Source organism: Gymnogyps californianus, chromosome 12 (genome assembly GCF_018139145.2).
Source record: "Gymnogyps californianus isolate 813 chromosome 12, ASM1813914v2, whole genome shotgun sequence".
Taxonomy (NCBI): Eukaryota; Metazoa; Chordata; class Aves; order Accipitriformes; family Cathartidae; genus Gymnogyps; species Gymnogyps californianus.
In genome coordinates this window covers 6,465,222-6,537,310 of record NC_059482.1, presented here as the reverse complement: position 1 = coordinate 6,537,310, position 72,089 = coordinate 6,465,222, and the positions used below count along the sequence as shown (strand labels likewise).

Sequence of the window (72,089 nt, the reverse complement as noted above, 5' to 3'; positions counted from 1 at the left end):
GTCAGTAGTTTCTATTTTTGTCCCTACCTATAGTTTCAGTAATGACAAGTGAGTGAGGCAACATATGCATTTCCCATCTACAGGAAAAAATTACTGTCTTCCTTCAGTGTCTTACATCTGTGCTACAACCTATTTTCCTAGGGCTTCAGATTATGTTAGCTGATAGTTAACATGTACCAGCGCTGGTCAGGTGCAGTTGATTCCAGACACTGCATTCATTGAACCACAAGAGGAAAAGTTCCAATGATTCAAAATTCCTAGTGCTTGTCCTTTCTGCCCTTAAAAAGAGGGGGGAAAAAGACTCTTCCTGGGAAATAGCTGTTACTGCATGGCATCCCAGCTCCTATCACCCTTTGATCAGCACACACATTCAAGCAAACGAGGACTCTCCTCCTAAGATTAAGAGAGCTGCTGATTATATTTAATGTCCTCTTCTTGACCCCAGATGGTTAACTCGTTGCTGCAGCTTCTCAGGGAGTTATTTCAACGGGAGCAGATAATACCAAAGCCGAGCCGTGGTCAGCAACACAATGCCACGCATTTTATCAAAGCAAATGGAAGGCATCTGGGGACCAGGCTCCAATGCTAACAGAGAGACAATGTCTCCCAAAAGCTGCTTAATTATTAAGGTGATGCCTGCATCATTTGCAGTCTTCCCTCTTCATCTGGTAAATACTAATTCTGCATTTACTAATGCTTCAACCACACCAGGGCATGGTCACCCCATGAATGCCACCAAATCCGGGCCAAAATTTGGGAAATGCTGCTCGTGAGCCCCAGCAGCTGGAAGACTCTGACTCTGAAGGCAGTGCCAGGGATGGCAGGCACCCACCCTCGCTTGCAACTGCTTTGGCTTGACAGCATCAAGGCATTTACAGCCTCCGACATGACTGCATCAGATCTTCAATGACAGCTAATAAAATGGAACTACACCCCACTGCTTTGAAAAGCTGCAACTCAAAACTCCTTCAGAGATTATACTTATTTAAATAAGAGAAAGACACTGAGCTTTAACAAAAGCTCATAAGGAAAATAGCTTGACAAGTTTGATAACAAGGAACACACTCTTTTTCATATTCTTTCCTCTCCTTCCCAGCTCCATCCTCTCCTGGCCTTCCCCACAGCCTAGAAAAGCAGATATTTATCCCTCACTTGCTTCTGCTTCGGCAAGACATAGTGCTTGAAGGGGGATGTGCACACCTCAAAGTTCAACCTTTATCCGTGCTGCTCCTCCACCTAAACTGACATTTTTTTGGACCCTGCTGGGGCTCCGATACACCAAAAGGAACAAGCAGAATTAAGATAGGAGGGGAGGGAGACAGGGGACAAGGCAAGAACTGTTGGGCTAGGTTGTAAATAAAAAGCAGACAAAATATGTTAAAAAATACAAGGCAACGCTATAAATCCCTCTCTCTTGTGTGAGCAAGCTACTGTGTTACAGAGCTGGAGGGGCTGTGAGACTTCCCGTTACTTTATAGTCCATGACGATCACCCTCTTACAGTGCCACAGTATAACAAGCAAATGTCCCGACTCCCATGAAGCTGCTCATAAAAAGATGCACTACAGTCTCTTACAGTCCTCAGAATAAGAGAAGTAAAAAGCAAGGATTTTTTTTTCCCCATAAACTCGTTACTTATTTTGCTAATTTTGTTTGAGTTGTGTGCTGGGACAGAGGGTGTTGGAAGATGGGGAGAAGGAGAGGGAGAGGAGGAGAAGGCGGGAGCCTGAAGCCAGGGAGCCTTCCTGCTTGTTAATACACAGGCAAAATGATATGCACATATACAGCTCCGAAAGCTACCGCGGGGAGGGAAGTAACACAAAGGAGCCATTTATTGCCTGAAAACTGTCTCTGAACAAACCCATTGTGTTAAAGTAATACAAATTCACAACACCTTCCTGCCTCTTTTTCCATCTGGATCTGGGCTAGTTTGGGTAAAGGACCCCACCACCCGGCACAAGCCCCGCGCCCTCGGACCCTGGCGGAGCCGTGACTGCTCAGCATCCTTGAAAGGTCCCCTCTTACGGCCAAATGCCATACTGATAACACAGAGGTGAGAGAGAGGGAGGAAGAGAGAGAGAGAGAATAATTTGGCCAGGAGACTCTTAAAAATCCATCAACTCATTTCTGGCCAGGCTGTGGGTTTATCTGGAGAGGTAATTTAAATCCAAGAACCAGAAGGAGGTATCTTTTGATGTAACATTTTGTTCTTTTTCTGAATACAAAGTTATTCCAGGCAATGCAGTTGGCCTGAAATAGTTATCAGTTACAAAACCAGGACTGCTCCTATCTCCCCTCCTTGTGCAATGCAAAGAAGATCCTCCTGCTGAGCTCCGAAGTAGGGGAAAAGCTATTAATTAAAAATAATTCTCCACGTTAAGGCTTGCTGCCTAAAGCTCAGTTAATATTAAGGAAATTCCAGCCGTTCACTCCCTGCTGCTGGAGCCTTTTCTTTCTCTATTTTGTTTTGCTAAGCTTTTTGAGAAGAAGGGAATATGGATATTGCCTCGACGTCTCCAGCCCCTTCCCTCTCCTCCTGGAAATTCAGGCTCTGCTCTTCCCCTCTTTGGGGAGGACCCAACCCATCAGACTGGATCACCCCAGAGGAGAGAGCAGGTTTATTCACCTTCCACCTTCTTCTCGACCTGAGGTGAGGACAGGGGATGTCCCCTGACCTTCGTTCCACCCAAGTGATTAGCACCAGTCAGAAGAAACGAGTTTTCCTGGCTCACAGCAGGGCTGCCTTCCGTCCCCCCTCCAGCCCTGCGCTCCTGCTGAGCATCACAGCTCCGCTTCTTGAAATACCTGCCCTAAATTTTCAAGCCTCATGCACACTCTCCTCAGCCATGTTCAGGCACTGCCTCTTCCCAAGGAACCGCTCATGTCATGCAAACCCGTAGCTGCTTCTCCAGCTACTGCCGAAGCCCCACAGACCCTCTGCCCTGAGCCCTGGGACACAGGACCTGGATGATAACAGCTAATATGGGAAAAGTATTTCTGTCCTGCTCATTGATGGCAATGTATTTCATCCCAGTGATGTTAAACATCATGGAAAACTTCTAAAAACCACTTAAAAAAAACTTTTACATTTTATTGGGTATTGCCATGCTGTTTCAGAAATGCAGAAAGAGTACAAAAATGGAAACCTGAAGAAAACAAGAAACTAATCAAACTTCAAAAACATTCTTTGCTGTGCTGGGGAAGGGTTGAAATTACATGTTTCCCTATGCCTAAACACTAAAGAACTGCAGCAAATAAGCTGATTTCAACAGTGACGATATTACTGCAAAATTCCTGCCATTACAATATCTCAAAGTACATTTTGCGCTCTTATTTTCTTAACAGCTGCATACAGTTAAAAAAATCCACTCCATTTCCACGATTTTTTCTGAATTCATGCGGTATGCAGGAATCTTTTAGAGAACGGACCCCCAAAAGCTTGTTCTATCAAATTCTAACTTTTACCATTTTAAACCCCATCATGCTGAAACTTGACGTACAAGCTGTCAGAACAAAAGCCTCATCTCTTCAGTGCACGTATTTTAAAGCCATTACTTTCATTTTTCAAACAGCAACAAAAAAAACCAGAAATACCTTCAGAATTTTTTATGATTCCCAATTTCTTTTTGAAGTTCCTTAAGCCTCAAAAAGGTTTAGTTAAAACAATTTCTATGTTTTCAGGCAGTAAGTTTTTAGCACACATTTTTAAGTGTGCTTTTCTAAATTTTCTTTTCTACTGAGATAAAGGTTAGGAGAAGGTAGTGACAAAGACAGTATATGATGGGGAAAAGTATTTCATAAACCACTGTGAATTTACATATAGCTGTAAAATGTGTTATGCCAAAAAGGATTCTACTAGGACAGACAAATAACCTCTTCACTCTTGAGTATTAATCTTACTAAGATGTGGATTTAGATCCTGATTCATTAAAGTGTTAAGTCCATACTTAGACACATATAGCTGAGTCTTACTGAAATCATAGAGGCTGGAGATCAACTGAAGTTTTTATTTACATGGGGATTTTGGTCCACTGAAGCAGTAGACCTAGCACTGGAAAGAGCAAATCACCCATGGTATCCACGCTTTCTTTCAAAACCATCACTGCACCACAGTGCTCACACACATCCAGCAAGCACAGATGAATGTATTCCCATGGGAATTTCTGTAGGACTCCGAGCACCGATTAGCTGGAGTTGACTATGAACCTCTATTCACTGATGATGCAGGATTCATACTGAATAGGCACCTCAGAGCTAAGCTAAGAAGGAAAGCGGTGCTTTAAACTACATCCTAGCCAAAATGTGGCAACTTATTTCTGCTGATTTTCAGTAGTGGTGATGATGGAACCCATGATGCTGACCCCTTATGCAACCACTGCCACTGCCCCTTTCGCAGAGAAAATTACTCTCTGCATTATTACTACTACATAAATCCATTATAAATACTGCTTAGATTCACCAATAGCACTTGAACATATCTTTCAACCAGTCATGTAAATTGTACTCTTGACTTTCTAAGTTCTCATCCTTGCCTTAAAACTGTTTATCCAGCCTGAATTCACACACATTCACGTTGAGTGTCTCAGTGAGTAATCCAGGTTGATTCATGGGCCATGTCGATTCATCAGCAAAATGTTAACGGGAGCTCTTTAGAACCAAAAACCACAGGATGTTTTACTTGAGCTGCACAAGCAACATCTTTCCCATATCCTAGCTGAAGGATGCGGTGCTCTCTGAGCAGAGGAATAGCTAGTCATGCAGCTTCTTACTCACTTGTCTTTCATGGGAAGCTCATCCCAAATGCCTGCAAGAGAAACTACTGAATGCAATACCACTGCCTACATCACTTTATCTGTATTGCAGTAAATACAAATCAAACACCACTTTTGATGTAAAAGCTACCAATTGAGAATTTCACCTCCATGTGCGGCTGCTTTCCATTTCCTACAGTGATATTAATTTCTAATTTTTCCTCCTGTCTCTGCAATTACTTTTTAAGCTCCTCTATTTCACATCATTAACCCCACTTGTAAGACTGCAAGTCACCTAGATGCCATCTGTTGAAAAACAGAGTGATGGAAAGTCTGAATAATACACTGAGTCAGGGTTATAGATGTTACATTTTGACATACTCAGAGGCGTAAAGCTGGGGGGAATGGATTAATAATTACTTTAACTGAAACTAAATCAGTTGTTCTTTATAGGCCTGACCACAGGCTGAAGCTAGTTCTATAAATACCTTGGTTTAGTCTGGACTAATTCAAACAAACTAGGTATGCAAATATTCAACACTCCAAAGGCAAGATGCTTTCTCTGATAGTTCTTGCTTTAGCATGTCAATCTGAAACCTTGATTGCTTTTCTCACACTTCTTTGGATGAAAAGACATAAACAGCTATGAAAACCAGTTCTTTAATATGCTACTCTTCAATTCAATTCAAACATACACTTATTGCAAAAAGAACAACATGAACTGAGAAAAAAAAAATCAGAATGGAGAGCACCATAATGTAATAGCAGATGCAAAGCAATTTTCATTCCTGGATCCTGGAGGATGCATGTACAGAGCAATTTTTCTACTACACAGCAAAAAAGGGATGAGGGGGAGGAGCACATATTTCCAGTAGAAGTTGGGGACAGCTTATGAAGGACTGCTTTTTAATTTAAATACTACATTTTTGCAAGCTTTTTAAAACTACTGCTAATAATTTATATTCGGAGTGATAGAGAGTGTATACATATTATTGCAGAGGACTAAAAAGTCCTAAATCTTACTGGCTTGGATTCTTTGACCTCGACAAGTTTAGTCTGAAAACATTTGTTACATAATGAAAAGCTTTGTGAGAATGCTAAGAACATTCTTAAAGGGTTAATGATGCCTAAGTGATTGGCCCTAAAAACTAGATTTCATTTGGTATAGTGACAGAGAAACTCTGCCACCAGGAGTATATGTTCATGCCCACATTATTATAGGACAATTTAGGTCATCTTATTTTAAATTTCATGGCGCTCTAACATAGATGTAAATCAAAGTCAGTGAGGCAAATGATGATTTTTCCATAGTGAGATTTTTATAGTCTTGATCTTGAAAAGATGCTTCGGGCCCAAGCTGTCTATCAAAATCCTTTGAATTAGCCAAAGGAGTTTGTGTTGCTGCTAGTGTACAATTAGAATCAGAAAACAAAAGCAGAAAGCTTTCAGAACAGGGCATGTCTCATCACTTTTAAAATCTGGGCTGCACTAACTATTACCATTTTTAAAAGAGCTGGAATCGTGAGCTGTTCAGGTCTAGTAACGTGCGAATATTGAAATGGAGAGATTTCAAACTGAAATCCTAGGTACATCTAGGAGACTTCAGCAAATACTGTATGCTGTTAGTGTGGCTCAAAACACTGCAGAGACGTGTGTTTACTTTGTGTACGTATATAGAGGCATGTGTGTGTACACTTGCACATATAATTTGTTATTGAAGGATTTCAAGTATTTAATTGTATGATTGTAGCATGCAGATTCAGTCACATACAAGAATTCCTTACTTTAATAAACACACCATGCATTTGACATATTGGTTGTTTGCTTTTTTAGACCTGATTTACGTGTCACTTCCATTTCCAGATTTGATTTATTGGTCAATTCCTTTTCAAGATTTGATGTATTGGTCATTTTCTTTTCAAAATTTGATTAAAGCACATTGCATAAGTCTTTTCAGATCTATTTCTAAATATTACACATATATCTGGTATGTACGTTTAAAATCTTAATTCCAAAACTTCCTTGATTAATAATTCATCTCCTCCTATCTTGAGCTAGTCTTTGTTATACACGAGTATAATCTGAATTAGATTAAACAAGCAATTACAGTGGACATAAAATACAGTAAGTGTAGCTTTACAATAAATTGCTCTCTATGAAGCTTTAAAGAGAGTCTGGAGATTTAATAAAAAGCATTAACACAAAATAGGTAAAATTTGAGTTCTAGCTTCAACATTTTTATGCTCTAGAATTACATGCTGCAAAAGCAAACAGAAGGGAATTCATGTTGTGCAGCTCCAGTTGCCCTGGGGATACCAGAGAGGGAATCTCAATGTAAGGTAGAGAACTTTGCTTGCCAGGATAAAAGGCACCGGGGCGAATCTTTGGGGAAACAAGACACCCACAGAGTCCCAGGAAGGGTCCTCTGGTCCCAGCTCTACACCCACTCAAGCCAGACCAAGGTGCAAGATCATCCTTTGAATGGGACGAGAACCTGACAGAGTTCCAGACTCCACGGTGAAAGCAATGAAAGGAGGGAGGCGAGCCTTGACTTACTGGCCAAGCTCCAGCAGAGGTAATTAAATTCTGCCTAGCTAAATTGTCTCTGCACCCTCAAAAAGATACAGGTTTGTTATCTACTTCCTAATCTGCCCCAAACTGCGGGCACTATTGTTTTATACAGCCAGACAGCTGCTTGGTTCCACTGGTACGTGAAAGGAGCCGTATCCATCCATCTCTTATCTGCTTTGCAGGGGTGTCTTGAGGGCTAATTAATAAATATTTGGAAAGATGAAAGGCACCCAGGAAGTGCAAGGCATTATTATTTCACACTCACCTCTGAGCAGATTTCTAGATAAACTGTATGACCTGGGAATTCAAACACAGTTACATGAATGTATTTCAGCGTTAGCTCCCTGAACGGTTCACCAAACAGAACGGTTCCGTCATGTCCAAGGCTGAGCACCTCCCAGGAGGAACCAAGCACCAAAGCTCCCGCTGAACCCAAGAGAAATCAAGAGTGCTTCTCATGCAGCAGGAGATGCTCAGCTACTCACAAAACAAGGTTGCCTTTGAGGAAAATTCATTTGTGCTTTAACACACCTCTTCTATGTTTTTGGTAACAGCTCAGGACAACTGCCGTCAAAGTCAAAAGAAGCTTTTCCACTGGCTTTAGTGAGAGTTTGATTTGATCCTGAAAGGAGAAATGGAAAGAGCAGCGTGCAGTGGGCAGTGGCTGGCTCTGAGGTTTTTACAGTTTCCCTCTATCTACACAACTAGCCCTAAAAGTAAGGAGTGTGCAGAGATATAGAGGAATGTCACATGGAGATGCTAGGGTCAGAGCTGAGGATGTATGTCCCTACCTCTGGCTCTGCAAAATTAACAAAATAGTAATAATAAAAATGGCAATAAGGAGTACAAAACTGGCAGCTGTTGCTACGACACCTTGCTGTTAATCAAACGCCAGCAGAGACACTCTGATAAGGCCAGGGGGACCACAAGGCTGTAGACTTATTGCAAAGGCCTAGAGATCTCTGCTCAGTTTGGAGGAAGACCTCAGTGCTTCTGACTGTACAGTTTAGGGAGACCTCCTTCCTAATGAGAAACCTCTCAGGCCATTTCATGGCAGGAACGATGAGGGCTCCTGGCCTCAGGCAGAAGACAGAGCTCTCCGTTAAGGTCAATCTGCGTTGCACTTGGCAGTTCACCTCTATTTATCATCAATACAATGAAGGAAGTTGGCCCTGGATGGCCTGATCCCCTTGGTTTCTACCTGGCATCTAAAAACCATCATGACACTTAAAAAATAAAATAAAGGCTTTCAATTTTAAATGAGCTTCCTTAAAAAGATCTGGCCTCAGTGCTGCCAGGGCCCTGGTGCAAGAACCTGCCAGGATTTCACCGGCAGGAGCAGCATCGCTGTTCCTGTAGTGGTTCGTGACCCTTCCCGCAGTGGGCTCCTTCACTGCGCTGACTGCAGATCGCTGGGAGTCAGCGCTGCCCAGGAAACACCTTTCCTACAAAGATGCATCTGTGCATTGCCTTTGATATATGTCTCCTGCATATCACAAGCCTGAGCATGATGATGACAGTTGCAAGCAAAGGATCCGTCCAAAGCCCACTGAAACTATGGAAAATAGGGATTTAGGAGGAACCTCTAGATCCAAACACTATCACCTCTTTTCCGCATGACAGCTCATGAGCAACATATCCCAGAAAGCTGCATCTTGACTGGATGACTCATCTGCCTCCTCCATTGACTGAGTGCAGCATCACTTTATGTGGACAAGAAGAAAGCAGAGAGAGCTATTTAAAATTATACCTTCCCATATTCAGTTATTAGCTGCAAATAGGCAGCAGTTACAAAAAAAATTCTTGGGATGCACTAAATGCTACTATTTCTTTTATCATCCAAAATCTCATAGGGTTTTTGGTTTGGGTTTTTTTTGTAAATATGGTGATACAATTACAACATTACTCATCCCTTGGACAAAATAGAGATTTCAGAATTGCTCAATGAACCTATGTACTTCTGTATATTAGAATCTAGTATAGCATCACAGAGGCATGCAAAGAATTTCTCAGCCCTTTTCCAGGAGAGCTAGCAAAGAATTTGCCTGCTCCCCACAGCCAGGTACCTTGAATTTGGTGAGACCTAATTAGATGTTTCCCATAAAGTAGAGCAGCCCATTTCCTGGCCCCATAAAAGATCTGAGTGAGGGCAAACCAATCCTGCCAAAGGTCTTGAACCTGAGGACCCAGAAGAAGACACCATAAGATAAAAGGCATACCTACACCTCAGAAGATGGGGTCCATAACCATAAGTGCAAGAGCAGGCAGATTTCAAAGGGTGGGATAGTTTGAGCAGCAAAGGCCTCTGGACTTTCACTGACCTTTTTTTATATCTCTAAAATGATCTGAGCTCTCTAATTTCCATGTGCATCCAGTAATGACATCCTGTCCTCCTCAGCCACTCCAAAAGTCAATGCTACACTGTCCAAGACAAACTGCCCTCTTAAGAGGAATTAGGAAAAGACTTCTGCCCCAAGTGAATAATATCCAGCCCCCTCTTATTTTCCCAGCAGAGCTTTCCCCTCTCTTTTCCACTATGCCAGCATTTCCCACGCAGCACAAATCCACATGTGAATACTTCACACAGCAGGGAGCCAATTCTCACACCACGAAATGCCAAACTCTCCAGAACACTTAAAACAAACACATTGCAGTTTGCATCCTGCACTTGTTGAAATGTAAAATGGGTCTAATACCTTGTTTTTCATCTGCTGGCTTCTCTCTGAGACAACGTTTCAAGACAAACAGGTTGAGCGTGGGTACAACGTGGAAGTGGTTTCAATGAGGTTTTATACAACCTAGTTCCCACCACGGCTCGGAGAGCATCCGAGTACCCTCTGCTTCAGAGGTGTTTGCTGGTGGTGTGGGTGGCTCGGACAAAAGACGAGGATCTCATTTGCGCTGACTGGGCTTCCGAGAAGTAGCTCACCACTTACACTACTCTGCAACAGCTTACTGTGCTTCCAGCAATGAAATACATCATCAGAGCCATCAACTGTCACCACTCACGTGTTAATGGAGCTCTGAACGTGCTGCCACAGGAAACTACAAAATTACCCTTTCCAAAAATGGACAGGGCTTACAGTGTTAGTTGGAAAAAAAACAACCCAAACAAAACCCGCACATCTCCCACCACCACCACCAAAAAAACAAAAAAAACAACAAAAAACCAACATTACAGCTATTGGCTCTCGCTCTGTTCACCTATTGCTGTACACAGGGCATTTACATCTAGAGGAAAACAAGGAACAGATGTTGGGTGATTGAAAAACTTGAGCCTTCCATTGTTTTATTGACTTGTCACCACAGAGAAATTTGCTTTAATTTACTTTAAAAGTAAATGACTTGATCTTCATAAAACTGGTGGCAAGTCACAGTTCTTAATGAGGATGTTAAACAAGGATTCTGTTTAACAACCAGAGGCACCAATTCCAAACACAATGCCTATTTGAACAGACACATCTATCTTCTCTTTTGAAACACGCTGGTTTATTTTCAAGTTGTTCAACATACCTGGTGAAAAAAAGAAGCCTTTGAGCCCCTGAAAGCCTGTGCAAAAGCTTCAGGGGTTTTTTTCCCCCTTCATGATACTTGATTGTACCAGATTGCAGCAAGTAACTTCCTTTTTTTTTTTTTTTTTTGAAAGAAGTAGTTCATACCTAAATAGACACCTTTTGAACCCTACTGGCTTCAAGATAGTCTACAATGTAACTTGAGGAAAAGTGAAAGAAAAATAAAAATGCCAGGAGTCCAGGGACTTAAAATCAGGCAAAGACACTCAACTTTTTGAAAAATAAGCTACCACCTAGTGCCAGTCCTGGCTGCAAGCTTTCTTTTTGAGAGGCTGAATTCAGTTCACCAGACCCAAACTCCAGTATCGCCAGTCCAAATCAAGCAACACTTTGATGACTGCAAATGGGCATGGTGTCACCTGGGTACTGGAAAGTGAAAGGTCTTCTAACCACCTCACAACCACCATGGGGGATCACTTCCCACTGTGGCCATCAAGAATACACCCATGGAAACTAGAAGTCTGTGAGGCGGGAGGTCTTCAGAGATGGGAAATGAAGATACCTCCTTCACAAAGAGATAATACAGGGTTTTCAGAGGCTAGAGAAGACACTGTCACCTTTATCACCTTCACATATCCTAACTACAAAAGGAAAAATTTCTCTAGAGCTCCTAATCTAAATGTGTTGTTCCCAGAGTTAGGCTGCAACAGGCTTTAGTTGAAGCCTGGAGTGACCCATGATCTGTTTCCAGTCTTTCTTTACACTACAAAATCCATACAACTACACAAGAAATTTCACCTGCACCTCTTGGAAGCCATTTGTGGCTTACAACTGACAGCTGTTACTCAGCTTGGGAGTCAGACGAGCTTTCTACCAACTAAATTGGCCACACTCTCTGCCTCAGTCCCAGATTTTGTGCAGAAGACCTGGAGGAAGACATAGCAACAATGGACCAAGAGGTACAAAGATACCTGAGTGCTCTCTGCTGCTGCCAAAGCAGTTGGTGCTGCTCTGAAGAAGAGGCTGAGAGCCACAGTGGTGGGCAGGAGCCTTGGGAGAGGAAAAGAGATAAGGATAGCCAGGAGGAGAAAACCCAGGACATGGGAGCTCCCCTGGCACCAACACATCCTGCTATTGCCCTGCACTGGTACCTTCTCACTGATGGGAGAAGCACAGTCCAAATGGACATCCACGCACTTGGGTACAAGATCTCTTTTCACATCACGACCTCCAAAGGTTGGGTGTTTCCACAAGAGTAACCCTTGCCACAGCATTCAGGCAGAACATACATGAACTACTTTAGCACAGAGGAGCAATGTCCTTTCATGCGTGTTCATGGAGAGAGGGGAGGAAAAAGAAAGAAACAACCAATCTCTATGTCCAAAGTGACAGAGTGGAGTGGAGCCTGGGCAGTAGGTAGTGCCCACATGGCCAAGAGATCCTTCCCAAACCCAGCGCATGCTCAGGCTCTGGTTCTGCACAGCAACAGCACTAATGCTGGAGTACCAATTTCTCCATGATTCAGAAAAAATGGCTCTAATTAGTCACAGCACTTCTTCCTGCAGCTCCCTGGAAGTCTCTCATCCAGGCATAGACAAGCCCTCAGCAAACTCCAGTAGCCTGAGAAAAGCTGAGCCCGAGGTGTTAACGGCTGTGAATATAATGCAGTTAATTTAATTGGGTTGTCCATCCTTGATATTTGAAAAGTCCCTTTTAAATGTTACAACTTTTTTTTAAACAACTGAGTTATTATTTTCTCCTGAACTTCATTTCCATTTTAATGCTGATGTTCAGTTTCTTTTGCAAATTGAGTGAAGGTAAAACTCTCCCAATAATATACCATCCTTTTGAACAACTTATTTCCTTTTGGTGCAGTTTCAAACAGATAGAGCTGTAATGGCCAAAATAAATTTTATCCCAGAAATGCAGAAAGCTAAAAGTTAAGCTTAACTTATAAACCTTTTTTAAGACAGACAAAATCATGCCAGCCTTATCACCGTGACAGTCACAGTTGTTTAGATTTATTATGCAATGGTAATCAGGCTATACAATAAATTCGCTGTAGTAATGCACTAATCACTTTGCAAAGAAAAATGAACTACTGAAAGGAAGACAATACATTTTCCTCTCTCTTCTTCCCCGTGGTAAGAACTGGTCCCTAACTCCATTCTTTAGAGAAGGAAGCATATATTTTCACTTCTGCTGCTACATCTCTGATTTGAGCCAATGGCTCAGCAAGGTCACTCTCATTTTACTTCCTACTTAACTGAGCTCCACGAATATTTCTCAATGAGGTCTTCCTTTAGAGCTAGAAAATACTTGGGCTAAAATGTCTACTTGACTTGTTAGCTGTTTTTCCTGATTCTGCATACACTTTCATTGTGTACAGAAAGTTTATACTTTTGGACGAGACAACTTTTTAAGTTGATTGAGACAGATCACTGAGGGGATATAGATGTCCAAAAAGGTTTTATAAGAAAGGGGATGCTATACAATGCAAAGCAGAGGTGGAACCTCAGATGAAGCAAGAGCGATGGTACCATGGATATTTGTATCACAAAGGGACATTTTTATCTTCCCCTCACAAAAGTATATTATGAGTGTGAATACCCCAGTCATCACCCTCCTTCAGGGATAAACTTCATCCATTATTAGTAAAATCTGTCACATCTCATCTCCAGAACTGGTACCTGGTCTATACGGGTGAGGTGGCAGTGTGTGCCACTGCGTCCCTGTTAGCACCTTTCAAGACAGGGTTTGGTTAAGACTTCAACCAGGAAGCCAAAATCCTGCAAAACTTAAAACCAGCTCCAGGAGATGCTCCCTGGTATTCTGCCGTGCTGATTAATCCCACTGCGGGGCAATTTGTACCAGCACGTCCGAGAAGAAAAGTCCCTGGGGAATATTTTCTTGCAAGTAAATGCTTTTGTTTTGCTCCAGGACATCTCCCCACCAACCTCCCAGGCAAGACACTGGAAGACAATGAGAAAAGCAGAATTAGCAGGCTCTGTTTCCCCTCATTTTTTCCAAGCAGCAAAGCGAATCTTCATTGAAAGAGCACTAATGTCTTTTCCAGCTTCTAAAAAAGCAACTTAGAGCCAATAGCAAAGCCCAGGTCTGTGCAGAAGGCTGAAAAATCCTCTTTGGTCCACCTTCATCTGTGGCATTTTGGAGAAAACTTCCTTCTGTGACAAAGGAAAAGTGGGATCTACCCAAACCTACATTGAAGCTGGAAGCTTTTGAAACACCAGAGCTGACCGGCAACACCAGCAGAGGGAAAGGCGGTGTGCGGATGGCTGTAGCTTCTTGGCTGCTATTGAAATTAATGACACTCATGTGACAAAATCTGTATGTAGCACCTTGAAGGTACACCCCAAGGTGTACAACCACAGAGGCTGCATCCTATCTCCCATTCTTAGTTTTATATATAAAATTATAAATTATTAAAACATGTTTCCTAAAACCTGTCAGTAAACTCTGGCTGTACATTGCACTACAATATTCCTGTTACCAGGGTAAATTCACGGGGAGGCTGCAGTTAACACTCCCAGGTAAAGAAATGCTCCCTACCCTCCATCCCACAGAAGAAAAATTATCAGAGTAAGAATTAAATTATTCCCCTTTCAGACGTTGTAAAGCCTCCAGGCAGCATCCTCACAGTCCTTTTCAACACAGGTGAATTGAATTCCAGCAAGTTTACTGTATGTAGACTCTTCAGACGAGATATTAAATAACAAAGTCATGACCATAACCTATGAAGAAAGACTGAAAAACGTGGAGTTGTTTAGTCTAGAGAAAAGGAGGCTGCAGCAAGCCATAACAACAGCCTTCAAATATGCAAAGGGTCAGTGAAAAGAGGAAAGGAATGGGCTGTCCTCGGTGTTCGCGGTGACCAGGACGTAAGGGACCTGCGCCACAGGTTAGGCAAGGAGAAAAGCTTTTGAGAAGTGACAGTCGTGAAGGTCTGCCAGGGAGGCTCCAGGGAGGTGTCACGCTCCCCATGGGGGGCTTTAACAACAGGGTATGCAAATATCCGTCAGGGATAACATAAGTCTGTGTGACCCTGCCTCGTGACGCAGGGATGGATTACGTCGCCTCCTGAGACGTCTTGTAACCCCATTTCATTTATGATTTTATACGGCCGAGCCCCCAAGGGTAATTTTCCCTGCTACCCAAGCTTTTCCCTTATCTATTCAGTGCTGGCGCATCAGTTCTTCCCACTACCCAATTACTTGATTTGGGATGTGCTCACAGAAATGAAAAGGCTGGTGTCTGCAGGGCAGCCAGGCTGCGGCGTGGGCTTACACCACTCAGATCTGTCACCTAATTCTTAGGGAAACAAGTAAACGAATGGGAGTGTGGTTGGTGTAAGAATGTAAGAATTTGGCCCAAAGTTTGAGGATTGCTTTTGAGATGAATTGTGATAAAAATATGTAAATAATTCTAAAATTTTGGGTGAATTTGCCTGGCATCTTCAAGGGTATGTGGCTTTCTGCTGTTTGAGAGAAAGTCTGAACAGGGCACGCTGCTCGGCTCCCCTGCACCCAGCCAGGCTTTTCTTAGTGGGGACCGGGTGGCATGGGATGGGGCAGCAGTGTAACTAGCTTGCATCTGGGTCCTTTACCTGCTCACCCCCTGAACTATGCAGACATGTAAGGAAGCAATGCTGGCTGCATTCCTGCAACTATTTGGGAAGGTGTGGGACTGTCCCACAGAAGCTGCAGGGAGGGATCCTGTTGATAGCAAAAAAGTCTGTTGCCCTGCCACCAGCACCCACGAGCATCGCAGGAGGGACTGACCTCAGGCAGATCTAAACACTGGCACTACTGAAGGAAAAGCCTTGCAAAAGCCAGCTCCTAAATCCACTCAAGTCTGCAAAGCCCCCCAAAACCAGGAACGCAGGACACTGAGTCGGGATGTACTGCCAAGGAGAAGTGAGCCTCCAAATGTGCGACGGTGACAATGCACCCTCCAACATGCAGAGTTTGGTATGGGGGGGAAGCAGAGGCTTTTGGGGGTTGGTTCTCGCTTGCCTGAATTAAATTCAACTTTAAAATGCATAAAGCTTCAGTAACTGCAAAAAAATCCCTTCCAAAAAAATGTAAAAATAAGTGAAAAAAAGTGAACCAATGCCTCTTCCACTTTATCCTCCCCTGTTTAATTTCTTGCAAACTTTTTTCTGCCATATATGCCATGGTGACCCATAATCTAAACCTTTTTGGTACATTCTCTCACTGAACTATATTTATTTTGCAAATGAAATTAGCTTTCTTGAGTGCAAACTGAGAAAACTAAAAGTATATAATAAATTGTAAGAAATGCTTAAATGGATGATATGTCAATAAATAATCCTTGCACTTAATCCGAAAACCATTAGGTAGTTGGAGTGATGACTGATTTAACACTACCCATTTAGTTTACCTGTGATAACATGTTATTTAAACTCCAGACTTTATATTAAGTACAATCTGGACTAAAACCTTCATTTGGAAATAATTGCAAAACTTGAAGGGTTTTTTCCTTTTCTTTTTTAAAAAAAAGATTTAATTAAAAACACAAGATGAAATAAATATTTTAGGCAACCAGCAACAAAATGGGAAAATACCATGTGTTTGGAGTTTTAGTGCCCTCTGAGTGCTGGAATTTATTTGCAGCAAGCAGAAAATAGACAGCAAGCATAAAAATTCAGCAGATTCCCGCTAGTAAAATTATTTATCAAGCTAACAAGGGAGGAACCCTTCTAGTAGCAACAAGCCAGCAAGGAAAAGACGTGCCTTTATATTTTACCTTTGGGTTAGCACACCAGTAAAAATGCCAACTGACAAGCACTTCACATAAACATTTCTTTCTAAATGAGCTGCCTTGTTAGAAAAAAAATCTAAGCAAAGGAGTGCTACAGTCAACAGACAGAAAAACCCAGGATGAATACTACATTGCTCCATATTACAGGAAAATATAAATAAAGACATAAAAATAATGTTTATGTATAAATGAATTTAATAAATTAACACTTCATTTTGCATTTAAAATAACTACTTGGGCTATAAATCTATCTTAGCTTCAATTCTACCAAGAAAGAATACATGCCGGTTATCTATTATTTAGATCTTTCTTACCTCTGGAACTAAACATATACACACACACTCAAAAAAAAAAAAAAGTGTGTGTATATGCATTCACTGTGTTGTTGTTAGCTGTGCTACTCAAGCCCCATTGCAATATTTATCGTATATTTATTTTATGACTGAAACCCTGAAGTCAGTTTTACAGTTTAGTTTAACGATACCAAACTTTGATTATAAATTATAAGTGGCTTTATTGCAGTCTGAAGAGGCAAAAAATTTGGAGACACTTGATTGCCTGATCCCAATTAAATTTTAAAGAAATAGTAAAGCGACACACATTGGCTGAATAGCTGAGCTCTAAGGAGCGCTGCAAATTACTCCTGTTGGCTGTACAGCGGGGTTATACCCTCCCAGCACTTCTTTGCTAGAACGAACATTTGACAATTGTCAGCAAGCTTTAAAATAAAACCAAACTAAACAAAAGAAAACAAAAAAATAAAAATCCCAAGGATCTTTCTCAAGCTTTATTATTTTCATTGCAGAAAAAAAATAGCTCGTGAGAGGGTAGGTGGCAAAATCAGACTCAGCATTTCAGCTGGTTCTGTAACTCAGGAAGTAAAACCTGCCACAGTTGTTGACAAAGAGGGAAAAAAAGGAAAGTTTTACACTAAACTGAGCGGTCAGAGTGATGCACAGGTTGGAGCAGCATTTCTGACTCATCTCAGATGATTTTCTGGCCACAATCATAAGCCAGACCCTGTATTACTCACTCAAAACTCTGAAAGCAGGCAAGAAAGATGGGGAAAGGTAGGGAAAAAACCCCCAAACAACTGAAAAAAAAAAAGTCTTTTTTGAGCTTTTGCTCCCCTCAAAGCCTGGCATTCGTCTCGCCTCTGCAGCAGCTCACAATGCAGGGAGAGAATGCAGCATCTCCCACTCCCTGTGCCAGCGACCCAGGCTGCTGCTCCAGCCGACCCCGTGCATTTCTGGGGCTGGGGGAGAAAGTCTCCAGCTCCGAAATTCCCCCCCAGGGGCCCGATCCTGCATTCTTCTCACACCCAAAGAGTCCTGCAAAAACAATGGGATATTTGGGTGTGCGGGAAATGCCGAAGTGAGCTGGCATTTGTTAACTGCTGATGGATTACATTAATATGAATATTTGTCTGTAGGGGACAAACGCTTTTGAGAAGCGAGTGCAACATTATGGGCAAAACATCAGCAATAATAACAAAAAAGGGTAGAGAGAAACATCATTGATGTAAACCATGAAATAAATAATATATGTCAACTTTTATGTTTCTTGCCTTTGATCTAGGTACAGCTGACATTAAGTCCAGGAATTGACACCTTTTTAGCTGAGAAGACACAAGATGTCAAGTTATATTTTTTAGTGCAAGGCCAACACGTGAAAACAAAGCTAAAGGAGTTGAAGAAGTGAGCATAACAGAAAACATAGAGATTATCTCTTGTTATGGGAAAGAAAATGATGGGAGTTTCCATGGAAGCTGAGTGGTTAATACAATGCTCTCTTCGCTTCTCCATTCCCTCCTTATTAGAATACAATTTGAGTTCAAGTGATATGGAAAGAGATCGTTACTGAGCATGGCAAGGGAGTGCTGCGGGTAGAGCCAATGCAGAATGAGGTCTGTAAGATGTACATACGTATGTATTCCTCGCTCCCTGCCTGCCTCTCGTTTTAACTCTGCCGTAAAGCTGTTTGAAAGTGGAAGCTGTTTGGAAGCGCACGTAAAAGCATCCATTAAAAGGTATTACATTAAAACTCCATCGGATCCTGCCCAAGTGATACAGAGGCAAGCTGGAGCATCACCACGGAGCCCAGGGAAGCTACTCCTGCCTTGGCTTAGGTGGGACTGAGCAAACCTGGCCTTTGTTTTAGTTTCTTGCTTGCTTTTTACTAGCACAAGCCCTCTAGCACGGTTCTAAGCCCAGAGCCTCTCCATCAGCTCCCTCACACTCCTGAGCATTTACACCAGGTAATCAGGAGCAGAATTTGGTCCTAGGTGTCTACACTGGAGCTGAAATTGGGTAAATGGGTTGTTCCCATCCACACTTACAGCTGTTCCTGGCTAAAAGCTAAAACCACAGCCAGAAAATTGCAGGCAGGAAGGAGAAATGCCACAAGCGATTTTCCCCTCTCTAAAACACGCACCCCTCCTCAGGGAAACAGCCCTTCCTCTGGGAGACTCTGGATACACTACTGTGCACCCCTCTCCTTTACAGCCTGGCCTCGTTAATCATTTACACAGCTTCACACCTCCTTTCCTTAATTTAGCCTGGGCCTTAATCTTGGTGACTTTGGCGGGCTGGTCTGCATGCAGAAGGGCTGGGAAGCCTGGCTCTGGGACGTCAATAACCCAGCACAATGCCGCTGCACAACACCAAGCCAGCTATTTAATTACCTATCACCGCTAACAAAAGCTCTCTTTATTTTGATTAACTTTGAGGGAACAAGGTTCCCCACCATCAGAGTATGTTTAAATAATTACACAGTACAGACTAACATGCCTGGAAACACAAAAAGAAGGGGAGTAAGGAGACGGGAGAGAAGAAAGGGAAAATATAAGCTCAGCCTTACTTCCCAATTTAAACTAGGAATGACCTCAGGGTCAATTTTTCAGAGTATCTCAGATCAATTCAATTCTCACCTCTACTGCTTACCTGCTAGCAAATGAACTTACTGTGCCTTCCAATAGACAGAAATGACTAAAAGGAAATCACATTTAGCTGCATCTGAATAACCATGGTTATTAGATGAAGCGTGCAGAGGCAAAATTACCATTTCCCTTCTCCTTCTCCTCCTTGTGATTGTCATTCTCACCTCACTGGTGATTAAGATGTAGGATGCTCTCGCAGATTGTTAATTAGGTGTTAATATCTGCAAGGGGCCACAGCAAGCTCCTACACCTGAGGTCATTTCTCAGAAGTCAGGCTGTCTCCGGTGACAGTACCTGTAATTCCCATAGCTAGTTTGATTCCCACTCAACAGCTGGAGCTAGTGTTTCTTTCATGTCTGGTTTCATTTCCTATCTGAAATTATATGAGTGCTAATATCTTTATTATCTTTCCCGTAGAAGTGCAATGCTGGAGCATGGCACAGCGTGTTGTTCATAGGCTTTCTTTTTTTTTTTTTTTCCCCCACAGCATTTTCAAAACATTTCAAGCAAAAATCTTTATGGTTAGCAAATTTACAGCTGAGGACTCCATTATGGATCCGGACAGGTAGAAGGTAGGAGGGAAACAATAATAATTTGGGGATGGAAGAAAAGAAAAGCTGCACAACTGCTGAATGATAATGGCTTGAACCTTGGGAAATAAAGATAATGGCAGGAAGGGGAGGAATTACAAGGACAGCGTGACCTCTACATGTCTTGCAGGTGCACAAGAGTTATTCCATATGTGTGTGTGTACATACAGGTATTAAGGATACATTGTGTGTTTAAGAGAGAGAGGGGGCACAGAACTGAGGCATGTTTTTGCTTACATTTTGACTCATTCAAAATCAGGGTAAAGCTCAGCTATGTGCAATTCAGAAAATTACCAGCTCCCAAAGTACCCGATCTTTGTACTCATGGCCTGGTGTGCTTGGGAGACTAAATTCTCATCCCAGCAGAAATGGTGCCTGGGACTTGGGTGACACCAATGATTTCTCATCCTAGGGTATGAACTAAGGTGAATGACAAGTACTTCAATACACCAGCTTTCATTAAAAGGCTTCAAGGAACATTACAGCTATTTTTTAACTCCCACAAAAGCCTAGAAGGTAAGAATTAATTATCTAGGTTTATAACTGTGTAAACTGAGATATAAAGAGATCAACGGTAACAGACCTTTAGAAGAAACCTAAGATAACAAGTTTAAAGTGCTTCAGTATTTTGCTGAATCTAGAATCAAATAACTGGGTCAAAGTCTCACAAGTGAGTCAGACTGTAACTCCCAACTCCCGGTTTCTTCACTCTCTAAACATCGGGACTATATGTGGAAGCCTGAGAAGTAATTCTATATGTGGGATGTTAAATCGGTACTTTTCCTGTCTCATCAATCTCCTGTATTTTGGTACAGTGTGAATCATTTGGTAAGTGGCACAAATTAGAAAACCCAGAAGAGATGTTAAAAATATTTCAGGGGTTTTTTAGCACTTTTAACTTAAAATCCTCTATCAGAACTAAACAACAGCAAAAGCCACATCGCTGGAAAATATTTTAGAGCTTATTCTAAACACAGGGAAAACTATTAAATTTACATTGTGAGAAATTTGGGGGGAGTAAAAGCTGTCACATACGGCATGTACTTTCTCTTTGCTCATAAAGACTCAAGAGGTTTTCATACTTCATAGGAATGAGCTAGAAAGGAGTTTGAGACATAGTGAAGTTGTGCTTTTTAAAAATACTTGAGAACATTTTTTTACCTATGTAAAATGACCTGTAAATTGTACAAAATATGTTTGGGGAGAGAAAAGGAAGGGAGAGAGTTTACCATCCATTTTTTTAATCAAGAATAACATATTGCATCCCATTTGAAATAAAAGATTCTCATTTAGAGTTAATATAGCACATCTGCTTGAAAAATACATACAAGGCTCCCATTGACTGCAATGGGAAACTTGCCAATAATATTTCATGGAAGTTATCCTGATATCAGCTTTGGAAAATAAAGACATTTTGAAGAGAGCGCTAATTCAACAACGGGAAGTTAAAAATAACTCACGCATACACAAAGAAATTTGGTTGTTTTCACAGTTCTTCGCTTTAATTTTCAATTTTATCAAATGTATGGTCTGAGAATAAAACTTAAGTGATAAGGTCTAGTTTACAGTGAAGTCGGGCAGTTTGACATCACAGGCTGTTGCCATGAAAAGAAGAATGATGTCACAAACAACCGTCTGACTTGATTGCACATCAAAAATACACGTGAACAGTATGAGGATGCAAAAAGGTCTTGCACAAAACACAAATCTCTTTTAAAAATGCATGTGCGAATGCAGGAATAGCAGTGAAAAGTAAGTAAATGTATACTTTAAGAGTGCCATGATTTCCCCTGTGTGAAAGGTCTTAGAGGTAAACTGGAAAAGGAACAGAAAATATATTTCCGTTCTTTACTGCTCCTTATTCTCCCCTTAGTTTTAGGGCTCATCCATATGGGGAAATTATATAGTAAACTATACTGCAGTGCTATCCATTCCCTGGGTGGACACTCCTACTCTAGAGTAAGAGTGGATTTTCCTGGTTAATTTATTTTATTTGGAAAGCAGCTTAAGCTATATTGGGGGGGAAAAATCCACCCTTACTCCCGAATACGAACATCCATCCAGGGAATTCACAGCACAGCTACCGCGGTACGAGTTCAGATCTTGCTTTTTATTAGTATGACCTCCCCTGTAGACTTTCCCTTTGTGGTGGAAGTGTGGGCCCCAGGAATTCAACGGGGATTTTACCAAAGCCTGCAGTGGGGCCAGGAGCCCACCCGGGACCTTTCCTCTCACCTGAGATGTAGGTAGGATGCAGTTTAGATCCCAGGGTCCATCATTGCCGCATCCTGCCCTTGGAGCTCTACAAAAGTCCTTCAGAGCCTCTTTGAAAACTGAAACATTAAGTGTTACACACAGTGATAAAAACCACCAGATTTTTTTTCTCACACTTCATTTTTAAGAGAAAGCCTGACTACAGTTTTTTATGTCAGAACCAATTTCGACTTTCCAACATCATCACGCTGATCAGGAAATAATGAGAGGGATATTTTGTTCCTGTTGGTTCCATGATGTTGGAGGATGGAAAAGCTCTTCTGCACCAAACAAAATAATACACTGAAGGAGGACAAAATATACCTAGGGTTATGTATGTACGGTGAGGGACATTCGCTGGATCTGCTAGGAGATGGAATAGGCCAACACATGGCCCTTGGAAAATAACGGCTGCCTTGCAAAACACCACAATGTACCCTTGGTGGTATTTTACAGGATAGCAACTGATTTTGTTTTTGGTATAATAGCGTATATCATAAACACAAATTTCACCCTGCAGCGCTTACTCTGAAAACTCCCAGCAATCCCCCCAGGCTCGAGGGCATGGGGTGACACCACCGACTGAGCTCCACGAACCCTGCTGCCATCTGACCTGCGAGAGACATTATGGTGAGAACCTCTTAACCAGCAACCACCAAATATTCCAGTCACACTCATAAAATGAATTGCCTTGAAATGCTAAAAGTATGCCAGAAATAACATAATTCCTTCAAACGAGTCAAGTTAGTAAGTTAGACCACGGAGACTACTGTCCACTACTATAAACGTAGAGTCTTAAATTCCCCCAGCCAAACCACCTCCATTAATATCAAGTAAGCGCGCCTCCAGGCAGTGTGGAGGATTGGAGTTTTCATATCTAAGCTTATTATTCCTAATATCACAGAGACACTTCCCTGAATTGTCCTTCTCCTTCCCAAATTCCTCATCTGACCAGATGTCTTTCTCTCTCTTGCTTTCACCTGTCAATCATGTTCACAGCTGAAATTTGATTTCTCTCCCAACAGTAACCTTAGATGAAATATTACCATAGGGGTCAGAACTGTCTGAACCTTGCCATAAAAGTTTGTTAACTCTTTCGAGACCCGAGAGCTATTTGCTTACAAGTAATGGATTTTGCTGCTGGATTTTTTTTTTTTCTATAATATGTGAAAGCGTAACCACAAAATATTGGAAGGAAGGCAGAAGGAATTGTCCCAGAAAGCAGCAGGCTAAGCAAGTCCTGAGATCACAAGCGTCCATCAGGGAAAAAGCTTTTTTCTTTTTTATTATATGGACAACAAGAATGTATATCACTTATATTATTGATACAAATCTAATAGTCACATATGTAAATTATAGGAACTACGAAAGTTTTCCTATGGGATTATTGAAATTAGAACCGTTACACTAGGAACAAGGTGATGGAACATGTGCTGCACCTTTGCAATGAAAATACGTGCTTTATGTATTTACTTCAGCTGAATCACTACTTGGCTCTGTTCTTGCAAAAAGCGTATTTCACTTTAAGCTCTCACAAAAAACCAAGTCGTCTGGTTTCCCTCTCATTTACAGTGGTGAAACACAGAAAGAAATGCATTGCAGGCAAACCCCTGCCCGGGGTGTTCCTGGGGGAAGTGAGAGGAGCATCAGGCTCAAAATGAACCTCTTCTGGTGCTCCTTGAGAAACCTATTCGCGCAGCCTGTACACCAACAAAACCTCCTCTCGGTGCTATTTAATGTAGAGTCTAGAGCACCAAATACATCTTCCCCATCCTCACTCAAATTTTTAATAATAAAAAATAACAAATAATAATGAAGAATAAAACAAGCTTAATTCCATGAGCTAATAAAATTCAACTGCTTTCTAATAGCACATAACTGTTGATCAAAGTGCGGTAAGCTGTACGGTAGCCTGTGTTCTTAACTAAAATAGGAGGTTTCATAAAAAAATTCACACAGGAATCTGTCATTGCAACCTTGGTGCTCATTTAAGCTTCTTAGTATTTTTTTATAGTCAAGGTCAATAAAAATCAGATTCCACAGAAAAAATAAAGTGCCTGTTTGAGTCTAGCAGGGGAAGGGACTGAAAGTTTAATTCCCACATTTTCATTAGCAGCATATTTTTTAGTCAATGTTGACAGACTGAATGAACACGAATTTCCAGAGGAAAGCAGTGCTGTGAATTAAACTCTATTGTAATTTGTCAGTACAGAAGTCATCTAACACAGACTCATGATTTTCATCAAGATCTGAGGGAGATCTTCAGAAGACGCATCCTTAATCCCCGTAGCTGATGTCTGACCGCTAGCATTTGAAGAAAAAGAAAGAAAACATTTGCAAAGGATTATATATGAGTTGTGGGACACGGGAGAGCTGCCTGGCTGACAAAAGTACAAAGCCCCATCATTGCAAATGGTTCTTGTAGACACCTGAAAGCCAGTCTCATCCGAAAGCCCAGCAAACTGCACCACAGACTGTCACCAGCTCCCCAGGGTTGGACCAAAAAACGTCGTCTTAGCAGCAGAAAACAAAGCAGCGAAATTACCACCCCTGCTGAAATATGTCAAATTGCTAATGAAAATGAAAACATACCTTTTTTTTTTTTTGACCTCAGGTAACAGGGATTTTCACATCACCGTTGTAGATGATTCTCTCGGGTACCTAATTTAGTAAATATATTAAAATAAACCATTATTAAAAGGAATTTTTAACATTGTAAAACATGTCTGTTGTGCCACTATGGTACAGAATAGGACCTTTTATATTAAAATCCCAAATTAAATTTAGAAAGTCTCTTGTACTGTTTATTAACTGTGAGTGAGTGAAGAAGAAATTAACACAGTTTGAAGTGAAACATTTCTAGCTCACACATCTAGTCTTTACTTCACATTAATAACAGGAGACTCTTACTGACAAATTACCTTAAAAACACGTATTTTTTGCCTCACCAGTGAACATCAGCTTCTAAGACCTGAAAGCGTGTAGCTTTCTGTATTTCTTTCCTAATGATTGTTATTAGCTGCACTAATGTAATTGGCAAAATAATAATCAATTTTTGTACACACTCCATTATTTTCCAGACAGTAGTTTAATAACAAAAGCAGAGCTGTCATTTCTCCCTGCAGTTACTCACACTGTACAAATTCATCCTGTCAACACATATTTAAAATCTAATTTAAAAAAAAATTCAACATAGAGTGAATCTTTGTACAATAAGTGAGATAAGTCAGTGAGTCAATCCACATTTCTTAAATATGGATATTTTGTTGTGTCCCTTATAGTTAACTTTCTCTCCCTGAATGTGTAGACACAGGCATATACATATATTTTCTATAAACCGCCTGCAGGAATGCTTCAGTTCCATCCATTTATTGTAACCGTACAGCATAATCAGAGCACGGATAAAGCACAAGTCTGATCGGTTTGAATAAAAAAAAAAAGCAAGACAAACTATAGGCGCTTTTTCAGCATTTTGATTCCAGATCAGCTCTGCAGCTTTGAAAACAAAAGTCCGCTGCACGTTCGGTGCCAGCTGAATGATCCCTCTCCCACATCCCACCCAAAGGTGGGACAGGCGCATTGAAACGGTCCCCGCGTGCCACTGAAAGCAACGGTTCCTTTTTTTTTTTTGGTTTTCCTTTTCTTTTGGTTTTTTTCTGAGAAAGGGGACGGTGCTCCCTTAAATGCAATACTTGGCACACCGCCCGGGATCTCTTAAAGCAAATGACTCCCATAGACCTTTGGTGTCATTTTCCTCAAGATGACCTCTGCTTTTATGCCAATCGGTGAATCCATCCTGTTATTAATGCGTGGGGCAGAGAGGAATAGGTACTCAAGCCTCACACCTGAAAAGCATCCAGAAAGCGATGTGGTCAGCCTGCTTTTAGCAGTCTCAGCCTTTGCTGTGGCCATCCCTGCTGTAAAACCACAACCATTCAGCCACTTCACAGGAGACCTGAAACAGGATGGCACCAACCCGCTTTCACCGGCAAGGCGCATTGATTAATTTAGCGGCTTTATTTAACTATCAGTTTATTAATAAGGAAAGAGTCAAAGAAAGTAATACAGCGTGAAGACAGCCAGAGACACTAAGCAGATTTATTAATTTAAGAAGGCTGATCACTTTCCTTCATTTTATCTGATAGAGTTGGTGCGAGAGACTTATACTTCAATAAGTTTTCTACTTTATACTGTGCTATTTTAAAAGGATTTCACAATAAAGGAAGCTGAAAGACTGTGCACAGTCTGGAGACTGTATCTGGTGTGACATGAATATAGTATTTTAACCAGATTTAATCTTACAGTATTCCCTCCTCTACAATGACTTTGCAGGAGGAAACCCTACGGAAAGGAAAATCTGTTCATCCCACACCACAAAACACTGAATCGCATTGCAGGCTCCAGCAGCTCTTCCTACATATTAAAATGCTTTCATCAGGGAATTTCTAAGCAGTTAAGGGGGGTGGGGTGGGGGAGAGAAAAAAAAAAATACTAGGTCTTGTTTGGTTCACTTTCGGGCTCATTTTCATTGTCACTAACATGTCACTGCAACAGCTCCAAGTGCTTGAGGGAGCAGGAGCTGTTTGCAGTGGAGAGCACCACAGCTTTAGAAGCTGATACCAACAAATAAAACTGATTCTATCCCCATCCCCTTTAGCATCATGACAGCCCACTGTCAAGGCCTTGGCAAAAACTTTTGTTTCAAAATTGGAGAAGTGAGGTTCAGGCTGCAGGAAAGTGAATCTGCCCGCTTTCTTATAGAAAAGGGCTTTAAGCTGAATTGCATACACATTCTGAGATACATCCACTATGTCGACTTGGGAAACTCAGCCTCGGAAAGCACTGTTCTCCGTACTTCAGATTCTTTAAAAGCCATGAAATGTAAATACTGCCCCCCCATCTTGCTCCCTGCAGAGATCTCAGGGCCTGATCCAAAATGTCATTTAAAAGCTCCCTTTGATTGCAGTGGGGTTTAGATTAGTCTCCATGTGAGCGTAGGTGAAAAGAAAAAAGGAAGGAAAAAGAAAAGGAAGGAAAGGGGAAAAATGTAAGAACAAGAAAAGAGAAAGGAAGAAAGAGAAAGAGAAAGAGAAAGAGAAAGAGAAAGAGAAAGAGAAAGAGAAGAGAAGAGAGAAAAGAAAAGAAAAGAAAAGAGAAAAGAAAAGAAAAGAAAAGAAAAGAAAAGAAAAGAAAAGAAAAGAAAAGAAAAAAGAAAAGAAAAGAAAAGAAAAGAAAAGAAAAGAAAAGAAAAGAAAAGAAAAGAAAAGAAAAGAAAAGAAAAGAAAAGAAAAGAAAAGAAAAGAAAAGAAAAGAAAAGAAAAGAAAAGAAAAGAAAAGAGGAAAGGAGAAGACTGTGAACAAAATAACAGGTGAAGTGCTCTATGAACATACCTAGGGGACGGTCAGCCAGCTGAAGCCGCCTGGGTGACACACCGGAGCTAAGCTTTGGATGCACGGACGGATCCTTTAGTTACGCACAGACTCCCCTTTTGTTCCAGGAATTGAGTTTAGACACAAACAAACAAGCAAACAAACAAACAAAGGATGCTGCCCTCACCCTTCCCCGTCCCTCCTGGTCCCCGCCCGGGTCCCTGTTCCCCCCCCCCCCCCCGCCCCCGCACCTGGCTGTGGTGGGACCCCGGGGCTGGGGGCAGCCCCCCAACCCGTGTGTGTATGTGTGAGCACCTCCATCCCCCCCCGGCCCGGGGGATGCGTGTGCCCGGGGCCGGGGGCCGGGGAAGGCCTGTGCCCCGCGACGTGGCGGCCAAGCCGGCCTGGCCGGGGCGGTGCGCGGCGCAGCCCCTCGCCGGGCCCCGCCGCCCCGGTGCGACCCGCCCCGCCGCCCCCGGCCCCGCGGCTGCGGGCTACGGGTGTAGCCCGGGCTGCCCGCCGAGCCCCCCGCGGGTGCTGATGGAGAGCTCGTCGGGGGGAGAGGGGGGCTTTCCACCGTTATATAGACCCCCCCTCCCCGGCCCGGGTTATTTTCAAGCTGCTGGAAGCAGGGGTTTAAGCATCCGTGCCAGAATTCTCCCCAAATGTGCTGCTCTCCCTGGGCAGAGGCAGGTGCCAGGAGGGCAGCGGGGAGGCAAACGTGTGCCCCCATGGTCCTGGGCACCCTGCTCTCCCTGACACCCCGCAGCCCTCGGGAACACTCGAGTTTAACACCGAAAACCAAGGGATGAGGGGCAGGGAGATGCCAGAGCTCGCACTGAAATAGGGTGTTGAGCCTTAACGCCTCCGTACGCAGTCATTGACATTTCGGCTTTAACGAGGGACAAGCTGCTGAGAACATTTTTCAGGACTGTGCTTCTTTATGAATTAACAATTGAGAGCGGCAACCAGGGACACTCCATTCCCTACCCCCGCTGGAAACTTGAAGACACTGCTCGATTTGTTGTTTGCTGGGTATTTTTTTTTCTGCGTGGTGCAGAAACACCACTTCTAGCAAACTTCTGCTCTGGCTTTAATTCCCTCCATGCAAGACGTCTCATAGAGATGGATTAAAAAATAATAAAATAAAAAAGCAAAGGAAATCATGTCACAAAGTCCACAGGGCTTCAAACCAAGCAAGGAGAGAGGCAGGGCAATCTCCATCCTCGTAACTCACTGCACCACAACTACAGGCCTGCACACTTCACTGCTGCGTCGGAAGTGGCTCGGGTTTAAAAGCTAGACTTCGGGGAAAAAAAAGTGGGTACAGCAACAGCGAAAGAAAATTATCATTTCAGAGAGCGATAAGATACGGACGGCTTGCATCGGGGGCACTGAGACGTTATCACACTGTGCCAGGTCAACCTGATACGGTGGTAGATAGCTGGGGCTGGAGCTGGAGCTGCGTATCTGCCGTTACACCCGGCTACAGCCTCGCCGATCCCTGGCCTTTCGCTTTTCACTTGAAAAGTTAAGTCACATCCTGGACTATTTTTGCATCGTGTTGGCTTAGAGCTCACAAATCTGAATGCACTCAGCCCTCAGAGAGTGACAAATGTTATTCTCGGTCCTCCCCCACAATTTCAGGCAGTCAAGAATTAGATGCGGCAGAGTGTACAGTATTTTAATCTATTGATTTGTATCTGCTGTGCCCAAAAAATTCATTAGAGGAGCCTTAAAAGTGTGAAGTGGTTGAGTGCTCAGCTCCCTCCCAAAAAGATGAATTCTCTCAACAGCCGCTCACCTCTGCCACATCCCGGGGTATGCTACCTCGTGTTATTCATACCAAGACCTGCACTTAAAACAAGTATCTGAAGCATTTGACTACAGACAGCTCGAGTGTGTGTGTGTGTGTACAAGCAGGATTGTTTTTTGTCCCGGCTGAGCAAACAAAATCTATCCTACTCTCCATAGCTACCCCTGGAATGCCCAAGCCTCATGGCAGCCGCTCGCAACACAGCAATTTGGAAAGAGGGAGGGAAGAAAGTTTATCGAAAAATCTTAATTCCTAACACTGAAGTATGTAGGATTATCTTTTTTTTCCTGTGTGAAATTTTAAATTCAGCCATCTGAACAGGTGTCAGAAACAGTGGGTCCATTTAGCTCCTCTGATGATCGGAGTAATAAATATAGAGGATTTCCTTTCAATGCAGCACATGCTGAAATGACACCAATGTAGTTCTGGCATCTGAGCAGATAATTCTGATATATGCATCATTTCCTCCCTAAATCCAGGAAGCAGCTACACTCTCTATCTGATATTAGTATATTATGTCAAATAGAAATTGGTATTAAAATTATGAATGATTCTAGATCAAGAACTTCCTACACACTACGCAGAGGGAGGGGGAGGAAACAGCTGCGCAAAAGCTTTCGGAAAGGAAAGGAAAAAAAGAGCTGGGAAAGTTCATTTTTTAAACTAAAAATTTGCTGCCATGTTTCGCGTGGGGGTAGTTTTCAAGTGGCATTTTGATTCAGCGCAGGTATTTTTGTTTTAAAAGGGTGAAGAAGACTTTCTAATAAATAGAAGCTCTCACCGCTCCATTTGCAAATGGGTGATTCTCGCACAGCGCCTGCCCAGCGGTGGCGAGAAATTGTTCAAGAAATAAATATACACTGGTGTGACTGGGATATTTCCCTCCCTTCTCCCCTCTGTTTTTTTAGGATGCAGTCTGGGATGACATTTCTCGAGCACGGAAACCGCTGCAGCACAAACACAAAAACACTCTTGGACTCTACTCAGCAGAAGCCCGGAGGTCGAGCAGAGGGTTATGTTTCATTTTAGGGGGGGAAAATAAGAAAGGCTTAAGTGTAAGGTGGGATGGGGAGGGAGGAGGGGGCTGAGCCGCGGTGCACACCATTTCCCAGCCAGCAAAGGACCACTCTCCATGCACGTATCTCCCGGCACCGGTCACATGAAAGTTCTTTGTAATATAGTTAATAAATGGGACAGCACTATAGGACTATGGGAGAAATAGGATGTTGTTAGTGATGGGGAGATTAAGACCACGCATGCCTTTTGACACACGATTGCCCAGCTTGGGCAGCATTCCCCCTGCTTTAGCCAGAGAAGTACCTGCGGGAGAACAGTGGGAGCCTGCTCCCCTTTGAAATCCCTGGGGATTGTACCTCCGAGCTCAATGGGAGCAGGATTGAGGCCAGAGTCAAGCGAGAGCGTGATTAATGAATGTAGGTTATTCAGAGCAGAGCAGTTCCAATTAGTCCTCAGCAAGCAGTCCTGCGGCAAAGGTGGGCGCTCCCCTGCAATGATTCATACAGCGAACCCCAATACTCGCTTTGCTTTAGTGAACATTAAAAAGTGCATCTATTTTTTTTCCCCTTCAGTTGGGCAATTGGCATGTTTCAGGCTGAAATTCAAGTGCAGCCTAAGGAAGGCTGCATTTTTTTTTATTTGCAAAGCAAGATTGCTATGTGTCATAATGATGCCAAACTGGGAGAGAGCCTTTTTTCCCTCTCAGGTTGGGTGTGTGACGGGAATTTTCCCTTTTGCACTCAGTTTATTTCTAGGAAGGATTTCTCTTATCGCTGTTCAAACAGGGTGGGTTTTTTTTTTCCTCTGAGAAAGAAGACACTTCAGGGAGGCAGCAGTGCTCCCCTTGCTCTGCACTACTCAGTCGATTCACACCACTTTTAAAATCCTAGTGCCTGCTCCTAACTTCGCCTGCGAGGAAACCCAGAGCAGCAGAGGGGTGCGAGGATGAGGCTGGACCAGCAGTGGGTCCCACTCCGGGGGCCTGGGGCTCCACGCTCCCTTGGGGGCTGCAGCGCCGCTTCGGCGGGGGCTTTGCCGAGGAGAGGCCTCGTCCCTTCCCTTCCTTAGGGCAGGGCTGCTTCGGGAGCTCTCAGCAGGGGCAGCAGCGAAGCCTCTAAGTGACCCCCTGCGAAAAAACCTGGGCATCAGTAAAGGCTCAGCCAGGGCAGGGGAGGTGGGAGAAGAAGTAAAAAGCAGCCCTGTCTTTATGAGAGGAGATAATTCTCTGCTCGGCCAATAGCAACCAGTTTACCCACAGATTACACATTAACCAGAAAATGGAACTCGAATTAACCAGAATCTGGAGCTTGAACCATTACTCAAACCCTGGTGCAACAGCAGGTCAGATGCCAAAGGGCAGGTTGGTGCCCCGGCACTGGGGAGGGGTGAGGCGCAGCATCGGCATCAGGGACCACAGCCACCGACACCCGCTGTCACGCACGGCGGGGCCGGGTGTCCATCCCCTCCAGAGGGACCTCAGCAGGAGCAGGTTGACCTCCAGTAGCACCCAGTGCCCACTGACTCAGGCTCTCGTGGGTGCAGGTGCCGCGAGGGGGCTCAGGGCCACATCCTGACCTCAGCACACAGGGCAGGATGGGGTCCGAGATGTGGGCTGGTCCAGCCGGGCAGAGGAACGGCAACAGGTCCTCTCCTTTCAGTGCCAGCAGCGCCCGGGAGGGATGACCTTACAGCTGGGAAGAAGTAAGGACCAACAGCAGGGGGGGAAAATATAAAGGGAAAAAAAAGTGCTGGGTTTATGAGCCTGGGTCTGGAGATAAAACCTCCATCCTGGAGCGGCTGGAGCATCCTTCAGAGAGGCCTCCACTTCTCAAATAAACTGGGCAGATAATCCCATTCAAAGAGTGGGAGGGGGCTCTGCAAATGGACCCTGGAGGCTCTCGGGAAGGTGGCTTTAAACGAAAAGGGGCGAGGGTTTGAGGAGCCTTTTCGAAGTCGAAATGCCCTTTGACATGGAGAACTGCAGTGAAGAGGGGCTTGGAGACCTGAACATTTCTAGCACATTAACCTTTGGATTGATTGTTTAGGACAAATAACTCTCAAAACTTGGAGGAAGTCCTTTGAATTTTTTTTTCCTCTGCTCCTCAGTTCTCTCTGGGCTTTCTAAGGCCTGTAGCAAAAAAAAAAAAAAAAAAGAAAAAAAAGAAAAAAGAAAAAAAAAGAAAACCACAGGGCAAATGAAAGGGGGGGGGGGGGGGGCGCAAAGAAAAGAAAAAAAGGAGGCAGTATGGACCCAAATGGCAACAAATCTTTCAATCTAGCATTAAGCGGCTCTGTGACAAGCCAAGCCTGATGCGGTGTCATCTCTTACTAGAGACAGGCATGCTTTGCTGGGATCAGATGGTAAGAGGATGTGAAGTCTTCCCTTTCACTTCACTCCATCATAAAACAATCAAAATATAGGGCTGTATCATGTCATCAGGTTTTTAAGCAGACCTCCCCTTTGAGATCTCCTAAAACCTGGTGGGATGATCTGAGTCACTGAAACTGAGCTCATTGCAATACTGAGAAGTCGAAGCAGCACCTGAAAGCTCACATTTTTCATCTACCTGAAAGATAACTTGATTTCTAGCGGGCGACAATTTTCCATTTTACATGAAGCTATCCTTTTCCTTCTCCCCTCCTGAATATTATTGAGTCCAGCTCTTGTATCAGCATCACCCCTTCGCCAGGCAGTACGCTGAAGTACTGCTCTCGGAGTTATTGAACTTTAAACTACAGACTAAGAAACTGAGTACGGAATCAAAAAAATGCAGTTTATTATTGTAGATTATTCTCTCTTTTGATATAACCATAGAGTCGAAAATGAAAGAAAAGCACATAGGAACATCACACGTGGTTAGTTAGTAACTCAAGATATAAAACAATTTTGCACAGCAAAATATGTAAAAGAAAAAGTAACTGACAAGATTTTTTTATATTTATTGTGGTAAGATTTACTTTCCATTTTTTTTTAAAAGACAGGATATCAGTCCCTGAAAATAAAATTTACTGATTATTGCCTTTAAAACTGTGGAATTTTTGAAGTTACAGAAAATCCAGTTCTGCACCACAATACAACTGTAAAAAAATCTGCATCATTTTAAAACTGTGCAGTAATGCCATCTTTATAACTGCATAAATTGTATTAGCGTTCTAAACAGGTTCATAATTTTTTTTTTGTTTTTGTATTATATGCTTGCAGGTTATATCTTAGTGCAATTCAGTCCCAAATACTTCAATTTTGAAAAAAAAAAAAAAAACAAAACCAACCCATACATTTTGAATGTAAAATACCCCTATAGATATAAACAGGGGTGCCTCCCCCTTTTAATACTTTGGTTTTCAAATACAGTCAGTGGTATAGCAAGGACTACATATACCCAACTTATATTTAAGTTGCAAGCACATGCTGCATAAACTACTTTTTAAAACAGTCCCGTTGCAAATTCTACCCCCCTTTACATCACGACAGTAAACAATTTAGTGCATCAATCTTTAAAAAAAAATCTACATCTAAACAGACCTAACTCTTTCGAATTTATCTATAACATTCCTTTATCTGTAGCATACATTTTAACTGGGCTAACAGATGACAGAAACTAGAATTAAATTATATACTAGGAACCCAGAGCATTCCACATTTGACAATGACCAAATGCAAAAGGAAAAAAAAATGGGGCAGATCATTTAAAATTAATTTTTAGACTGTTTTAGGCAACAGCATGGTTTCAATGTCCCCCCCAAGTGGGATGTGAATTTTGTTTTTGAACATCTTTCCAAAGTTCTTTTTGTGGTTTTTTTGTGATTTTTTTTTGCCACATTAGGTTATCAAAATCCATTCTGGCAGGTTTTTTGACAGGGAATGCTTCAGTGCATTTAAAAGGAAGTCTGAAGTTTTGAGTAACTCAAAGCAGTTTTAGAGCAGATGCAAACTTTAATGGGGAGGAAGAGGAGGAGGAAGATCAAAGGTTGCACTTTTTTGCTTTCAACCCAAAAAAGTGATGAGGCAATAAAACAAAAGGATGAATGCCATGCCATAATAGTCTCCAAAAGTCCATTTCCAAGCAAAAGAAAAAAAAAATAATTATACCGTACATGACCAGCATGCAGGGTTTTTTATTAATATAATGTCTCTTTTTCATAGTCTTTCGAAACAGTTATAGTTCATTGTTGCTAAGACAAAATAGCAAGCGTAATGCATGAGATGAGTATGGGATTCTAATGGCAGACTAAAGTCTCACGTTTGGCAGATTAAGGCCAAAACTCACATGAACACACCGAAGGTTGATGCAGGCTTGATTTTGGCAGGTTGATCTAGGCATATCTCTAGTTTTGCACAACAACGCTAAAAACTGATGGAACTCAGCAAGCTGGAGTCTAAAAATTTCACATTGTTTTTGTATTTTTTTGTTTTTGTTTTGGTTTTTTTTATTTTTTTTATTTTATTTTTCTTTTTGCAAAGCTCAAATCTCATATGAAGAACTCAGGATGGCAAAAAAAAAAAAATCTGACTTTTTTGGACACAGCAAGCTCAAAAGAAAAAAAAAACCTCATGAACTTAAAAATATATATATAATGTGGATGGCAGGTCTCAAAGAAGAGCAAGCTTCATATGAAGAACTGAGTTGGTGGCGAGTTGGATCTTTTAAATTTAATAAAAAAAACCACAACAGCAAGCCCCCACAAAAATAAAAAAATAATAATAATAATAAACAGAAAAGGAACTCATGTAGAACTTTAGGTTGGCCAACACGGAGCCAGCCCACCTTAAAAAGAAAAAAAAAAGCAAAAGAAAAACAAAAACCAACCCAAAAAACAACTTTGTTTTAAAATCGTTTTGAGTTTAAAAAAAAAAAAAAGTAATAGAAGGTGGCAAGCTGGGTTGTCGCTCTAGCAAAGCCCCCAACAACAACTCACACGGAGAACTTTTAGTTAAGGTGGCAAGGCTGTGGGAACTCACATGAAAAACTCTGGAGAGGAAGGGTTGTCGCTGCTGGATCCGTTTTCTCTGAAGCCATTGCTGACCAGCTTCTCGTATTTTTCCTTGTAGGCGTCCCTCTCCCGGACCAGCCTGGAGATCTCCTGCTTTAGGTGCTCCACTTGCTGCAGCAGCTGGTTCTTCTCCGACTCCAGGACGTGCCGCTGCTGGACCCTCTTGAAGCGGCAGGACTGGGCATAGCCCCTGTTTTTGAGGGTCCTCCTCTTCTGCTTCAGCCGGATCACCTCTTCCTTGCTGACGCCCCGCAGCTGCCGGTTGAGCTCCCGCACCGACATGGTCACCAGCTGCTCGTCGGAGAAGCGGTCGTCGAAGTGGAGGCCGCCGCCGCCGCCGCCGCCGCCGCCGCCGTGGTGCGGGTGGTGCAGCCCCCCGGCGCCGCCGCCGCCGCCGCCGCCGCCGCCGGAGCCGGCGGCCGAGGAGGCGGAGGAGGGCGGCGCGCTGCCCGGCGCCGCGGCGTGGGGGTGCCCGCCGCCGCCGCCGCCGCCGCCGTGGTGCGGGTGGTGGTGGTGGTGGTGGTAGTGGGGCGCGCCGCCCTGCGCCGCCGCCGCGGCGATCACCGCCGACACCACGGCGGCCGCCGAGCCCATCTCCTCGGCCGGCACGGAGCCGCCGGCGCCGGCGGCCGCGGCCAGCTGCTGCCCTCTAGCATAGCCATCGAAGGCGCCGGGCAGCGGGTGGTGGCTGCTGTTGATCAGCGCCTCCACCGCGTCCTCGGGGCTGAAGCCCAGCGCCTCCGGGTTGAGCTGCTGCGGGTAGCCCGTCATCCAGTAGTAGTCTTCCAGGTGGGTCTTCTGGTCGGTGCCGGAGCCGGGGCTGGGCGCCGAGAAGCTGGGGGACGGGGGCACCGAGCTGCAGGGCGTGCTCATCGGGGTGGAAGAGAGCGATCCCCCGGCGATCAAGCGGCCGCACTGGCTGATAATGCGATCGGTCTCCACCGGCTCCTTTTTCACTTCAAACTTCATCAGATCGAAGTCATTAACATATTCCATGGCCAGGGGACTGGTGGGCAGGTCGGAGCTGCTCATTGCCAGTTCTGATGCCATCCTTTTGCTGCTGACAGTCCTCCAGAAAGGGTGCGCTCCGGGAGCGAGGGGACTGCTCTGAGTTGCCACCGGGTGAGCCAGCTTGATTTTTGGCGAGCTCCGCTCCGCTCCGCGCTCTCCTGCCTCTGCCTCTCGCCACGGCCCCTCGCAGCCTCCGCTCCAATTCGCCCCGGCTGCTCTCGCTCCCGCTCCGCGTTATCCTTTGCAGAGTCTCCGCTGCCGCTGATGCATCAGAGCGAGGGGCTCTTGCTATTCGCCTTTTGCATAAAGGTTTTTTTTTTTTCCTCCTCTCTCCCTCCCTTCTCTCTCTCCTCTCTCTCTCTTTTGCAGCTTGCAAACTGCAGCTGGAAGTGTTAGCTGGTGTTGTTGCGAGTAAATTTTTTGTTGTTGTTGTTGCTGGTTTGTTTTGTTTTGTTATTTTTAACACTTCATGGTGCCTTTCCTCTGGGCTTTCGCATGCAAAGTGCAGAGCGAGAAGAGAGGTTCATCGGGGAAGGGAGGAGGGAAAAGAGAGCGAAGACAAAAAAAAAAAAATCAAAGTCGATATCGCAACCAAAATAATAATAATAATAATAGTTAAAAAAAAGAGAGAGAGGAAAAAAAAAACTCGACCCCAAAGCTACAGCAAGAAGATGAAAAATATTTTAAAGGTTTCATCCAGCAGGAGAGTTTAAAAGCATTGCTGAGTTTTATAGCGCTCCTGACGTCAAATGGGAAATTGACTCGGCGGCCGGACCAATGGGCTGCCGCCATCCCAGCCCTCATTAGCATAATAGTATAGAAACAAGGAAACTTTTCGGAGCTGTCAATCAGGGCCCCATCAGCTGACTGTCAGCTGGGGAGCGCCTTAACCCCTTCCTGCCCGCCGCCTCCCGCCGGACTTACCGGGTAAGCGAGTGCGGGACGGGGACGCGGCGGGGGCCGCTCCTCCTGCCCCGCCCCGCTCCGCTCCCCTCCGCTCCGCTCCGCCGTCGCGCCGGGACGGCCCCGGCCGCCGCACTCCCCGCGGCCGTGCGCGCCTTCGCGCGAGCGCCCTGCCCCGGGGCGGGGTGCCCGGGAGCTGCCCCCGCCCGGGCGGGCGGTGCGGGCACCTGAGGGCGCGGGGGAGCTCTCTCCGGCCGGGGAGGCGGGGGAGCGGCGGGCGCAGTGCCCCGCCGGGGACGCGGCAGCGCGGCGCCGCCTCCGGGGCCGCTCGCAGCGCGGGGCTCCGCCGCGCCGGGCGCGGATACCTGCCGCCGGCCCGGCCCGGCCCGGCCCTTCCCTTCCCCCGTGCCGGTGCCGGGTCACTCGCTCCGCTCCGCGCCGCTCCGCTCCCCCGCGGCGCCCCTGTCATTTATCTGTTATTTTTTTACCGGGACGGGGCATCGATTCCGCCATTCCCCCACCCCGCCAAGAGGTGCGAAAGCCCTGCAAGTTTGCAAGCCCCGCGCCCGCCCCCGCCGCGCTTGGCCTGCTGGCCCGGCCTAATTAATTTAATACATTTAGAACTAATTGTATTTACTTTAGCCTCCCCTCCCGCCCCCCCGCCCCCCCTCCGGGAGGGGGATGGGGATGGGGCCGGGGGGGGGGGGGGGGGGGGGGTGGGCCGTGGAAGCGGCGAGCGGGCTGGACGCGGAGCGACGGATCGGCTCGGTTTAAACCTCGACAGCGCCATCTCTCGTCGAAAGGTCAGTGCCGAGGCGGTCCCCGGCCGGTGCGGAGCCGCGGGAGCCGGGCCGGGCCGGGCCGGGCCCCGCCGTCGGGGCGGTGGCCGCCCCCGCAGCAGCCGCGGTCCCCGCCCGGCCCCGGCGCGGCTCGGCCCGTCCGCACCCGCGGCCCCCCGCCGCGGGCCGGGGAAACCCGCAGCCTCCGGGGCTGCCAGGCTCGATTTTCCGACCGGGCTTTATGGGAATATCGATAGAATTAAAGTTAGTTGTAATTCCGTGATAAATGAGATGTCTCTAGTAAGTAAGATTAAGTGCAGTGCTATAAAGTTGTTTATCTGAAAAGTAATTCTCAGAAACCTGACTTCTGACACTTGGTCATATATTAAACCAGCTTCTTGAACATTGTACTTCAAATCCTCCCTTCTCCCCTTGCCCGGTCCCTTCCCCCTCGGAGTTTGCTATTTATAACTGCACGCAGGGTATTACTTTGTAGGTGCGGGCAAGTCTCTGGGTAATTTTTCACCGACTGTGAAAATCATCATTTGCAATAGCCAAAGAATCTCTGCTTAGGAAATAGTACTTGGCTAGTGGATTTACGAATGGATAACATCTTCTGACTATGCCATTATCAGTGTGAGTGCCAGTACTAACATCTGAAAGTCATACAGTATGTACTGTTCCTGGCAGCTAAAAAGGTAGGGCATACTGCAAATATAGGAAGATAACTACATCTAGAAGTGGTCATAGAGGCAATTCTGTAAAGCTAAAAATGCTACCAACATTGCTAACAAAATTTAAAATACAGTTCTGCACGGTCCCGAAACACACCCGCACACACAGAGCCGCGGACATCTGCTAGCTTTATCTTACAGATTGCGATTCATGACAAAGTTAATACAACATAACTACTCGGGCTGGCTTTCCTATTTCTTCACGCCGTTGGAATCAACAAAACTTCCAGGCTCACAGCATAAATCCCCCCAGGACAGTCCAATTCCCTGGATTTGTTTTTTCCCTGAGCAAGATGAATGTGGTACTGTATATCACTTAACATGCTCATCTATGAGAGACATAAAATGTGTGCTAATATTTTTAAATGAAAAGGTTATTGCTTTTCAGAATGTACAATTGTAGTATTTCACTTGCCTGTTTGATAGATGGCTGTGGAAATGTGGCTCCAGCCCCATAAAATAGTTTGTTTGGACGTGAGGATCCAAAGTGCTACATTTGCAAACGAGTAAATTTCCTGAGTAAACTCTGAACTCTAGACAAAGAGTATGAAATTGTGTGAGCTAATGGAGACCATTTCTTAATTGATACCAATGTAAGTAAGTGCTGCAAATTAATTGAAGCTCTGACCTACCAGAACAGCAAGTAAAATTATTAGTTGTACAATATTGTTCTTATGTGATTGTTACACAGAACTGCTGCACCAGAATGTCTCTACTGTTCAGCCCAGCAGAGAAAAAAAGATTATTAGCAATTTTTGGATAACCTTCAGAAGCAACATTCTCCTCCCTACACTATATAATTCTCATTTTAGTAGTATTTTTCTTTATTATTTGGCTATTCACAATGGGTGTCTAAACATTTACAGTCCTCTATTAACAGTGTTTCTTCCATAACAATCACACACTTTCATTTCAATTAGAGCTATTCAGTCTTCAGTTTTTCCACAATTATCGCAGGCCAATTCCCCCAGACTGCTCCCTTTTCCCAGCACTGTTTGTAACAATCCTGCCCTGAGCCAGGCAGAGGGAAAACTCCAGCGTCCCTCTCATAGCCTCTTGCTCCGGTTTGTTTTTAAGCATCTCTGTTCGACGACCTAACGTGGAGCCCTGCTTGCTCCCAGTTTGCTGCTGACCTGGTTCATAAGCCTTCAAACTGATGTATATTTATTGTGGGAGAGTTTTCTGACAAATTGCGCAGGAGGACGTGAAACATTAACTCCAAAGACACTCGGATCGCCCTGCATTGGGACGAGCATGCCAGCAGCGTATGCAAGAACTGCCATCGCTGAAGTGTGCGTGCGTGTGTGTGTATCTAACACAGAAGATTCAGCAGAAGCGAACGTGCAGGTTATGAGTTATATGGACTCGGAGTGTAATTTGTTATAACTTAAACACATATCAAGACCAACACATTAAGTACAGTTACTGCTCCTTTTGTTTATCTAGTGTCTTATTTTATGGTGCAGAACTAAACAGTGTCCGCTGAATTTAACTATGAAACCAGCCAAATTGATTTCAGAAAGACTTCTTCAGAGTAACAGAGTGATAAGGCATAAACTGCTCCTAGGTGCAGTGCTAGATAAATCCTTTTAACAGTCTTCAGATCAGTTAACAGGGTAAGTAAATCACATATCACTGTTAGCAGATTTATGGGAGAGAATTAATAGAATCAAACGAGATAATCTGGTAGGGATAAAATTGCTGAGGAAACAGTCCTGCCTTATATTGGAGGGTATGAAACAACAGCCCGATTACTGGGAGTCGTTATGGATTGATGAATCATGAGCTAAATCATCATAAGAGTAATTCAGTATTTATTAATTCTTTTCTCTTTAAACAACTCACAGACACAAATAAAAGCCTCTCTCTCTTTGAAGACACATTCTTTATATATTTTTATTGGATGTAATTTACTATTTGCATTACCTGTATTTACTTCATAATTGAACATTTTGCATTCAAATTTATGTAATGCATTATGCTTGAGAATATATTTCTCCCTTATTAGCATAAATAGTCACTTACCTCATGAATTACTAACAAAGTTTATCTGAAAATATAGGTATATTTTTTATTAAGTGGAACACAAACATATGTACAATAAATTCTGATTTGCCAGTAGTGTTACAGAAACACAGAACAACCCTGTATCGGAGAAGAGGGAGAAGAAGCAGCAGCGAAGAAGCAGAACCAATTACTATGTGTATATATGTGACAATAATGTCTTCTGTCAATGTTGTGTTTATTTTTAATAAAGAATGAGTGACTCAAAGGTTTACTTTAGAAGGAGCAGATGAAAAAGGATCTCCACAGTGAATTTCTTCTCTCTGTTCCCCCAGTACTTTCCGATGGACTTGGCTAACTGAGGCTGTGCCACTGCAGTCTTTGCTCCGGCCGAGTTCCTGCTGAACTGGTGCATGCCATGAATGTATGCTGCTCTGAACTCACTTTCTCAAACATTTCTCTCTTTCCCCTAATCCTGTTTTTATGCTTGGCTTTAAATCCAAATAGTCAATATAATTTAGGCCCATTGTGCATTATTAACGCAACCTTACTTACGCAGAGAAAACCCCAACCCTATCGACTTCAAGAACTGCAGGATTGAATCCTTGATCCCATTGAAACCAATGACAAAACTTGTATTGATTTCAGTGGAAGCAGGATTGGGTCCTTGATATTTGCAATCTGTTTATGTCAGAGGGCTGGCGCTTCAAGAAATGAAAGACATGAGCAGATCTGCTGGCAGGAAACCAGGTCTGCTCCCCAACATTCAAAGGCAAAATTACCAGTTAACTTGTGGTGGATCTCCTTTACGCTCAGGTTTTATCATTGTGATACTGTGTGCTAGGATGCCTGTATATTTTGTCTGGACGCATAAAGCCAGTCCTCCTGGGAGCATTCAAATGAGCGCATCTATAAATGTAGTGCAGCAAAATGAGCTACTTTTGCCACTCTCGCTTTTCCCGAGCCTGGTACGATCCATTTCTGTGACGACAGTTTTCTGCCCCATACGCATCTGATGCTGCTCTTTTATTTTAAGGCTGAGAAAATCTTCCCTTTAAACTCACGCTGAGCATCAAATTGGACTCCACTTGCAGCTGAACATCTTGGCTGTCTCTTCCTTTCCTCCATCAGCTCCAGTATATTTTATGTAGAATCCTCTCTGTTAATGAAACTTCTCCTCTCTCTTCACTTTCCAGTTTTGCATTAGTGTTACCGAATCCACCAGACTTGCTGCATTTCAAAACTGTGCAAAAAGGAGAGGAAAAAAATGTTTTCTTTTCCTATACAGTCTCCTATTTGGCCATTCTGCACAGACCCTAAATATACAACCTCTGTTCATTTGTCTGTAAAGTTTCTGTTGCTAAATTAGAAAAAAGCAGTTTGAAAAGGCAGGCTTAAACCCACATCTTGGTTGCTTTTGTGTTGCATCTAAGAGGGCTTGTGTTTTAGCTCTAGGAATTGTGAGGTATTAGCAGCTGCTTCAGTTTTATTCCCGTGGAAGTGCCTGACAGTCACTATATGGAAGATGCAGCATCGGTGCTACACCTGAGTGCGTGAGTTTGCTCTGTGTACCCTGAGTCCAAATGAAGTGATGGCTTTTTAGCAATCAGAATATTTTCAGTGCTTGCTTATAGCGTTCGTAAAATGCTAGAAATATTCCAAATAACTTTGTATGATCCAGAAACAATTTCTCTATCTGAAGGGAAGACAGCACAGAGGTGCGACTGAAAAGCTGCTAGTGACTCTAAGACTTGGCTAAAGGTTGGTGTCACAAGATTTGTACTGTGCTTGTTTCATGATGCATGTCCTAGTTTACTAATTTTCATGAATGGCTTTGCCTAAATGTAAAAATCAATGAAGACATTTTGATGCTAAAAAATCTATTTATCTAAAAGAAATAAAAACTGAAATTGCAATAAAGATTTTTATCAAGCTTTATGGTGGAATTTATCATTTGTAACTTGGATGATCATGTTCAGTTATATAATGTAGTGTTTGCTCTGAAATTAGCTGAAGTGGGTAAATAGAGAACCTGGTAAAAACTCATGCACAAATTAATCTGAAAACTCTACAGAAGCAGAAAACTAGTATTAGTTAAGGGAAGAGAATAAAGCAATTAACATTAATGTTATTTATCTGAGCTGTCCTGATAATGTCCTGCGATATGCACGCTGCATTTGTACCTATTTTAGCTCAGAAAAATCATTGCTGCTTTTCTCCCTTCTGCTCTGCATTAAGTCGTTTCAACAGTAAGGAACGGTTGCAGTGGCAGCATGAAAAAATAAGTGAATTTTATATGCTATCTCTTTCTTAAAGTCAACCATCAGTAAGTGGTGAGGAGGGCATGATTCTGACGTGATGTTTTGATGTGTAACTGTGAAGGTTGAGACAGTCTTTATTAAAAGTTATGAACTTCAGTAATTTTTAAACAAATTTGTGATTTAATGTCGTGAAGCGCGAGATGGTAAAGACTCGTTAATTTTTGGTGATAAACTGTGCTGTGTGCGATGGGCTGAGCGCCATGCGCTGGGCTTACTCAGTGTAAACAGTAAAATACGATAACTGCTTAAAGTAACTGATGGGGTCTTTAGCAACACAAGGTTCTTGGCTTACATGACCTAAAAAGGTTCATTATAACAGAGGAAGGCTGGCGTCGAGCCCTCCCCGGCTCTCGCAGCTCTCCGTGCGGGGAGGGTCACTCGGCGCAGGGAGGGAGGTGTAAAGTGAAGCCAGTTCCAAGCGGCAGCTTTTCCCCCTGCTGTGCACTCGGGTGGCGCTGATAGAAACAGCTACGGGAGGTGCAAGGGGAGAGAGATCAGGTCAAAAAGGCTTTGCACGGCAGCAATAAGGAGGGACGCTTAAAATAAAGTTAGATGGGGGGCTGATGACTGCAGGACAGATGAGAAGCGAGCTCCAAGCCCTGCACCCCCTGGGCAGGACCTCTGGTACTCTGTCTGTCCACCTCTGGAGTAGGTAGAGTGCTTGCCCACACGACAAAGATGCCTCGGACATGAGGAGAGCTGTAGGATGAAAGGTGGTTGTGAGTGCAACATATTATAAATCAAAACCCTAGATGAGCTGTACGTATAAGAGCACATACCGCCAACCTTTAATTATCTGACTGAATCTGGCCTAACCTGCTTATCTTCTGAGCATTACTCATCGAGCTCTGGCAGGAGGAGGTGTCAATGAATACGGGACAGGTTTGGAGCCAACACCTTCGCCAGTTGAACTGGCAGGAGTTGAGGCTTAATCATGGGCAGAAATGGGGGGGATGTTTCCCCCTTCCCAGCCTGCCCCTCCGTAATGGATCCAGCTGATTACATCTCCTGTCCTCTCCAGCCAAGGTGAGCTAGCTCCCCTCCCCGCCTGTCCCCTCCCATTCCCTAAATTCAACAGCCCAACTCCATCTATGGTTAACAACGCCAGGTTTGATTTCTGTGGCAGGAGCTTGGCTGCTGGAGCTGTCTTCTTGACTACGGACATATAGCAGCATCTGTCAGAAAATCTATGTGAAAACAGTACCAGTGCCAGCAAATGGAAACTGTAGCTTTCTAATCAGCTACATTTGATTTGGTTTGATATATTTAACTTCTCCTTTTTTCTCCCGCTATTGGCAAATGTGTTATTCTTCCACAGAAATGAAAACAACCTGCAATTTACTGGATTACTTTACAGAGTCTTGGTGCAAAGAAGTGTATGTCATGATGACATCTGATATCCTTCAGTGTCATTAATTGTCTTCACCAAGCGGGGGATGGAAAGTCTTATACCCCATTTTTTTCCTCCTACTCCATCAGAATTTGTGCACTGTTATGGGAGTGCTGGGCAGACCCGGTTCAGATTTGTCTCCATCCGGAGTCTGGGTCATTCGGAAACTCTAATCCTTAACTAAAAGGAAATGATAAAAATACCCATGAAATTAATTTTCACACCTGCAGTTGGAATTAATAATGGCAACCAGAGTGGCATCCTATTTCAGCTCCCTTGAGGTGACTAACAGTCCTGGTCATTAATATAATCCCAACCACCAGAGGAATTCACTGTCTGAGGGATCTACCATGAAAAACAAATGATCCCCAGAGCTATGCCTGCACAATGGAAAATGGCTTTAGTCATGTATTAGTCATTTTATCACAAGATTGTATTTTTGCACGGGAGGTTTGCGCTCTGATATTAAAAGAGAACAGAACAGAACAACAGCATTTGACTTGGTAATTTGCACACAGGGCTTGATTATGTTTGAGCTTCCTTGCTTTAGAAGGATGTGTGTAAATGACTAAGAGCAATAAACGAAGTCTTCTAAGTGTGAGGCTTTCTCATGCAAAGTTCACATGCATTTATTACTGTCTGTGCTTAGCATTAGTCCTGCATACATCTGTGAGTGATGCTTATACTTCATCTTGATAAGGGAGTGGTCTATTGCTAAAATGCTGCTTGAACTTTCCCCCGATTCTGCTTTTCTCCCTTAATTGCAAGGGATGAAATGTGTCAAGTGTCTGCTTCACTCGGCTGGGAATCACGGTACTGCCTCTGCAATTTCCCAGCCTTCAAAGATGACATGCAGCTAGCAAACTATAAAGCTAAGCAACTGCCTGGTGGCTCTGAACTGCCTTCAAAAGACATTTGCTTCTAGCGGTGGAGCAGCACTGGTACTTCAAGCAGGGCACAGAATAGGTGTGCGCTTGAATCCTTTTGCAGAACCATCTTTCAGAAGGAATTTCTCTAATTATATTTATTTAATCCTGCCCTAATGGCTACACGTGATATGCTCTGAGTGTCTGAAATGTAACTACCAAGTTCAGCTTTATTATCCAGCTTGGCTCGTGAAAAGCAAAAAACTACTGCCCATACCCTAGGAGCCAGCCACATAGAGTGCAAGCACATTTCTACAACTACTTGTATTCATAACAAAAAGAAGGTGGTCTGTTGCCTCTTCTTAATGTAAAGCCTGAGATGTTTTTTAAGAAAATACACACTTATCACACACTCGCTGCATTTATTGTTCTGGGAAACAGTAATAACCTCATGGTGCTACTAAAGAGGTCTTTCCATACCTGAAGTTGTTTAGTTCCATATTTACTGTGTTGTACACAGGGGGTTAAAGGTCTTTAGCAATGGTGGATATTGTTTATTTGCACAGCGCAGGAATTAGACTGGGAGAGAGAGCTGGAGATACAGACTTGTCTCCCTGTAATTTGTACAGAGATTTCAGCCACAGCTTTTCTCTCTCCATTTAGAGCATTTACTAGGATCAGTTATTGTGAATGTAGCTTGCTTTATTCCCTGTGGAGTAGGACACAGGTAGGGCAGTTTCTCTCTTTATTCTTTCTGTCCCCTCTACAGATTTACACCTTTTATAGCTGTTAAGGTAACTACCGAACTACTTAGAGACTGGCCTCGTGTAGTGGCAGGCTAGCACTTTCTGGTGTTAGTTTAGCCCCAGCAGGTTTAGATTCCATCCCCTGCAGTCTCTTCTAACAGGGATTTATTTTTTTATCTGCCTGAAATTCAAGGTTCAGCCTAAAGTTGATTCCAGCAGCACTTGGCTATGTCTTTTTGCAAGTGATGATCCAAAATCAAGCGCTGGGAGCCACTAATAAGAGGGGTGATATACCATAAGGTTTCTATAGTTTTCCAGAGAACTCAAATAGCCTGCTATTAGTAAATGTACCCTTGCAAATTTAAAGGAAAGATATCCATCATGCCACATTATTCTGCAAGTACAGCTGGGAATGCAAGGCTGACTGTAGCTGGATGGGCACCGTCACAGTGAAGAATCGGGATACCAACACCTTCATATCACCAAAATTAAACAGGTCGGTGCAAAAAGGTGCGCTTAATTCCACAAAGGTCAGGTAGTGCCTTGAGTTGTATGGGTCAAGCTACCACACGTGAACCCTGATGTCTGGTCACTCCACTGCTACGTAACATGCCTGGTATTGGAAAAAATTTGCACCACCGTGTCAACTCCCTCCAGCAGTTGGCAGCTGCAAAGATTAATTTTTAACCTCCTTTTCATTTTCCAGGGCTAAGGCAGATGAGTAAACACTTCACGCCAAGCCTCAGCTGGGCAAACTGTTGTTAGATCAGTGGAGGTGACAGTTCCTGAGGGTCTGTCCTTTCATTTCCCCGGAGCACCCTTCTTGAGAGAGGATTTTTCTGTCTGCATAGAAATTTCATTCTGACTGCTAGCCAGAAACCCAACGAGAATTCCTGCGATGCCTATTTGCAGCAAAGGTGCTGCAAAGCTACAGTTACCATAGCAGAGTCGGTCTGCTACAGGATTTCCTCATGGAAAAAAAAGAAGTTCAGTTTTAGGCTTCTTGTGGCTTCTCTGAAAGATAACTGAACTTTACATACATCGCTATCTGGAACTTGATCTTGGGGTCAAAGTACAAGCATGTAAAGAGTCTGCTTAAGCGGGAATGACTTGTAACCCCCCTCGTTATCTTCCCTATCACCTGCTTTTAACAATACACAGGTTTGGAGACAGTCATCCTCCTTCTTTAGACTCGGATGGCAGCTGGCAGGGTTAGAAGCAGGGCTTCCAATCAGGACCATTATCTTCTTCATAATTTTAAACATAAAAATGTGGTTCAAGCCTAACATGATTTAATTTCCTGAATGGTAGTCATGCAAACCCAGACTGGGAGTCTAAAAGCCAAGAGCCCCTAACATTGCCACCTAGCCTGAAAGTCTGATGACTAGAATTTAGCAGATAACTATCTTTTATTAGTTAGCAGATAACTATTTACTGATGCTACACAAGAATTTTGCCTCAGCTGAGGCCGAATAAAAGCAGAGGAAGTTTTTCAGCGTTTGGCCCTTCATTTGGGAATTTCAACTAATAACTCTCTGTCCTTCCTCTGTTTCACAAGTCCCCTAACTAATATACTGGGATGTGTGAGAATATTGCTATGACTCATAACCAGAGCTGCAAAGTCCAAATCCAAACTTCTTTAGAGGCTTGGAGTGGTTGGGGCAAGGGTAAAATTACAAAAATGAAGACGAGATGTGGGAGACTTGCTCTGAGGAGGGAACACCCGTAGCATATCAATGCTCTTCAGCATCAGCAACCAGGTAGTAGTAAAAAGACACAAGAAAAGCACTTGGTACATCAGTCTTTCTGGTCAGGAGCAATTTTCATCACCATGCTTCCAAATTAATAGGATAGAAAAACAATATTGCAATTTACAGTATCTTGGACAGGTGTAGCTCTTGGTCTTACCAGAAAACCTAGCAGAAAGCTCAGGGATGGGACATCAGTTAGATGAGCAGGCTGCAGGACAAAACTAAGAGGAAATGAATGGTGGTACCTGGTACTTAATTTTACCTCATTTTAGCTATCCTTTCCTCACAGTTCATAGTGACAATTAACTATATGTTTCTGGAAAATGTAAGAGCTAGTTAGAAGGAAAGAGTTGCCATCTGATTCCCTTGGGCTATCTATCCTACATAAAGCATACGCCAGAGGTTTAATGAAGCTTTTCCATTAGGACAAAACACAGACTGTCTTAAGTCCCTCCTGCATGGCAGAAGAACAGTACCGGCTTTCCTTTCACGTGTGTCCAGTCATGTGCAATTCAAGGACTTCGTGGTAAATACAACATCTGTAATGCAGAACAATTAAAGTCATTCCCACCACAGCTGAGCTTGGCTCGTTATTGAACAGTGTGCACTGAATGTTGTGTTAAGACTGTGATGATCTGACGGTTTTAGGAATAAACCTTTCAAAGAAGAGAAGACATTGATACAAAATTGAGGTGCCACAGAAAAGGCCAGATGTTCAACTTCTAGGTCTTTATAGGGCATGCAAATTTTTTCTCATGACTGAATGTGTATATTACCCATTGATGTGATCACTTATGCATCCAGCTCATCATCTGAATAGGCAAATATCTTATCTTCTGCAGCAACCATACTCAGAATTTAATGCAAAGTTCATTTTTTTTTAAAATCAGTCCCCTAGAACACAATGGTAAATCACACAACGGTGAAGAGAAATGCTGCACTCTTCTTCTGAGGTCTTTATTTCTTTTCTCTAGAAAAATGTCTCCACCTTCATGCTGAAAGCCACAATTATTATTTCTTCATATTCACACTGTGTTACTGCTCAGTGGCTCACATCATTGATTGGGCTCCATTATGCTAAATTCCAGAATGTCCAAAGAGCTAAATATAAAGCAGGAGACAACAGATACAAAAATAGACGTGGACCGCAAGGTAACCGTGAGCCACAGGAACACCCTGCAGTAGATTTGTCTTCTGAGGCACAGTTAAGCAGAGCTGGGGTGAGTCAGTACATGATGGGAGATCACAAAGGATGAAGAGTTAGTGGTGGTTCTCACATCACTGAATTACCACCACTAAAATAATTATCCTGCCTTGTGTTAGACGACACGGCAACTTTCATGTAACCTGTGATTCAATGACATGCAAAAATGAGGGTTCTGATCCCTAATGATGGAATCACTTGTCCCTCTTTTTTTTTCTTTTTTTTTTCTTTTTTTTTCTCTTAACAAAGGTAAGACTAATCTCCCAGGAATAGCCAGTTCTCAGCTCTGCCATGGCATTTTGCCTTGCCTATCGTTTCCTGGCAGATCCAACCGCTATTGGGTTCCTCGCTCGTTTCCCTTCCAACCACACGATGTTTATAGTTATTGTGTTTGAACAAATGGAGCAAATTCAATTGCAGATGATATGTAATGTAATATAATATAATATAATATAATATACATGAAATGCACTTTACATTTGTGTATCAGCTTGTTAGCAGGCAGGACTGACCTTAACAAGAATTGCTTAGAATCCCATCTCCAGGCACCAGCATCTGTAAGTCTCTTTGGTACGGAAATATGCTTTACATTCATATTATGTCCCACTGTATTTAGCTGTTCTCTCATACACAACGACAGATGTATGTAAGAAAAGATATGTAGGAAAGCAAACCTGCCATGGTTATCAGTCTCTAAAATGAATGCTTACTCAGGAAGACAAAATACTCTTCCCCTCACTAGGAAAACCCAAGCTATATTATGTACACAAATAACATGCCTGTAGTTTTGGTGCCATAAAGCATAAATCATAATTTAGCCCTCTGCAAATAGCCTCTTTGCACTGAACTGCTGTGCCACTTTCCCCGAGGTCCACCTTCTTGGAAAGCGATCAGCAGAACTGGAGGAGGTGGCGAGAAGGACTGCGGTGCTCCTAGGGCCGATCTTTGCCCCTGCCACCCCACATCATTTCTGCAAGCATGAAACTGGGAACAAACTGGGATGAAATCTGAATGTGGTTTTTCAGGTGATGTCAATGCAATGCTCGCATTTCTCTTTTTTTAAAAGGTTATAGGAATTCTGGATCCATGTCAGGTCTGCGATCCCCAGTGCAGAAGGGAAAAGGATTTTTAATGAAAACCAGCTTCAGTTGTGAATATTTAATACAGTGCCCAAGTGGTAACAGGATGATAAAGTTTTGATAGGCCTGGTATTGGCTTTTATTTTTTTAAGGGGGAACTCCTTTCTCACTAACGGAAAAAGCATTTTTAATGCCAACATCAATATAAAGTGCTGCTGGGACTTTTATATCATTTCAATATCAGGCCTGTGTTCAAGGAGCAAAAATAAATGCAGTGTTCACAACCATTTGATATTATAGCTGAATAGCTTTCAACAAGCTCTTACCATGTTTTTATGCACAAAGTATGATTTGGAGGTTGGGGATGGAAAATGAGGGAACTGGAGGGGAGGGGAAGCTTTTTGTTAATTTATAGACACTAGCTGAAATGTTTAAGAGCAATCTTACCAGGATCACAACATGGTGCGTAGATCAGGTTATTTTGCAAATAGCAGATTTTCTTCTTTTTTCCTTCTTCTTCTTCTGGCAGCATAATAAATTTGTTTGATGCACTTTAAATGTTTAATTAAAACATTATGTTAGCACATTTACTGTAAGTGATAAAAACACTTTGGAGGTGGTCTTAAAGCAATTGGTGGCTCTGAAATTGCTAGACATGCAGTAGTAAATCAGATACAAAGTCCATAAATTGGAATGATTCTCTTTCAGGCCTGTGCCATTTCACAGATATTAAAGCTGCTTAATTTAATTCCTCAGTAATGTGGAATGTGTACAGCAGCTGATGTGACTTCTTCAGACTGATTGTTTAAGGTCATATAAACTCAGGCCTACAGAGCACAGGATAGAAATTCCCTCTTATATTAATACTGTTTATAATTCAGTTCTCCTTCAATCCCTTAATCAGAAAAGAAATGTTTATTGTGTGATATTGCTATAAAATAAGTAGGAATTGTAATGAGTATTTGAAAATGTAGAAAAAATATACCCTAAGTCACAGCTACTGGTACCAACCGTCTCGTCTTTTTAAGCAGGTTTGTTCAACTTAAAAGGAAAACTTGTTTTTAATGCAAAGCGGTCACTTTTACATATGGAATGCAACTCTTTTTTGTAAAGTACAAAGTACAAAGGAGAAGTCAAAGCTACTGTAAAGTGTTCCTTGCAAATGACTTTTTGTTCCTCAGCAACACCACCCCATATTTACTAGATGAAATCTATACCCAGCTGAAGTCAATGGGAGTTTTGCTGCTTCCTCCCATTAGAAGGGCTCATGCTTTTAGGAATTGCATAGGTAGCATCTTTAGCAATATGCAAGGGATAGCATCTGCTGCTCCACTGCTGTTTTAATACCTGCATTCAAAACACAATAGTAATAAAAGCTTCAGAACAAATTATTACGATTGGCTTCTTTGCCTACGTTGGAAATCTTTACTGAATCAAATTAATACAGAATATAAATATCACAATTAGATTTCACCAAGATGAGCAAATAATGAATCTTTCTTCTTCAGCTAAGAAAGTAGATTTTCTTGAGAAATCTCTGAGTCAGCATTTCTTGCAAGATGAACCTTTTTTCCCTTCCCTCCGCAATGTCAATAGCTGAGAAGTCAATGATTTCCAAGGATGTCACGGTTAACTTGCAATAGGAAAGGTAAAAGTTCACTCATTTTGATGTGTACATAACCTATTTCAGTCATCTTTAACAATATGTAACATGAAATTCTTAGCATGGAAAACTTGACTAAATGTCATGTCCCCTACTCATAAAAAAGCTGTGTGACAAGTTTGTCCCAGATTGCACAAGAAAAATTAGCTCCATTAGAAGCTTGACTCCGGAGCAGCAGGAGCTCTTCATGAAGAACTCTGCTGCAGGAGCCACTGGGTAGACGGTTTCTTGACAGGAGGGTTTCTAGGGCTTCTTTTTATTCTCTGCAGTGTCTAGTACCATGGAGTCCTGACTCATGGCTGAGATCAATGTCATGCAAGGGATAAAGCAGCAGTGTACAACACATGCTGATGTTGGTGATGTCAGAGAAGTGTGTTGGTGAAAATGATACTGTCGTCTTCAGTGTGTTTTTAATTCATATCTGCTCTCTTTCCTGATGAAACCACGTTTTTACCACCAGCATGAGGTAGAATGGATTTTTATCTCTCATGCATCAACAGAGTTATCAGCACGTTCTAATTACACTGTGTTGTGAGAAGCAGCAAGAGCACAGCTGGATTTTCTGATTCCAGATCTGAGGTGTCTGCAAGGCAGACATTTAAGAAAATAACTAGATACTGAGGCTCATTAGACCATGTAGCATTTAAACTAGGGTTGAATTCATCTCATGAACTCTGTCCTGTGTGGTCAAATTCCATTTGCATGTCTGCCTGCCCTACTATTAATCACTTTTTGGATTAAGAGACAGAATCACCTCTCCAACATTCTTAAGCAAATGTGTTTTTTTTCCATAAACAAACAAAGACATCAAAACTATTTGTCTTAACTTGTTGATTTGTCCAAGTTATCTCATCCCAGATCTAATGACTGTCCCAAATATTAACAGGCAAAATTCTCTGTAACAGCTGCACCTCCTTTAAAGCTGTTATTTTCTTCAGTCTTATGTTGTACTGGTTGCAGTCTTTAATGGTTAAAAAGAGTAGCAAAGAAGTAAAGCCTGGGCAATCTCACCCATCTTCACCTGACCTATTTTAGAGTCTCATAACTGTCAAAAGAAACAGAGAAACCAACTGTTGCCATACATAGTGAGGCCTTCATTAATAAACTCTGACAAAACCCTGTCAAGCATCAAAGTCATTTTCAGCAGAAATTAATAATGGGTACTGGAGTAATTTTCGGAAGAAATTAACTGGGTGCACTGGAGTAATTTATGCCACCGTTTCTGAAAGGAAGAATACTTGATTTTATATTTATCATAAAGAATATTCATGACTGAAAAAAAACCACCCAGATTTTGGCCAGTTCAAGTTTGGTCATTATGCTTCATATAAAGAAAAAACCGAAACATTTACTATCAAATATCAGTCCAACTAGAGTTTTAAAGTACCTGTATTGGACAAATATCATAAGGTGTGTTCACAAGTCAAGAACGTCATTCCTAGCTACCGTGAATTTTGCTGATGTATAGGCATTAAGCTCTTCTTCATATTTGTCATAAGTTAAAATGCTCTACTTAAGCATCCGTATTCACATATAACTGGGCAGATCAGTCCTCAAGGTAAGCTCAAGGCCCTCAGGATTTTTTCCTTTTTTTTTTGTGGAAAACTACATTTTTAAACAGTTTTGATATTTCATAATATAGTTTGTGACAGGGCTATTTCAGCATTCACTAACGTGGGCTGCGGTGTCATCACAAAGTCCCTAACACTGTGTCAGTGTGAGTCTATGGAGAAGACATCAAGATGTCAACATATTCCGAAAGGGGAAAGAGTGTCGGTGCAAGTCTACAGAGACACGGTGGTATGTGAAGAGGAAGCAAAATGAAATTGTATCTGTGACTGTACAACACTGCCAGACAAAGACACGCTCAACCCAGAAGCCTTTTAAGAAGCATGTGCAGTATTCGAGAGGAAGAAACCAGGTAATTGTGATATTTTCAAATATTAAGCAAACTTTAGCTCTAAATAACTCTTCTGTGCTAAAATACCTCATCTATAACCAGAAGTCTCACAGTAGTAAGAGTAGGTGATTGGAAAATGATACAGTAGTGTGCGTTAAATAAGAGGACAGATGAACAGCCTATTGGGATGTGCATTGCTGTACTCCTAACCACTCTCCTCATGCAGAGGAATGTCTTGAGAGGCTTTCTTCCTGCCTTTTCCTGGTCAGTGGAGGGTGCAGCATCCTCCTTAAGGGTTTGCACAACCTGTGGGCAGCTCAGAACAGCAGCCAGCAACACCAAGGCGAGAGTCTTCTGTAACCAAACGACCATACATGCCACAGCATCAGTACATAAATAATGCTCGTGGTGCATGGTGGTACCTGCTGGTTTCATGGAGTTGGTTTGAGCTCACTAAAGGCAGATCAAAAGGTTCATTTATGTTTAAGCAACTGGCCAAAGCCCTCAGGGATGCACAGCTCCACCAGTCTCTGCAAGTGTCTGTCTTTCCTCACCCCAACCATGTTTCATAAAATATTCAGCCCTGCAACTCCCCTTCCCACGGGCTGCCTCTTCTCCCAGTTGTGCTGAGCACCGTCCAGTGTTGTGAACGGTGTGGCTCCACATAGCCCTCTTTCCTGCACGCCCTTGGAAAGGACACCCCACCATTTCAGAAGTGCAGCTCTATAGTGTTGAGTTACATTTTTTTAGCCCAGACATCTGGAACATATCATCTAGAGGCCAGATTTGAGGAGTATCTTCATTTTATGCTGCCTGCAGGAAGGAAGAGGGCAGAGGCTTCACATTACTGCAGCACAGATGAGCTCTAATTATTTTCTGCATGATTAGTGGACAATGTATAGGTGCATGTTAATGTGTGGTCCACCAAAGCCCTTTCTGACCCTCCGTAAGGAAGTTCCTCCATCAACATTTGTTGCATCAGGGCAAAACTGAGGTGAATGAATACAGATACATCCTCGCTGTGACCTGAATGGGGCCGGGTTTCCAGAAGTACTTTCATATTTTAGAAAAGGAAGCTTCTTTTCTTCAAGAGTTCTTGAAGGTCAATTTTCTAAAGTGATTGAGGCACCTAAAATCCTAAAATTCAGAAAGCTTTAGGCCAGGACAGGATTTAAAAGCATCCAGGTGCCACACTCCTACTGGTAGTGCCAATACTTGTCAAAATAAGGTGCTCTCTGCCCTCCCCTCCAGCTGAAAAATGAGACTCTGGAGGTCCAACCACACTACTGGGTGTTGTGAAATTAAGAATAAAAACACTACAATAAGTTTTACTGCATTCATTTATCAGTGCAAAATAGAAAACAACCCAGAGTTCAGCACAGCAAAACGGATGAAAGATGCAATTGTCCTGACCTTGGGTGGCTGGGTTTTTTTCCCCCCTTTTGCTCTGTAGTGTGCTCTGTCTTTCTAATGGGGGGATTTTCGTCATTACCACAGGCAAGGTCAGCGTGTGCCGTCTCCTGGGCATGTAGCTGCGGCTGCTGCAGAGCGCAGCGAAGCCAAATCCACTGCTGGTGCAACTCCACCAAAGCTCCCAGCCTTACAGAAGGGACTAATTTGGCCTTGTGTATTTTGAATAAATTGTTAACTCTTCTCGACATGAAGAAGTGATTATTGAAAAGTTTGCCTCCACATACAAATGCAAATGACAGTCGAAGAACACGTGAATGTTAATCTTCCAAACCAAGTACGTAGACAAATGCTAGTCATTAGAAACATTTCCGTGCATTTATATTAGGCTGTCCTCTAAAAGACTTTTCAGACAAATATGTCATCAAGATATTCAAAACCATGTAATCTTATCCAAAGTTTCATCTATCAACAGTACAGTTTTCATCTCTCGCAGCTGTGTGTCAGAATGTGCAGGCAGATTAGCCAGCTGATAGCAAGGGGGGAAGGGAAAGAGGGGCTCTGTCATCATCAAGAAATACTGCTGGGGAGAAGAGACTTTTGCTGTTGATTTTTTAAAAATCTCCCCAAGAACCCTTTCCATGCAGGGATGCAGGGGATATTTGCAAAGACTTTAATTTTTTGACGGGAATTGGTGCTCATCTCTGCTCGAAGCCCTCCTCCCCCCGTTTCCCCTTCCCTGCAGAGTGTAAGTTCTCATAATAAAAAACATCCTAAGCACAGTTGTGTATCTGGTGTCTGTGGCAAAGCGTCACCCTCCATGGCAGATTAATTCACCAGATTTCTTGTGCCTTCATAGGCCCGGAGAGAACGAGATAAAGCCCAAATCTGGATGGTTTTGAACTCCAGCTGCACCCTTCACCTTCCTCAAAGGGCAAATCCCCACACAGGTCCCTTCTTCTCCTAGAGCCAGAGGGATCACTTGGGGAAAAAAAAAGTTTACCTCAACACTTTTCAGCTAGCAAATTCTGTAATTCTGTTGTTTCAAGGAGAGAGATGAATGATGACATATATGGGCTTCTGATAAAGATGCAAAGAGATAGGACTAAAACATACAGTAAAGCACTGTGAAATGATTCCTCAATATGAGATTCAATATGCTCCAGTTGTTGTCTATGAGACAATGTCTTTGAATCCATGCATATGAATCTGTGCATAATCTTTAAGCGTATTCATTTTTAAATACATTCTTTCAAGTGAATTTTAGCATTACTGAGGAGCTCTAGCTTGACAGCACTTGAAGACAATGTTTTCAAATTTGGGGAGAGTGGGAAAGATTTTCAAAACCACAGAAGAGCAGTTAGGACTTAACGCCACCTAAAATAGGCTCGTGCCTTTCTGGGTATCTTTGAAACCTCTTTTTGAAGCAAAGCCCTAAATCTCAATGTTTAGTGACACCAATCTAATGCCTTGATTTTCACAGTTGCAAATCCAATTTGTGCTGACCGTGCAGAATATTCAGCATCTCTGAATATCACCTGTCCCAACAAACCCAGCTTCAGTTTTTGGGGTTACATTTTTCTTTTGTGCTTTTGGCACGAAGATTCCTCCCCCAGGGACAGACAGAAACAAGGACAGTGCTTAGCCATTTGCCAAGGGCTCTGATCTCGGCTTAAAGGGGTATTTCAGCAGAAAGGAGTCTGTTTTGGTGGAGAATCCTATGATACGGACACCTCCCAGCACCGTGGACTGAAGCCAGCTGATGTCAGCGTAGTCACCAGACAGTCTGCGGGGATTAGGGTACGAGTCACCAAAGCCCTAACCGAGGGAGCCAACCGCTAAGGGAGGCAGAGCTCTGTATCTTGCTCGTGTTCCTCTGAGCTTATCTGGTTCCCTAACTTCAATACCAAATCAATCTTTTTAATGGGAGCGTAATGCTTAACCTATTTCCGGCACTTTTCCCTCAGCCTTGGAAATGTGCTTTGGAGCAACTCGACTGAAAAAAGTCAGAGTGCAGAGAAAGAGCCTTTCAGAGCCAATATGGAGGTGTCCTGCGAGGGGGGAAGAAGTTAGTTGGCCGCTAAAACACAACCCTTAAATACAAAAGCAAAATTTAACAGCCCTGGAAAAGGAGCCCCAATATGATATTTCTTAAAGCTTCATTTGACAAACTCTAATTTTAAACTCAAAAGCATTTTTTAAAGCTTTTTAAATACTCAATGTCATTAGTTCCTTGCTTGGAAAAGTACCTTTGTCTCCTCTGAAGAGAAATGGAAAAGAAGTGAGGAGCAGGGTGGGAAGGGAAGACACATTATTTGATGAAACAAGACGTTGCTCCCAGCCTGGGGCTTGCTGTCCTCCCAGCGAAGCCCAGCCCGCCGGCTTGCTGCCCAGGCACACACGCCTGCCTGCCAGCCAAGGTCCACCAGGTCAAAAATCTGCTTTATAGAGAGTGCCCTGAGCCAGTGTTTACCTAGAGGAGCCATTGCAGCCTCTCAGGAAATAATCCGCATTTTCAAATGAGCCTGCGTGCCCAAATATTTGTTTGCTAGTTAGATGGTAATGGCTCTAGAGCAGTTGTTATGGTCTTCTGGGGACAGCGTGCAACTTGTACTGCTACACAGAGTTTGTGTACCAGATGAGGTATTAATCTGGTTAGTTGAAATACTGCGGCCTGTCCACAAATCATTAATGTTGGCTGCAGTACTGTACACTGTTAACACATGTACTTCAGGGACGGTCAGTCAGTCCAGTCCCACATAATAGATATTTAGCCCAGAAAGGTCTGCAGACCTTTCCCAACTCCGTTCTTTTGCTGGCCATGCTGCCAGACCAGCAGAAACCAGTGTGAGGCATGGGACCATGGGTGGAGGCTTTGGAGTTATGACTTCAGTAGGCAAAGGAGGAGGAGAGAGCGTGATCTGCCAAAACAAGCATGGGTGGTGTGGCTTTGAGAAGACAGGGGCATCGAGCAGCAGGGAGCAGAGCTTGCTGGAGTGGTTTTTAAAGATAGTTCAGGAAACTGGCTTTGATTTTAACAGCCGGTTCTACCAACAGAGACCAAATTGCCTTTGGCACAGGCCTGTCCTTTTTCTTCGCCTACACACTGCCACAAGCCACAAAGCACTCACCAAGACTGTATAACAAACTTAACTTCAAAAGACCAAAAGCCACAAAAAGCATAATGTCCCACAAGAAGGGAGCAGGAGCATAAAGAGAGGTAGTAGTAGTGATTTCCCCAGATGCCTTTCTACGAAAAGAGAGAAGTGGGCAGCCAGGAGGTTAAGTTACACTTCCACATCTTGGTTCCCAGAGCCTCTCCAGCTCCCCATAAGGGTTCCCAGCTTCCACCAGGGGATACAGAATTGCAATGTGGACTCAAAGCATCCATGCAGAAGATTTTGGCTTCCAGTGGGTACTGGGGACCTCTTTCTGTCCCCGCCAGAGCCATCTTACAGGAGCAAGCAAACAACCAATGGCAGCAGTGCTGCGCTCCCCATGGCCATGGCCATCTCCTCCCTGTCCAGCTCTGAGGGACGTCAACAGAATCTGAGAGGACCCACTGCTAAGGCTGGTGTTTCCTCTCTCAGTCTTGTCATCAAGCTTTTTTTCTCAGAATGGCTGGAGTCAAGGATGTGGTCTTGGCCTTATCTTTGAATTTCCTGGCTTTTGTCAGTGATCGTGTCACATAGGCGATGTTATTCGCCCAGCTGCGCTGATAGCAACGCGGAGATTTTGCTGCTGCTCTTGGAGGCTTGTTAGAAAAAGCTGCTTGCAGAACGTGATGCGATTGCTGCATGTACACTCCTGCCCCGTGCTCTGCCTCTGCCTTCAGCGGCGTTCACAGTCCCTCTCTCACAGGAGAAGGGAACACAAAGGCTGTTCTTGAAGGGAAGGACATTTTCCCCCACGTGCAGTTTCACTACACTAGTAGAGTGTCACTGGCATTGCATCTGCAATTTGCACATCGCAAGCATAATCAAAACAGTTTCCCTCCTAACTCATAACAGAGAGCATTTCACTGAGATGGATTTACCATTGGCTGGTTCCACTGCACAGCCTAGATTAAAAACAAAACAGAAAAAACCCTAGCACTGTGTGTAATCAGAGATGCGAACACTAACCCAGAAGTTGCGCGTCCCACACTAGACAAGCCAAGTCGTACAGAGATAACAAAAGTTCAATAACTTCTTCAGCAGATTGAGCTCTTGATTACTGCGAACTATCTGCTTCAAAGAGTTGCAGCCTTGCCGGTGGGGATTCATTCACACTTTCTCGAGCCAGGAAGCCACCTCTGATGCTGCACCATGGGCTGGGAAGCCTCCAAACACCTTTGGGAATCCGTGAAGGTGCTTTCATCCTAGAGAAGATGTCTCTTAAGACGTGATGAACTCAGCCAGCTTTCAGAAGGTTTTTCAGGCCAACAGAGGCACCTGAAGACTTAGAGAAAGATGACACTGCCAGATGGCATGGCCCAGGGAGAGGATGAAATGAAGGCTGCGGGGGATGCGTACACCGATTTCTCCAAAGACTTATAACCACAACGAAGAAAGAAATAGCTCTGCCACAAGAGAGTCTGATGAGAAAAGTCATTTGCTACTGAAATGTAATTTAAAAAATGTATTTAATACCAATTAACAACACAAGCCTGTAATATCCACTTATCTAAACTGCTTGTGGATTACTTGCCTTTCACTTACTAACCTACCCACTAATTTCCACAAAAAATAAAAATACAGGTCAGGCTTTTGCTACCAGATTTAGTTATTTTACTACCAGACAAAGATGAGCCAGAATGGTTATCAAGAAAAATAAGGGGAGAAAAGAGAATTGGGAAATCTTAGACATTGTATTAAAACAACAGTTTTTAGGGTGTTTGATTTACTATTCAACTGTGCGCAGCTGCTGCTGTGAGAAATAGGAAGCATGCCAAGGCAAAGAGATGGGGGAAAAAATTAACTGGTGGGGGAGGTTTGCAGAATCAACTGGTTAATGAGATATATGAAAATTTTTATGAGTAAGCCCCTGCAGAAAAGCACTTGTTTGTTTGAACCAGCTTACTGCTTACCCACTGACACGGCAATTCAGGTACTCTCTCCAAAGGACTTAATCACCAAATGTGAATTTTAGATAGCATTTGGGTTTTTCATGCGCAAGTTTAGTTCCTCTGTGCTTCCCCCTCCTTATCTTGGAGCAACCTAAAATCTGCTGGGGTCCTGGCACACGTTTCCTCCTCTCTGCAGGCTGCAGTGCTCTGTATGAAGGGGATCACTTTCCACGGGGAGGGCAGTAAATGACTCAAGTCCTACAGTCGCATAGGGAGGAAGCTCAGCAGGGTGAGGTAAGAGATGTGGGTTTGAATGCCTTCAGGCAGAGGACAGGAGGGAAGCAGTGCTCTCAGCACCCTGCCTCTCCCAGGCTGGTCCCACCTTCCCTCCAGCCCCGTTACGGGGCAGAGAAGAGCTCTCCTTTCTCCACTTCTGGGGGAAGGATTCAGGGTTCAAATGTCCATGGAAGATCTGAGACCATGAATTTTAAAAAAAGGAAAGCTCTCTGCTTGGTCCAGAGGAAGACTCCTAACTCTTTAAAAAGTCCACGCTTTCCCTTAGTATTTCTTATAAGACCGCTTAGGCAGTCCCCTGCTGACTGTCCTCACCTGTATGAATCCCATTCCTGGGCACTGAGCAATTTGCAAACACTTTACCTGGCAACCTAAGCACCAAATTCAGGGTTATTCAGCACCCTGAATTTAGGACTTGCATTATCACCTTGTAATCTCTTTTGTCATAACCTAAACCTTGATTTGTGGTCCAAGTGAAAAAAGGCTTCAGCCTCCTCAGAACAAGCCCGACTTGTTTGTAATAATTTCTTGGATTATATTTTGCCCAGTTTCTTCTATGAAAAGCCCCATCATACTTACAAATGCTTTTGACATTGCTTGGTGTTTTTTGTAAGTGGCAAAGGCTCAACAATTTTCAAGAAAAATAAATGTCCCAAGTTCTCTAAAAACAAAACACCAACCCTGAGGCGTGGAGCTCAAGTTTGTACCAAACCCTGGTCTGTGATATTCCTCATGAGGAGGAGGGAACTGGCACCACCAGAAGTCCTGGCTTTCATCTTGGTTTACTCATTGGTGAAAATCTGCTGCTGGAGAAACTTTTCAACCTGAAATGCTCATTCGCAGTTGATTGATAAACTCCCCAAAACAACATTGTATTGTCATGTAGATTCAACCATATCTACAGCTACTCGGCAGCTAATGGGCTTGGCCCCAGTCTACTCCTAATGATATTAATGAAGGGTTATTTTCTAGAACCTGTTCAAATAACAAGCGTTTAAACTAAGGGATTAAAGCAGTATGCAGTGCTCCTTTACAACAGCGCACTTTGAATGCCCCTGTTTGCATCTGCTGCATGGTGAGCAGAATACCCATTGTGTCGGTACTCCAGAAGGCCTCACTGTGGAATATGAGACTTGAGAAATCATTTATTGGGATCTTATCTTGCATACCTAATTGAGATGTCAGGCCACTGCATTTAAACTATAACTTGCAGACTAATTAAAGGCAACAACTTAGTGCTTACGTAGGGATTCAGGGAGATTGCATGATGACCTGCCTGTGTTGTAAAGGGAAGATTAAACAGACTGAACTAAACAATGTCTTTTATTTTCCTGGTGATGCCTGATTTGGGGGAGTAATCCCACTTTATCCCCAAACATAAACTTTTTTCTTATTTAGAGGGATATAACCTAGAGGTGCCATACGGACCTTTTCACCTGGCTTTGATGTCCTAACAGTTACTAGCCTTAAGCTTGTTGTTTTCCTGTTTTATCTTTCCCCGAATTGTTTCCAAGCAGCTATCTGGTTAGTGGGAAAGCCTCACTTTTCTGCAGGAAAAATTGCAAATGGAACAAATAAAGTTTTATATACGGTTTGCTTCCTTTTATTTGCACGTGCATATCATCTTCTAACTCCAAATTCTAATCCTTGCGTTGAATAACAGTACATGGGATCCTCCCACAGCATAGCAGATCTGAAATGGCAAGTTAAAAGCTTAGGGGTCACTGCTGGGACAAGAGGAAGCAAGAGGTAGTTTTCCTGTCTTCGTGAAGATGATGATGATGCCTTGGTTTCACATGGTGTGGAAGGAGGGAGGCAGACACTAAATATAAAAAGCAGAAGTTTATTTGGCAGTGTTATGAGGAGGGTAACTGGAGGCAAACATTTGACACTGACATGCTGGAATGCTGTAAAAATTTAATTAGATGGGTACATTAGTCATAGTTGTATTAGGGGGTTCATATACTACATGCAAAAATGCATGCTCCAGTACAAAAGAAATATTTAAGTCCTTCCTGTAAATACCATTTCCCTCATTATTGGGAAATGTGGTCTCAGTGGGACCATTGACCATATCATTGTATTTACAAAAGTATGGTTAGAATGAGATTAACAGCATTTATGGGAAGGGTTTCCCTACACAGAGAACGATGCCCATTATACAGGGAAGGTTGTGCAGCCGAGTTGCAATGAAGTAGGCATATGTGGCTGCTAGCTGGTTTAATGTAGGGTATACTTCTATGCTGTTAAACTGTCTTTAATAGCCTCATGTTCCCTAAAACGAGGGCTATTGGTGAGCTGAGATGCATTGAAGCATGTCAAGAAGGCCTACTGCAATTTTGCCTGTCCCTGGAAATCATTGGGGAATGCTTTATGGCTTCACGGCTGTCCCAAGGAAAGCTCAACAGACTTGCTCGCTCAGTCTGGGTAGTTAAAAAGCATTTTCACAATTGAGTCCTTACAAGGTGATTGCTTGGGGCTAGGTTTATTAGGGGAGTTCATCTGAATCCAGTGCAAATGGCACTAGTTGGGGCTTCTCATAGCTCCCAGTATGGATCTGCATGACTGTGATTAAAAATTTCAATAACTTGCAAGATTGATGGGTGTTTACTTTTAAGCTGCAACTATATCCAAGGTCTTGCAGGGAGATACCTAGATTTCAACAATCCTCTTCCACTTTGCAGTGAACCAGTAAACCAATTTAGTCCAAATATTTTCCACATGCTTGACATAAAGACCTGGGTTACTGTGGGGCTGCTCCAAAGCCTGCAGAAACCAAAGTCTTTGCAGAAAAGCTTTGAACGTGAAGATCAAGGGTGTAAGCTAGTTCCAAAACAAAGAATTGGTAAACCAGTTAGAAATCACAGTTGAAAGGATGTGCTCAGCTCTAACACTGCATACACGCTGCTGTGTTCAAAATCCTCCCTACCTCATAGAATGTACTTGTGCCTTTCTTTGGAAAAAATGCGTAGTTCAAGTCATTTGCAATGATTTCTTTTCAGAAATCCCTGAAGAAAAGGAGTTTGGACCATTTCCCTTACTTTTCTTTCCCTTCAGCTTTACTACGTGCGGAAAATAAGATAACATTTTAATTTGACAACGTTCATTTAGTAGTAAATAAGCAAATAATTGGTCATGTTTTACTTGAAACAGTGTTTCGGTTATGGTGCCATGTGTCACATTCAAAAGTAATTATGAGATTGAGATACCGGATAGGAAAAGGATAAAAACAAAAGATGACTCAACCAAAATCAACTAATACTTTGTCTTAATCAGTGTTTGGATTGTTCCGATGAATTTGATATCAATTCTACAGAAAAGGAGAAGGCTATACTGGTGATCAGTTCATTTCCCAGAATTCAGTGAATTTGCAAAGAGGATGCTGTTGTCTGTAATCACCTGTAAGTATATAAAAAAGGAAGATGCGTAACTTCTGAGCAAGCCAGTTGTGACCCTAGAAAATCACATGTGTGAGTACCAGGAACCTATTTTATGTCAGGGACGGTGGGGAGGAGGATATCCAGGATTATATACATAAAATAATGAACAGCAGCCTGTGCTTTTGATTGAAACGCTAAAATGTGGATCAAAATTCACCTTCAGTCTGGTGTACTATTTACACAAATAGGAAAAAAATGTGTCACACTGGAAAGGGAAGGAAAATGAAGTCCAAAACCACAATCTGTATTAAGAAGACTCTTTCTTTTCCAAATCCCAAATAGAAAATCACAGCCTCACAAAGAGACTTGCCCTTTATTGTCATGTTGGTTGTTTAAAATCAGTAGATCAGTCAGACCAACTGAATTGCTCTATCGTAAAGGTTAAACAGCCAAATGACCACAAATTGATTGCAAGGCAGAGGCATACACACGTAATTTTTTAAAATGGGAACAAAAGCTACCTTACTCTAAAACATCTATTGTCAAACTTCCCCAAAACTGTTACAGTGAGAAGCAACTTGGAGCTGTAGGGATATTTTGCCATGGGCAAAGGTGTGAGCTGATAACTGCATCTAATCTGGCATTGGTATGAGTATCTCAACAAATTTGAGGGATCTCTGCAGGAACAATGTTAGTGGGTAAAGGTCTCAAGAGATTTGATTCCAAGGACATATTTAACCATTGACACTGCTATACTCAGCAAGTGACAAAGTGGGATTTTAATTTGCATGACTTTGGAGAAAAGGGAGTCACCCAAGAAAAGCAAGACAGAGAATGGAATGAAATTAAATAAAAAATATTCTGGATGAAAATCTGCAAAATTTCCAAATGGTAACCAATATTACACTGAACAATGGTCTTCAAAAGGAAGTGAGGCAAGGATGCTGTTACATGGGTCTTTTGAAACGGAATACAACAAAAGCTCAAGAGCATCTTCCAGGGCCATTAACACAATGATAAAGAAAAGCTGAGTTCTGAGTGAGGTCCGTAGCAAAATTTTAACATGGTAACATTATCATAGACAAGAAATTGAGTTTAAATAGTACACAGCAAATTAAAAAAATAAACAAACAAATAATGAGAAAGAATAAAATGAGACTATAGCAGAGTGGTTTGGATGGAAGTAGGATGTACGATAGGTCACTTGTTTTGGATTGTGTGCCCACAGACACCACCTTGCCACTCACCAGCACCACCTGAGCAGACAGCTGGATGAAATCAAGGTCCTAACACACAGTTCCTTGGTTTACCTGTCTGTTAATCATGTTGATTTATTTTTAAGTTCAATGAAAACTAAAGCTCCCACTAACATACAATGCTGCAGTTCTTTAGTGACTTAAGAATTTAAGTCCCATTTGCAAAAGTCTGACAGATGCTTTTGAAAATTGGGTTCATAATCAGTAAACCAGACAACTGGACTCTTAAGATCATTAGAAAGATATTAGGTAAAAACTTCAAAGTCAATAGGATTTGTATACCTTAGTCACATAAGCTCCTCTGAAAATTTTCCTTCATGTCAGTCTGCATTCAAATAATTCTTCTCCCACTTGGCTATAGTGTGTTTGTGTCCTGGTTTCAGCTGGGATAGAGTTAATTTTCTTCTTAGTAGCTGGTACAGTGCTGTGTTTTGGATTTAGTGTGAGAATGATGTTGACAACATGCTGATGTTTTAGTTGTTGCTGAGTAGCGCTTATCCTAAGTTAAGGATTTTTCCGTTTCCCATGCTCTGCCAGCAAGCAGGTGGGCAAGAAGCTGGGAGGGAGCACAGCCAGGGCAGCTGACCCGAACTAGCCAAAGGGATGTTCTATACCATAGAACGTCACGCTCAGTATGCGGCTGCGTGGTGCTTAGTTGCTGGCTGGGGTTAAACCATGACAGTTTGTCATGACCACGGAGCATGATAAATTGAATCTCAAAAATCCGGTAGGAATAGGAATTAAATAAATGTCTCCCTAAAACATTATATTCCCTAAAAGGTAAGAGAAATTGTGACTAAACCACAGGGAGAAAAAAAAGTATCTTGTTCAATCAAACTGAAGTAGTTCCAGCTCATCCAAAGCCTGTTCCCAAGTGAGTGCTGGAAGATCAGAAAGCTGTGACTAGCAGAGCCTAGGCAAAAGTAGATGTTGTGTCCAGAGCCCTCGTTGTGGAATTCAATAGCTGGTTTGGTGAATCGTTTGAACTGGTCACTTGGGAAGGCAGTGCCAGCTTAGTTTATGGTGAGTTTGAAGAGTCCAATTCAGTGTATTCACCTCTTACTGGAACAAAGAGGCTGTGTTTGTAAATAAGATGACAAGTTGTACCATATTAGGGTCTTTTGCAATGGACAAAGCATTCCCATTTTCCGTAGAAAAGGAATAATTTTCCTGGGAAGAAATATCATCTGGCAGTATTTCTAGAGCCGTGCTTCAAAGAGAAATTTGAAGCCACTCTTGTATAATGTGCAGGCATTAATCACCAAAAGCAAGATATTCATAAACAAAGTAATCCAAACCAGCAATACAAACCCAGTTCCTCTCCCTTGCTGAGCGCTGATCAGTGTGGAGCACATGAAAATCTGGGTCAAACCACTCTTCACTGATAGAAAGGCACCTGGCCCCATTGCCCAAGGATCAGCCTGTGCCCTTGTATCTCAGAGCAAGAGTGGAGCATTGCTGAAACCTTCCGGCAGTGCAAAACGTGAGCAAAGTCAAGGAGACCGGAACAACAAAAATAGCATCAATGGAAGCAGAGAAAAACCTTAGCTGCCCAGTGGTGGGAGCAGCAGAATAAACGGCTGTATTACAGGACTGTCACCTGAGTGAGCCGATCAATGCTATTAAGACTGAGTCAATCTGTGTCTGTACAAGTATAGCAGTGCTTGAACGATGACAAATCTCTGGGTCCAAAGGGAGACATCCTTCACCTTGTTGAAAAGTAAGGAAGTGGCTGCTGTGATCAGTTTTGGCAAGCGTTTCTGATCCGTACCTGGACCGTTCCCATCAGATGTCACGTACCGAAGCTTTATGCCTTCCCATGTAACGGCACTACTGCCATGCCGAGAGCCTGAATTGATGTGGACAGGCAGTGTTGACTGCTGTTGTTTCACTAAAATGAATAATTATATATCTCCCACTCGAGCTGATTGTTTGAAAGATGTGAGAGGGAGGGCGCAAGATAGATGCTACCAATAAGGGAGCTTTTAATGCAGCTAATGTTGCCTCTGAGGAAAACCGGACTGGAGGAATGAAGGGTGGATTCTGGTCCTGCCATCAGCTCATGGCATCAGTGATGCTTAAGTGGCATATCTGTGAGCTGGTGGGACTCTGAAGCAGACAACTTTTTTATGGAGGGAGGAATGAGGGGACCTTTTTCCAAGCCTGTTTAATAGCCCAGTCTGCAAACAATCTTCTTCTCTCTCGTTGCTGTTCTACCCTTGTCTCTCCTTCTTGGCATGTTGCCTTCCCCCCCAAGCAGCAGCTGTGCACACTTGAATAGTAAATCAAACACCCTAAAAACTGTTGTTCCAAAATCTTTTCAGATCTTTCTCTCCTCTATTTCTGTTCTCTTTTTCTTGCTAATGATTAAGGCAATTGGCTTTTTTTTTTTTTTTTTAATCTGGTATGAACTAATTTTGTATTGCAAACAACTTGATGTATCACAATGTCTAGCAATGAAAGGACCTAGAGGTATATCTAGTTCATCTCCCATCAATGCATGGGTTGTTCGGGGGGCACTATTGTAGGAAATGCATGGTGGGGGGCTTCACATTTCCTCTGGGAGCAGGTCCCAGATCAGCTTGTGAAAGGACAAGGAAGATGGTAACAGCCTGGATTTCCAGGTGATAGATAGCAATATAAATACACTCCAGTCAGGGCTGATTTACACTAACCAGGGACCTGAGCCCAACATCCTAAATGGCATTTGTTTTTATAGTTTCAAGACTATTTCTACAACAGAAATGCCTAGAGGATTAATATTGTAGAGAGAGGGATGAAGACAGAACAGCAAAATACCAGATAATTAGCACCATGCAGTATATCATACACTTTTTGTTGAACTCAACATCCATCACAGAGTAGCAGTGAGTTACTCCCTGGAAAAATGGGTGCATTTTTTTCCCCATAAAGGTTAGATTTACAGAACGTAACTTAGTTGATAGAAATGCCTGACTCCTGCCCAAAATACCTAGCAGCTTAACTGTTCCTGTATTTTGAAACTATTGCAAGAAACTCATGTTGCACCTTTAAAAAGATCCAATTTGGAAACAACAAAAAAAAGTGTGTCATTCTCGTACTGCCTCCTTTCTTTGCACGAGATACTTAAGCCCATGGATAGCTTCTCTCTTTAGTATGTATGTCTGTGAAAGGGATGCGATGGTAGAGCTTTGGCTGTGAAAATACAATGTATGCTTTATTACAAAGAAAACCACAGTTTGAAAACCAGGGAAAACTCTGATTCACCAGCATGACTCACACATGCACTATAGAGCCTGCAATCCCTTTAGCAAAGATGCAAGCCCAGCAGCATGTAAGTACTTGCAGAAAGAACATATTTTCCCTAAATGAATAATCTTTTCAAGTGCCTTATCTTAGTCTTTTTGAAGGCAGTGGAAAATCTCTCACTGGACTTTGGACGAGGCCCTTAAAGGCAGGAGGAAAGTCAGTAGACACCATGTAAATATCCACAAAAATGACTCAAAGCCACTATCAAGATAATATTATCACAGGAGATGGGAAGTTAGATTTCTGAGAAGGCTGTTATGAGCCCGGGGAGGACCTGTTACGTTGGCTGGCATCTGATTGTGATTAGCAAAGCTGAACTTTTCAGGAAATGAATACTTTAGGGTTCCCACCTCAGGAGATAATTTTGACACGTTCTCAATTTCAATAAACGTGTCTGAAAGCAAAAAAAATTCAGAGGATTTTTGGATGTCTTCAAAAAATGGAAACAACTAGACTGGAAAATATGCTTTTTTGAAGGTAACAACTCAGTTGACTGCAGTGTAAGGGAGTTCAAAGGAATTTCATATCCAGGGATGAAATAATTCTGTTACATTACTCCAACTCCCGAGACCTCAGGTCCAACTGATTATAATGAAGTGTAATACTGGAGTAACACGGCAAGGAGTCAGGCTGTTAGGGCCTGCTGCCTAACAGAACATCCACTAGAGGAAAGAAACCTCTTTGAGGTGTAATTGCAATTCATTTTGTCTGCTGGGGCTACGAAAAGTAGTGTAAGAACATGCATGGGCCTTAGAGGGAGGAACTCAAGGTACAGATGCAGGTAAACTTGTTTATTCAACTCTCTCAAATAAGTGGCTTCACTTTCAGAAATGCAAAGCACCATGTTGCTCTCACTGAACCAGCCTGACAGGGGAAGGAGCCGGGTTAGTGCTGCTGGTTTCCCACTCTCCATCACAGCCATACCCGGCGCACCCATTTTTCCAGTGAAAATAAATCCTGAAAGGTTTATTTTTAATGTAGTTAACACATTAATATGTTAAAAGAACAAAGCTCTTAATTTGGTTTGCAATATTGTTTTCTTTGCTTTAGGATGGGAAACTTTCACTATATTTTGAAAATTCTCAGGAGGGAAGGAAACTATCTCAGTTTAGCACACAAGGAAGCTACATTCACCATTTCTTTCCATGTTATTATGGCTGTGTTGAAGCCACCTCTCTGCCCTGGGTCTCTTTGAAGCTACTAATTCTGCAATATATTTCCCCATATACATATCTTGTGCTTGAGCACACCTGCACGCATTCAGCTCTACTGTCTGTGAACTCCAGGTCTTTAGCTATATGGGCTCATTTTCTCTGGCTTTTGGACTCTAAATATTGTCTTAACTTGCCTCTCATCCACATATGAGAGTCACAGATTGGCTGAAACCTTGGCTTTTTAGCTTAAGCCATGGGAGTATCAGGCCAGGGCTTACGTTATGTACAGTAGCTTGGTGTTCCTCAGCAGAGAACGCAGATGTAAGATTAAGTCAACTCAGATCCTGCACGATCATCTCTTAACCAGGCTGTGCTCTTATGAAAAGTCATCTCAGTCCCATAAACTCTCATGCTTGTATTTCCCAAGCTAACAAACTCCTCAATTGGTTTTCAGAGCTGCCTGGAGTCTTTCCATGCTGGAATTGCTTAACTCTGGAGCTGGTGGTGATCATCAATGAAATGTATTCCCTACCATTTCCACACCAACAGCTAACTCGGATTTGGACTTCAGTATATTACACATTACTTCTGGGTAAAAATAGAGATAGTCCTCTCCATTTCATAATATTAGGTTGGATCTGCAAACTTCTGAAAGGCTAGACTTGGAAAGTATTATTTATCTTGCTTAGAAAGAACAAAAAATAGATTAGTAGCCATATATGAAGTGTGTATTAATGTTAATTAATACTTATGCAAAACCTCTACATAGGGAATTAACATGAGACATTGAAAAATTGGTCTTTTGTATTGTCTGAAAAGAGAGAGCTGAATTTTCCTCTTCGTAACAGATTAAACATTTGTGTTCAGGGTTCCTGGTTCTACAGGTATTAGATCTACGGTTGACCAGAGAATGCCATTAGGCAGAACTGATTTATTTCATAGTTCACAACATTACTTCTGAGGGGAGAGGGCAGGCGGGAGGCTGGACTAGCGGGAGACGTTATCTGAGGAATGCTACCCTTGATTTCTGTGGAGACGGGATTTTTGCCTGGTGCTTCTCCCCTTCCTGGCACCTAGCTCGTAGCTTCTCTGGAGCAGTTATGCCACTAATCAAGAAGCTGTGAATGTAGACACATGAACGTGAAGCTATTCAGGATCGTCTGTCTGCATGATCCGACACAGGGATGTCCAGTGAGCTGGTATATTAAGGCACGTTTATTTCTACAGTCCATGAAAAAAAAACCAAACCTGTGGGATTACAAACATATACTTCCCTAACTAAGGAAACAAAAACCTATTTCTGTGGCACAAACTCCTGCCTCTGGATCCTCAGCAAGATACTTCAGCTATTTTAATACCATTCTCCCATTTCACTGTCACCAATGGCAAAAATGGTGGGGTACTACAACCAGAGATGGTTTATCCCCATTTCTTTGCTGCCTCTGTGGTGACACTGAGAGTACTGTCTTTATAGTATTCCTTAAACATCGAGGAAACACATATAGCATGTGCATGTGTTGAGTGTGATAACCCCCCACAGCCCTTTGCTGTCATTACCCTAATCCGACATCCAGAGCATTTTGAACAAAAGCTTTCCTCCGATGGGAAGAACAGCGTTTTCCAGCATTTCCATCCAGAGATTCGTCTCCTACATTGCCACATAATAAACTTGTTGTAAGATGTATCTTATTCAGATAGGTGTCTGTGTTTATGCTACAGAAATATTTGTTATATATAGACGAGATTGTGTGTTCTCCCTCACTAAGCTAGATCATATCTCAAGCACACACCCCGAGAGAGAAGAGGGAGGAAGCTATTCCATCCTGGGGCAGGACAGGAACAATTCCTCCCTATTTCTGCTTGGCTCCAATACCAACAGCAGATACTCACACGTCCCCATTCCTATATGGACTAGGTCGTGCTGGGGTGGTGCAATAGTTGGTCTTTGTCTTTCTCCACCAACTAGTTTATGAGTCTAAACCCAATCTCACAGCAACCACAGAAGTGTCTGGCTGCCCCTCGTGGCTTTACAGGAGCTCATATTCCACAATCTAGCTCAGGTACTTGTGTTTCTGGGTATGGATTCAAGGGAGTTATGAACATGAATCTGCACAGCAAGATGAGAGAATACACAAAGAGAAAGTGTTTAAAAAACCCCCAACAACAATGAACATGTAGAATAAATTGCAAATAGAGGTGCATAATTTGTGGTTAGAGAGACTGAGTGCTAGTCATTATTCAGTATCACTCATTTCTTTCCTCCAAATATATGTATGAAAGCCAGGAACAAATAATATT

At 42.9% G+C, this 72,089-nt stretch overlaps 1 protein-coding gene across 2 annotated transcripts; it reads right to left on the bottom strand.

Moving 5' to 3' along the window:
- Positions 1-25,028: 25,028 nt before the first annotated feature.
- On the bottom strand, positions 25,029-37,140 carry MAF (MAF bZIP transcription factor). Of its 2 annotated transcripts, none has more exons than XM_050903910.1 (2): positions 35,580-37,140; positions 25,029-25,077 (listed from the first exon to the last, which is right to left on the bottom strand). In XM_050903910.1, the coding sequence occupies exons 1-2, from the start codon at positions 36,659-36,661 to the stop codon at positions 25,044-25,046; spliced, it is 1,116 nt and encodes a 371-aa protein (XP_050759867.1). In that variant the 5' UTR covers positions 36,662-37,140; the 3' UTR covers positions 25,029-25,043. The 2 variants fall into 2 exon arrangements, with proteins under 2 accessions (XP_050759867.1, XP_050759868.1); XM_050903911.1 differs by lacking the exon at positions 25,029-25,077 and having other exon boundaries at positions 33,373-36,151; positions 36,266-37,140.
- Positions 37,141-72,089: the final 34,949 nt, after the last annotated feature.

Bases quoted from the DNA above. Each gene is read 5' to 3' on its own strand.
- MAF (XM_050903910.1), bottom strand. From the start codon at position 36,661: ATGGCATCAGAACTGGCAATGAGCAGCTCCGACCTGCCCACCAGTCCC. The intron at 25,078-35,579 runs GTGAGTTCCCAC...TTACTAAATTAG, and splicing joins TCCTCTCCAGAGTTTTTCAT to GTACCCGAGAGAATCATCTA.